The 72089-nt window shown below is 46.8% G+C and overlaps 1 long non-coding RNA gene and 1 other non-coding gene across 8 annotated transcripts; one reads left to right on the plus strand and one right to left on the minus strand.

The window, feature by feature from the left end:
* Window positions 1-12499: 12499 nt before the first annotated feature.
* LOC118352672 (uncharacterized) lies at window positions 12500-41439 on the plus strand. Of its 7 annotated transcripts, XR_007406802.1 has the most exons (8): window positions 12500-12858; window positions 17677-17870; window positions 18610-18718; window positions 21277-21320; window positions 29801-29930; window positions 30589-30768; window positions 32528-40070; window positions 40949-41439. It is a non-coding gene; the product is annotated as an uncharacterized LOC118352672 (long non-coding RNA). The 7 variants fall into 7 exon arrangements; XR_007406799.1 differs by lacking the exon at window positions 18610-18718; XR_007406803.1 differs by lacking the exons at window positions 29801-29930; window positions 30589-30768.
* Window positions 34387-34491, minus strand: LOC112672666 (U6 spliceosomal RNA). Its single transcript, XR_003144406.1, has one exon. It is a non-coding gene; the product is annotated as a U6 spliceosomal RNA (small nuclear RNA).
* Window positions 41440-72089: the final 30650 nt, after the last annotated feature.

The raw sequence follows: 72089 nt of genomic DNA on the forward strand, positions 1-72089 counted from the left end.
GCTATGAAGGGAACATTCTGAAGGGAAATAAATAAAAGAAAGAGAGAAGGTCGGGGAAAAAGTCATAGAGATGACCACATTTTGCTACTTAGAGGTTGCCCTGATTTTGCAAAACTCCGTATTTCCCATTTAGTTAGCTGTTTCTACGCTGGAACAAACAGCTCTTTCTAAAAAATAAAAGCTGAGTAAGAAGCTGGCTGAATTCTTAGGCCCAAGTTTTCCATGGGTTAGGTTAGCTATAAATTAACCAGTCTGCAAAATATATAAATAAATGAATTGCTTTGTTCCGAGCTATCTCCAGTAGGGCTCTGGCTGCTTGCTATGAAGCCTGGTGGACGTTCCACTGCCCAGTGCTTTTATAAATACTAATGAGTGACATATTGAGAAAAATTGTACCTACAAAAGCAAAGACTTCTTCCATGCAAATCAGGCCCCAATTCCCCACAGATAAGGATCTTTTTGATGGAACACATGCAAAATCTCCAGCTCTTAATTCTTTCATTAGTATTCCAGGCAGATGGCTGCCAAATAACAGAGAAAACTGTCTGAATTGCTGTGTCTGAAACCTAATATTGATTTGTTTAATAGTGTCAGGAAGTCAAAATTCACAAATCTCCTGTCGATTGTTTATGAGGCAGTTAGCAGAGAATTGGTTGCCCCTGCTTAATTAATAACTCATTACTGAAATTTGATTATATGCTTGAATGCTTTAAATGGGTTCTAACACGGCGTCTGCAAAGTGGTGTAGTGACAAGGTAAGGCGGCTCAGCAAGCTTCCCTTTTGAGGCTTCTGCCCTTCAAATTTCCCAACAGTCATACGACACAGGCCTCTTTTGACTTTCCTTCCCTGGGCCATCCTCCCTAGGGTTAATATGTCAGTTTAGAAGGCGATCTGGGGCCCTATGAACTGAAGAGAGGCTGGGTTTGAAATGTGAAGTGGAGACATTTCTAGAAAAAACACCGGACGTGAGCCTAATATAGTGGTCACTCAATCAGAAGGGGCATTTATGAGATATTGTCTGTGAAGCGTACAAAATCTACAGGAAGGAGCTGTGGAAGGGCACTATTAACCTGTGGGAAGATCGAAGATGCTCTGTTAAGTGTTGCTGTGGCCCAGAAGAGAAATTCAGGATGGCTAGTTGCCCCATGCAGATAGCAGGGCAGGAGGGCAGGGCCAGGGCCCAGGAGGTCCCGCATCCTCCGGCCTCGTGCTCTGCGGCTGGGAGCGTGCAGGGAGGCTCTGTTGGCCGTGGCCCCATGGCAGGGACACATCGGGGAAGATCAAGAGCCAGTTGAGGTAACGTCAGAGCCTATGGGGGTCTCTGCTCTATCTCTCGATTAAGATAAGGAGGTGACACGGGAGATGACACGCCTGAAGGCTGGGTTTGGGCAACCACAGAAGGCATGTCCCAGCCGTCCGACTACTGGCTCGGCCAGGGGCAGGCTCTGGCTGACGACAGTTCTCTGAGCTCTCTCTGCTTTTGTTTCAGGTGCAACCAGGCTGGCCAGATCTGGGGGTGCCAGCGGCAGCAGGGGATTCCGGGCCTTGCCCGGGTGTAGCAGCCTGCCAGCTGCTGTGGCAGGGCACGAGTAGGGGGACGTGCGGGGAGGGGCGTGTGCTGCTCACCGAGGCATTTCCCTTTAGTGGGTAATGGGGGTCAAGTTCCGAGGCTAGCCCATGAAAGTTATTTAGCTCACAGTGGATTAGCACTGTTAACTGGCGTCTGTCTGTTGAAAGCACAGCCGTTCGGTTCTAGACAAAATAGGACTCTGCGGGCTAGCCTGGGGCCTGGCCCCTCCAGAACGGGATCGCCTCATTTAAGAACATTGTTATTCTGGAAAAAAACGAAAGGGCACATTCTGAATTCCAAACAACTGATTCACAAGTAAACTTAGGGAAGCCAACCCTTTGTCATCAAGGGCTGCCTGTTTGCGAGGCCACACGGGGCTAGAAAGGACCATCTGCAGGCATCAGGACAGGCTCACAGACACCCCGTTGGGCTGGGAGGCTCCCCAGGGAGGGGACAGTCTGGTTGCTCGTAGGAAGGTAAAGAGCCGCTGAGGGCAGATATCTGTGAAACGCTGAGTGAAGGGACACACAGGGTGGCTGCGAGGTTCTGGGGTGGTGGTTGGAGAGAGAGGTCACGGCCAGCTGGTAGGGCCAGAGAAGGCTTCTGGGAGGAGGTGGGCACGGAATAGGGCCTTGAAGGGTGGTCAGATTTCATGGTGGAATGCTCCACCGGGCAGGCACAGGAGTAGGCTGGTCAAAGGTAGGTCTTGGGGACGGCAACTGGCCAGACCAGCTGGAAAGGAGGGTAATATGACCGGCCTGTCTCCTGCCTGTGATCTTAATTGAACCAGTCAAGCTTTCAAAATGAACAGTTGATCATTTGATTAAGAAGGGCCTTTGACTCTTTCAAGACCCACGGAGACTGATTTTTATCAAAGTGGATCAGAATGGTTTGCATGGAGGAATGCTGACCAGATTCAGGAGGGGGTTCCGTGCCGCTCCCAGGGGAGCCTGGGACTGAACTGCTCCTGCTCACAGAGTGGCCCTCGGTCTGGTGGGTGTTGGGGAGAGGCCGGAAATTGCCATCCCACTCGGGGTGACTGAGTCCCTGAGCACCCGCTCCTCCTGCCAGCCACAGCAGCTTTATCAAGCCCTGCTTCAAAGGTAAGACCTGGGTTTCTCCCAACAGCCTCCAATCAGGAATTCTCCAGACGGCCTGGGCTCGGCTTAACCAGCTCCAGGGTGAGGCAGGTTCGCTGGTGTCTGCCACAAAGCTGATTTGTCAAAGTGCTACTAAGGATTTTTTCGGTTATCCAAAAAAAAAAAAAAAATGGAGTCAACTTTTTTAAAGTTCTAATTTATTATGCTTGATTACGCAGCTGGAATGGGAAGGTAGCTGCTGTTTGTAGTTAAATAACTCCTCACAATTTCTTAAAGAAATGATCTTCAAAGCTTTAACGGGTCAGTGGCTCAAGTACAAAGGAAAGATTGATTTTCATCCTCCCACCCTTTGTTCCCAGAGTTTAAAACAGACACGTTTGGGTAAATTAGTTTGTCTATGTTATTAATGGAAGAAGTTATTAAACTCCCATAAATATACGGTGGTATCTCGCTGAAGACGCCAAATTTGCTTTAAGGAAAAAAAAAAAAAAAGAAACCCTCAAAAAGAAAATGTGGAAAAGCCCAGAAGGGCCTATTAGTTATTTTAAAATTTCATTTCTAGATATGAATTTGGATCAGGAAGCTGGAGAAGAAGTCTGGCTCCAGACATTTCCCCGAGTAGTGGGATAAATGCCCAAGGAAGGAGACCCCACACTTTTTTTTTTTTTTTGAGGAATCACTGAATTTAATGGAAAACATTCAGAGGCTGGATTGCAATAGGAGTAGGGGTGCATGTGGGTGGGAGGGCGCCGGAAAGGTTTTCTTTCCACCAGGAAGGGGATGATAAAGGACTAGCCAGCTCAAAAACTGGAGGGGCCGGAGGACATTTGATGGCTACACAGGGGGACCTATGTTTTTGCTGCTCAAGGGACCTTTTGGGAGGGGTTCAGAGAGAACTCACTTGAGTGAGGGAGGTAGCCCCCAACCCAGATTCTGGGCCAGAGTGTAAGGGAGAACACGGTCAGAGGGCTCGCTCTTGGGGGACCCTGCTCAAAGAACTGGAGGTTCAGGGCTCCAGTCAGCTTATACAGGTAACCCTGCCCGCCTCGGGTACAGCTCTTCACAGTTTAGAAACTCCTGTGTTCAGTGTCTCCTTTAAACCTCACAGCGCCCCTGGGAGGGATATTGAACAAACCTTGTGATTCTGATTTTGCAGGTGATGAAAGTCAAATGTAAAACATTCCCACACCCCTGAGTAGAAAAGTAAAATAAAGAAAATCATTTGAAAAGTAAAGCATAAAGAAGAAAAACAAAATCACCATCAGATGATATTTACCATTTTAGATTTTTTCCTTTTGGATTCTTCTCCATTGCCACACACACTCACATGCAGGTACATGCATGCACAGTTGTACACACTCACATGCAGGCACACACATACACATGCATGCATACGCACATGCAGGTACACACACATACATGCTCACGCAGATATACACATACACATGCATGCACACTCACATGCAGGTTCACACACACTTGCATGCAGGTATTCACACATACATGCTCACATGCAGATACACACATCCACATACGTGCACACTCACATGCAGGTACACACACACATGAATGCTTGGTGTGCCAGGCACTATTATAAGGGCTGGTTACATGTTAATTTATTTATTCCTCAGAACAACCATATCAGGTAGGTACTACTATTACCTTCATTTGCAGATAAGAAAACAGAGGCTTGCCCTGAGGCCTCTCAGTGGCAGGTGAGAGGTAAGGTTTGAGCCGGGACAGACCCTACCACCTGCCCCGTGTTCTTAACCACTCCGTCCTTGGCATTCTTCTACATCCGTGATACAGGTGAAGCATGCCACAGCTAAGGTTTTGCCTCCTGTCTTTTTCCCCTTCAGTATTGCCCTGTGAGTGTTTCTGATGCCTTCACAATGGACTACGTGATTTTCAGGGCCGCACCACCAGATGGAGTAGTTTTGGCTAGCTAGAGCCAGCTATCTAGTGTGGGGGGTCCCACAAACCAGGACTGGAACTGGGGTTTGCGGGCTCACAGTTCAGCACTCTTCCCATTGTGCACAGTGTGGACATAATCACAAAATGAAACAGAATCGGAAAGCAGTCAGGGTGCATTATAAGATTCAGAAGTGACTCTGCAGGGGCTACTGAGGCAAGATGGACAGCCCTGCGGTAGGACTATTTTTCCTGTCACCTAGGGTCCCTGTGTGAAAAACTGAGTTTTTAATTCAAGACTAGGAAGAGCTCTGTATTCCCCCAAGAAGCTAAAACACTTCTTTGCTTTCCTCCTTCATTCCCTTTTCCCTTTTGCCACCAGGAGGCTCAGTGTTCACTCTGAAGCCAAATTAGGGCAACTATGTGATCCCATATGACCTGCATACGCCTCTTTTGCTATCCCTAGTCTTGATGGTCTACTCTTATTTATATTTTCTCTGCTTCTGTTTACATGTCGCCATGACAAATGTTACACAGTTTCCTCCAAAAGCAACCTCCCTTGTGCAACCTTCATCTGCTCAGGACTGGCATCTCCACCCTATGGGGGGAGCTGAGAATAATAATCTCGGACATTCTAAGTGAAATAAGTCAGAGGAAGACAAATACCACATGATTTCACTCATATGTGGAATTTAAGAAACAAAACAAACTAGCAACGGGGGAAAAAGAGAGAGAGCGCGACAAACCAAGAAACAGACTCCTAACTCTAGAGAACGAACTGATGTTACTGAAGGGGTTGGGTGAGGGGATGGGGGAAATAGGAATGGGGATTAATGAATACACCTATGATGAAGAAATAAAATAAAATGATAAATAAATCTCAAACATTCAATTTTCTGCTGTGTCATTCTTTATAAAGCTCACAAACAGACACAATCCCAATTAATCAACCTCCCAAGCATCCTGAGGGGGAAAGAATGATCATGTTTAGCCTCCTTTTAGAGCTGAAGATATTGAGGCTTGCAATAGAAGTGGCCAAGCCAAAGCCACATCCCACCCCTCCCTCCACTCCCTGGGACTTCTCCGAAAGACACCATGGAGCCTCAGCACAGAAATGAGAATTTCTTGCCCTTCCTCTCTCCCAGCTCACACTTCCCTGGGTGTGGGCTTTCCTCATATACACCATGTGTCGTGCTGCTGGCGTGTGAGTTGACTGGAGGTATCACACTGAGGAACATTTTTCTATTTTGAAGGTTGGATATTTGCTTTAATGAGTTCTGGTGAGTGAAACTGGCTTTCCATTTCCAATACTAATGTGAAGTGTTCTTTTACGACAAACGTATTAAAGTGATTAAGAAAAAAGCAAATCAATGTAAAGTACAAGTTTGAGTAAATAATAAAGGTCAGCCACATGGAAATGGCCAAACCGGTGGCATGGCCTTATTCTCAGCTCGCTGCCAACGTCTGGCCACATTTGTAGTTAGGGTCCGAGTCTCACAGATAAGACTCTAGAAGGCCAAATTGATCTCCAGATCCATTGGAATGAAGCCCCAATATGAGAATTTCAGGCCAGCAGCAAGTGGGGTCCCTTAGGTCAAAGGCAATCTATGCTTCAGATCAAATATCCAAGGACCAGGTAGTGTCAGGAAGTACAAGCTAGATGCCTCTTAGCCACCGAGGCAAGCCAGTTGATCTCACCGTACCTCCATTTGTTCATCTGAAAAATGGGTGATCTCTGCCTGGTGAGGTCAGAGTTGAGGCTACTTCCCCGCAGATGGCTCACACTTGCTTCCCCAAAAGTTGCAATATTTCTCCCCTTCTTCCCTCTCAGCAGTCCCAGTAGTTGCAAAGGGCCAAGAAGAATGAGCTGTGTGAGGCACTGTGAGCTGTGTACGCACCCTGCATGCCTGGGGGAGCTGTCGTCTGAGCCTCAGTTTACTCATGTCTATAGTGAAGGGGGAGAGACTAGGTCAGGTCTGGCAAATAAGTAGGAGCAGCGTGGAGCATTGTGCGCAGAATTTCGAGGCCACACCAGGGCTCTGGAAGCAAGGACCAGTGAGTGACCTGTAGCCTACAGATGACGGCGTGATTGTTGACATGGAAACAGCCCCCACAGGCAGGATCCTCGGGGCCACTCAGGTCTTGGGACCTATGACCGTGGTCTCTAATTCCAGTTGTTTCTAGTTGTTCTAAAGGCAGTTTCTGGAGAAAGCCTGCCCACCTGTCTTCCCTCCTTCCTTCCTTCCTACTCCCTTTTCCTAGTCCCGTCTCCATGGTGATAACGTGATCTCCATCTCTTAGGAAGGCTGCTGGGCTCATAGGAGCCATTTGTCGGGAGCATGCAATCTAGAGTACACTCCGAGACACCGGGGAGATCGGAAGGCCACTCTCCATAATTCCCCTGGGCCCACGGTTGTAAGCTGGGGCTCTCCTGCAGAACGGGCATTACTTAAGATGGGAGTTCTCGAACTTTACCAGGCAAAGGATTGTTGGAGGAGATGGATGGGCCCCACTTTCAGAGATTCCAATTCAGGAGGGTTAGGGCCGGAGAATTTGCATTCTAACTGGTTCGCTGGTGATGTAGATGCCGCAGGTCCGCGGACCACACGTTGTCCATATTTTTGAGAAGCCTGACTTGGAGCATAGGTGCTTGACAGTTCACACGGCTGATTGACAACATATTGGTCCAACATTCTAATGGAGCCTTACGAAAAGCCCAAGAGGCCTGGAAAGTTGTTATCCACGCTAAGCTGAGGAACTGACACTCAGAGAAGTTAAGTGATTAGCCCAAGCCACCCAGCTGCGGGGGAGAAGCCCTTTGCCAGCTCCCAGGCTCTGCTTGGCTCACCAGACGCGGAGCCTCTCAGCTCAGGAGCATGTTCAGAGCTGAGCTGGTCTCTCTGGCTCTGCAGCAAAGCTTCCTTCTCAACAAATGCTTCTTGCCCAGATTAAAACTCATTCTTTTTGCTTTAAAACACACTTCAGGGCAGCCAAGAGGTCAAGGATTTGGTGTAAGGAATTATTCTAGCAATTCTTTTGTCTAAATTTTAATTAATATTTTAAGGTTTTAATTATTTTGATGTATTAATCATTTTTGATGTTTGAATAATCAGATGTGCATTAGAAGCTAGATATTTTCTCTGTTCTACACCCTTGAGATGGATATCTATTTTTAACACATCAGTCTATCACTCAGTACCTTCCATGCACTGAATTTACATGGATGTTGTCAGGAACGTGGTAGGGACTGCTTTGTATAATTTAACCTCCCTAAGCCTCAGTTTTCCCATCTATAAAATGGGACACAGTAATAGTGCTCTCATAGTAGGATATTTGTGAGTGTTAAGTGAATTAATGCATGTTAGACTAATTGGAAGAGTGCTTGGCAAGTCCTGAGTGTCTGTAAATAGCAGCTCTTCATTTTTTTATTCTCTGGGGGACATTCTGCTTTTTGACATCATTTTTCTTTTTTATACCTACCCGCCAGGGTGCTCTTTTTAAGTATAGGCCTCTTTCTTTCCCAGCTTTATCCCTCCCAGTCTTGCTTGCACACAGCAGGACAAAAACCTACATATTGAATGAATGTGGAGTATAAAGTGTATAGGGATCTCTGGAACTCACCTCCACAGAGCAAACCCATAAAACCCAAAGTACTGAGCACTGAAGCTCTGTGGAGTTTGCTGGAACAGCCCAGCTTGGCCATGACCCAGCTTCCAGAATCTCACTTCCAGCTGCATGGAATGTATTATGGGCTCTGCAGCACTGCTCCAGACCCCAGGCCCTACAGGGTTTCCAATGAGAGTTCCACTCTGGGTTTGGGAAGGCCTGGAATCCATGGATCCAATAGGAAAATGGAAGATAAGTTGGGTGAAGACTCACCCAGCCCTGCTGGCTGCTGATGGGTCTGGGAGGGACTGGCATGTGCTTCTAGATTTCTGGCTATGAAAGGAAAGAAAATAAAGGCAAGCATCTTGGTGGATGTGGGAGGTTTTGTGGTTTGGTCCGAAATGAGAACCAAAAGTGGGAATGAATCTCAAGTCCAATAGCCACTGATTTTTAAATAAAATTTCTCATTTGTCAGCTGCTCAGCAAGCAGATATTTCATGATACTCAGGGAGGGGTGATAGGAAGAGCACAAGAGCACAGTTGACACTTGCCAGGTTGATGGGTTTTGGGGTCTCTAGCAGAAGTTCTTACATAGCCCTAAGAGATAACCAGTCAACCAAAGCAGTGAAGATTACAATATGAGTAGTTCTTAGGCCGTAAGAAAAACCATCCAGCTTAGAGGGTGTGTTATAATTAGCACCTGCTGTGAAACAAGCCATTCCCAAATATAGTGACCTAACCACCACTTATTTATGATTTTATGGATCAACGGATTCAGTTGGGCTCAGCTGGGCTGTTCTTCTTTCCTGAATATGCATGCTCATGTATCTGTGGTGAGCTGCAGGTCACTGAGGTGGCTTTGCTTCTGGATGTTGGCTGGCTATTAGCTGTGCATTGGGGACAATTGGGCCATTTATTTCTCATTATCTAACAGGATAGCCAAAGCTCATTTAGGCGGTAGTGTCAGGATTCGAAAGGATGCGATGTCTCAAGACATACTCTCAGAAGTGGTAGGTTGATGGTTGCCTCTGCCACATTTTACTGGCTAAAGCCAAGTCACAAGACCAGCTTAGATTTAGAAATACACTTTGCAAAATACATCCTAGCTCTTGAGGAAAGGAGCTGCAAAGTCCCATTGCAAAGGAGGAATGGATATGGCGAAAGGTGGAAAATTGGGCCCAGTTTAGGAAGCGCTATAGGGGGTAAGGGCTGGTCAATCCATAGCTATCAGGGGAGTGAAGCAGATAAGGAATCCCATACTGACAATGAGACCTGCTGAGCATTTGGAAAAACCAGGCACTCCACTGAGCTTCCTGGATGACTATGGGGAGCAGAGACATCTCATACAAGGCTAATAAACAGGCCTGTGTGGGATGGTGAAGGGGGTGAGGTTTGGATCCTGATCCACTGCTCATGAGCCATGAGGCTTTGGTGGAGTCAGTGATGCATCTTTGCCTTAATCTTCCCATCTTACAGATGGGATCACAGTTTTCGCCTCATAGCATTGTTGTGAGGATTCAAGATGTAAGTGGCCTGGCCTGTGGTAGCTCTCGAAGAACAGCCGTAATCGGGAGTAGCATAAAATATCAGTCAAGCAGCCAATAACAGCTTCTATGTTGAAATATAATGAATAATTAGAATTTCTTCCTAGCTAATGAGACTGGAATCTCTTACCCTAGAAGGCAGAGTGGCATCCCAGGTTTATACAGGCAAAGGCTGGCATCTCCACGATGCAAATATTAATTTGGCTAGCAGAACTAGCCACTAGCCACGTCGAGGCCTCCATGGCCTCAGGCCTATTCCAGGGCTCTGTGGGGCCTGGAGCCTCTGTTCCTCACAGCTGGTACCCACTGAGCTCTGAGTGACCCACTCAGCCCGAGGCCTGACCTTGACCCTGCACAAAAGGCCAGGTATAGTGAGGAGAGGTCTTCCTGACGAGGCGAGGCAGCCTCTTGATGGGGTCAGGGAAACCTCTCTGATTTTGTGCTTAGGTGCTGCTAAATGCCACTGTCTCTGGGCGGGAAAATATCAGGACCGAAACAGCAAATTACGTAGAGTTCTAGACCAACAGTCTTGAACATATTCTGTATCCGCACTATCCAAATGGTAGCCACTGGCCACATTTTGAACACTTGAAATGTGGCTTGTGCAACAAGAAACCTAATCTTTCATGTTAATTATTTATATGGCCATTTGTGGCTGGTGGTTACCGTATGGGACAGGGCAGTCTAGATGGGTGAGCCTCTGAGTGGGTTGGGGGCATGGTCTGGGTCTGTGTTGGGAGCTCCAGGCAAGGGTCCGGGTGAGCAGAGGTCCTGGTGGAGCCTCCAGGCATGTTGCCTACGTTCCGCCTCCTTATTCCTGAGTAGGGCTGAGAAAAGAGCGAAGCTCATGACTGCAGAAATTCAGAATCCAGTCCAGGCTTAGCCTCTTGATCCCCCTGGCTCTGTTCTGAGTGGCCCATCGGAGCTCCCAGAAAGGCCACGGTTCTGTGTATTGCCTTCACCCTTTCTTGCGCCAAGGAAAACCAGACCTCAGCTGTCCAGTTGAGGAGAGAGGAGGGGACCTCCCAAGGAGGAGAGAAGGGGCCTTCCCATATGGGGGTTGCTTTCGAACAATAGGGCCTGCATGGTCCAAAGTGGTTTTTGAAGGTATACGTTAGTTCTTGCATGCAGACACACAGACACACAAATATATGTGTATACACACACACACACACACACACACACACACAGAATTTGACTTTTGAAGAGTTGGGACTGGAAGCCCCGGTGTGCAAAAACTGGAGGTTTTGCTTCCGCTTTAATTGGGTTCAAAAAGATGACAACCTAAGTCTGCCTCCGGGTTTGCTCTTGAAACTCACACTGGAATTTATTTCAGGACCTTCCCCCAAGTCACAGCAGAAGCACTGCTTGCACAACCAACGGATTTTGCCTAGACTTTTTTTTTTTTTTTTCTAATTGCCTTTCAACTCCTGCAGGAATAAATGGCCCAAACCAATCACGGTCTTTGTACAAAACTGGGATGCAAAGGCTGCTCTCTGCCCACCTCACCAGTCTCTCAATCCCCTGATATTTCTTTAAGTTGGGACTGTATCGCAGGCAGGCGTTGGAGTGTCCTTTAAAGCGTCGAGTCTTTCCGGATCCTTCGATTAATTGACTGTGGTGGATACCAGCGGCTCCCGCATGGGCTGTTTGCAGTGGCGTGGGCAAGATTCGTTTTCTGCTATCACCATGATTTACAAGGCTCACATAACCATGTAACGACTTGGTGATTACATGGAAAAGATCGTATAAATACATAGTAATTACAAGTTCATGCAGATTACTTGCTATATACATTTGAAGTTGCCGAGGAGTTCAAAGATTAATTAGCCTGTAACTGGCAGTATTTAAATCATTTTTTCTCATAAACGAATACATTGAGGCGGACTTCAAGGCTGGCGAGGATGGGGATGTGATGAGTATGATCTGAAAAGAAAAAATGAAATTTGACAGGCATGGATTATTTAAAGCATGCATATGTGAGCTGAGCAGCCACTGCACTTTGATGCAAATCGTAGGGGAAAGAGCAGGGGGATGGTGTGTAGAGTAAGGTGCTGAACAAAGTAAGGATTTCCTGCTGGCGACTTGAAATTTAAACAAATAATCATTTAAATGGCGGCCCGGCATTACGTTCCGAGTTGTGTGCATTAATGTCAACATCTGGTACCAACATTTTGACAATTCTATTAAAATGCCCCAGCATTCCCTATCTAACACCTGTTAGCTCTAATTTTCTTTCCTGAGAAGCACACCAGTAGACAGGGTAGATTCCAAATCATTTATCACTTTTAAAGTGCTTCCATATGCGTGTTGGACCCAGCCTGGCCCTAGGCAAACGTTTTCTGAATGCATTAAAATTCAGGACGATTTTTTTTTTTTTTAAGTGTAGACACCAATGTTTCATTGAATTCATGTCTGGTAATTATTAGCTTAAATTATGGCTCACACATGACTTGACAAAGTGGACCATGAATTAAAACACACACACACACACATATGCACGCACGCACACACGCACACACCCGAACTCTTCAATAGATGCACCCAACTCCTCCGTTGCTCGTTATTGAGATGTCAGTCAGTAATCATTAGGCAAACACTCTTCATGGAGGGAACTGCTAAGAGGCCCAGGAGTCCCAAGAGACGATCTAAAAATGTCAAAAATGTTACAGTATAAATGAATGACACCAACAAGAGAACATGTGTTAGAGATGCAAGCAATTAGTTAATATATTACAAGTTTCAACCTCTGAGCAAAACAGGCAACAAAAATTTCCGCTTGACAAAAGCCTACAGATAAGATCAGGTTAATTCACAGACAATACAATCTCCCTGAATTGGAACAACCCTCCAGCAGGCTGGGAGGGAGGGATGATCGGGGGATTCAGGGGGTGTGCAGGGTTGGAGCCCCCAGACTAGGTCCTGCTTTGCCTGGAAAAGACTGGCTTGACTACTGAGCTCTCACAGTGGAGAAGTGGGGTCTGACATGAAGGAAGATATCCTGTGCTCCATGGATCCGGCTCCCGAAGCTAGCTGCTGGCTCCTTGCTGGAGCTTCAGAATGAAATTTAGAAGGTCGAAAGACATCATATCGCTGTTTTCAAAGGAAAAGAGGTGCCTGCAAAAGGTGACAGGGGTGGGGGATGTTATATGGGCAAATGCTTTCTCACTGCTTTTCAGAGACGTCAAAAACTAAATATTGTATGTTGCGTAGTTTCCCTCTTTCACTCCCCCTCTCTCTGATTCTCTCTCTCTCTCTCCCCCCATATATATGTATATATGTATATACACTACACATACATACTAATACAAACACACACACACATAGAGAAAAGATGTTTGAAACAAAAAAAAAAAATCCTCCCACATATAGATATAGGCATCCAGAATATACGTTTCAAGCAAAAATACGCACGATGTGCACTTGGACTGAGGATCTTAATAGGTCCCTTAGAAATCCCAAGGAAACATTGAGAACACAAGAAAAGAAGGAATGAAAACCTGAGTTCACCAACTCTATAAATGTAAAAAAATTTGTAGATAGTTAAAAATGTCCGCCCCTGTACACACGCACACCTACACTTTCACACTTCCTCTGTTTACTAAATAACATTTCAGCACAGTTTTCATCTTATAAGGAAAGTGTTTGAAACTTGGAATAAGTGCACTTAATTAAAGGAAGGCTGTGAAAATGTGCACTAATCTGATATGACTAATAGCAAAGTGCATGAAATTGCTAATTAGAATTTCATTAAAGGTGCTGCTTTATCAGACTGTGAATATCACAACCTTTAAAATTCTTTCAGGAGAGCTTAATTCCTTTTCAAACAGAAATATTCTTTAAAGACATTTGATTTGTTCTGAAGGAATTCATGGCTTAGGCTGGAACTTAAAATGTTCCCGATATTCCACGAGGTGATATCAGAATAGGAATATAGATCAGGGACTTTGTTTCATTTGCCTGATGAATCCTTTCCTCCCCCATCTCTATGGATTATTCTTCAAAACCCCAGTCATGAAAATAGAGTTGAGTCCTTGGTTTGATCCACTTGTAATTTGTTTTCTGCTGAAGCCAAACGGTTCTTCTCTCTCTCTCTCTCTCTCACACACACACACAAAAGGAAAAATTACTTACAAATTTTTAAGTCACTAAAAATCAAAGTGAACATTTTAATTTTCACACTCATTAAAAAAATAAAAGGGAACAGACAATAAAATATGTTTTCTTTACAGGAAAAGGCTACTCGTTAAACAAAAAAATCAACTAGCAGCTTTCACTTTAAAAAACAAAAAAAACCTCTTAAAATACCGATAACATTTCAATCACAAAACTGCATTTTTGAAAATTAGGAAAATCCAGTGTTAGCAATAGCAAATGTGTTTTTACTCCTTTTCTGACTGGCTTTTCTAGGTTGTAAGTTTTCTTATTTCACACTTTAATTATTCTCTGCACTAAATCTACATTTCAGCTACTTTTTTTTTTTTTTTTTTAACCACTCAGATTTTAAAAACTCTACCTTTCTGGTCGTTCATCTTTACTAATTTCAACCTTATTTTCCGTCACTTCTCTTTATTTTCATATGCAGAAAGTTGCTCTAATATGTTACTCTCCCTGCGCAGACACAACTCTCCCTGTTACCAATTGTATTTTTCTATTTGCTGTTTTTCCTGCTGGTTCCAGAGTTCTTACAATTAGTAACTGGGTTCCTTTTAATATTCAAGCTTGATTGAACAGTTACATTTTGTTACTGAAAAACTATTACTGCTAATGGAAACTACAGCTCACTCAAAGCAGCAGTTTACTTTTACAGAAGTTGTTAAAACCCAGCCTGGCTTCAAATTTGCTGAACACACAGGTTCGCAGTGATGTAATTTTGCAGAATTGAATATTTTAAGTACACTTGAAAAACGTTGGCTTAAAAGCTAATCACTCGTGTTTACCTGATGACCGTAATCTGAAAGGGGAGAAATGAGAACAGAAGTAACTTTATTGGAGAAGCAGTGTGATTTCTTTGGACATTTAAACAAATCTCAAGTGAGTTAATTACAGTTTGCTCTCCTTTTAGCTCCAGCAGGAGGAATTTTCGTGGCGTTTAGATAATTTATCAACTGGGCTCCCTAACAGATAAAAGGTTGCGTTTTCCTTTCCAACATTTGGGAGGTACATTTATGCAATAAATGCGACGATTTTAAAAGATCGGTCTAGACTCAAATGGATGAAAATTATGCTCGTTAACTGTAACGTCTGGAGTCCGAGGTGGGGTGTCAGCCGTGCCCATCCGAGGGCCACCGCAGTCAAACAGAGCTGCTAATTCGAATGTTTTAAGTTTCGAATTGAGAAATATTGTTCTAATATGGCAACAATGGGGCTGTTGTCCTTCCAAGCACTCTGCGACGCCCGGCTCCTCACAGCTCGTTTTATGCAAAACGAATGGCAGGTAATTGTGATTTAATTCTTTTCAAGTAAATTACAGTGAGTGCGTGACACAAAGCCGCGGCGGACCCTCCTTTCTCTGTCAATAGTTGAATTAATGATGGCAGGAGTAAAAACAGCAATTGTGCACAACAGCCCTCCCCGGCGTCCCCACCCCTGCCAAGGGGGGACCTGCCAATCAGGCCGCGCCACCGCCAGGCCCGCCGACCTGCGGGTGCAGAGGCTCGGGATGGGATGGGACGTCCCGAGTCGCGGCGGCGCCCGGGTCACGGAGCTCCGGGGGGGCCCCCTGGGCTCGGAGGGCCCCCCCCGCACCCCGCCCGGGGCCGGCCTAGGGGCAGAAAGGGCCTCCCGGGGGAGGCGCCCCAGGGGCTCCCGGAGGAGGCGGCGCGGCCGAGCGAGGGGCGCGGGGAGGCCGATCTGCAAGCGGGGTCTGGGCCCCGCGCGTCCGGGGCGCCTGCGCTGCGAGGGCCCGGGAGCAGGGCCACTCCTCGCCCCCAGCCCCCCGGGTGGAAAGGGGGTCCCCGGGGCGCCCCGCCGGGGGTGGGCGCGCTGGCCTGGGGTCCCGACCCCCGACCCCCGCGAGCTCAGCGCAGGCAGCTGGAGCGCACGTGGGGGCTTGGGGCTGGGCTGGGCTGGGCTCCCCAAGGGCCATGGAACCGACGTCTAACACACTCTGGGAACCCGTCACTTCCCCGGGTCCGGGACCCAAAGCGGAGGAGCTCCTCTCTGAGGCTCACAGGGGCTGCATCCTCCAGCCCTGGCCTGGGATCTGCGCCAGGGACCTCGGGATTTGGGATTTGGCAGAGGGGTGCAGGGGTGCGGGCTGCAATCCTGCCGGGCCTGCCCTGGGGGCGGGGGGCGGGGGTAACTCCCGGCAGGCTCCTTAACCTCTCTGGCCTACATTGGAGTCGATAGTGGAGCCCTACTTTCAGGGGTCCTCACGGGCACTTAACCAACTGCCAGTCAAGTGCTAGAAGGGTGCCAGGCACAAAGTAGAGGGCCTGCAAGCGTCAGCAGGTCTCGGGCGCCTCAGAGCCACACGGTTTCCTTTCCTTGGACCTCCCTACCACAGTCCCTGCCTGCCTCAGGGCCTTTTGTGCTTGCAGGCAGAGCTCTTCCCTTGTCCCCATCCTGGCTTCTTTTTAGGCTTCAGCTCAGCTGTCACCTCTGAAAGATCTTCATGACCACCACCTGGCTCTCCCATCCCACTCATCACTCTAACAGAGCTCTTTATTTCTTCCTCATATTTATCCGATCCAAATATTCACCTCTCTTTGTTTTGTGTTTATTGTCTATCTCCTCCCCCAAATCTGTTTTGTGAGATGGGGACTTGCTTCCTCTTGTTCTCTGCAGGTCCCAGTGCTTTGATCATTGTCCACTAGGTAGTAAGTGCTCAGTAAAAACTGTAGGTGGATGAATGGAGTCTCATCTTCTGACCTATATGTCAAAGTGGTGGAACCATATCGCATCTAAGTGATGTGAAACCATCAGCATGGAATTTATATATATATTATATATATATTCATATATTTTTTTTAAGTAAGTAGACAATTTCCTGAAAGAGAGGAGGTTTTCAAGAAAAGTGTCATTTAGAGACTTTTCTCGGTGTCTTGGTACACTGACTCGTTTTGACCATGAGGTTGGAACCAGTCTTTTCTGAGCCCTCCCATGATCCTGGGAAGTGATGGGGGGCCTTCCGGATTTTCTTCCCAGTCTTGATTTCTCCCCTAATTGCCCAGGGGCTCTGTAGACCTTCACCCCGCAGAGTAGCAATGCTACCTGCTTTCCAGTGTCACCTTCATCCCCCCCCCCTTATAGTGATGACATCACTGGGCGCCCACCTTTTGTCCTCAACCTCCCCAGCCAAGACTTTCTGCTCCTTTGATTCCCCTCCTTGGCACTCATCACAGATCACACCTGCTTTTCCCCCTCCCCAGAGCCAGCTGCTTCTATTAGACTGGCTCCTGCTGGGCTTGCCAGGCCATGTGAAGGAGCCAGTGAGGGCTGAGAGAGGCTGGGTGGGGCTGCCTCAGCAGTTCAGCTCATGTTGGGGTGATGAGTCAACTGGCTAGGGTCACTGTGTCTTTGTGCCCAAGCTGGAGCCAGGGACAGAGTATTTCTGGAAGGCCTGGCCTGGCTCCCCATCTCACACTATTTATTTACTCAGTGAGGCCATTATAAACAATGAGTATCTCAGACACGGTCACCATCCTGGGTGGCCAACTCCCATCCCGGGGTCGTATCTCTGGGAAAGAATTTGAAGACCTCTAGCTATCCAGAGAACAAGAAGCATAAATATTCAACTCATTCATACTTCCAAAACCAGTTGCTTAGCGCCTTTGGACCGAGCCCAGTGGTGGGTGCCGGGGACATAGATACAATAATAGCTAATACTTGTTTAGTGCTTCCCTTGTGCCAGGGACTGTTCTAGATACTTCATGTGTGTGACATCACTTAATGGGTTATAGCTCTCTGAAACAGATTCTATTATTATCTCCTTTTCTGCAGAAGGAAATAAGCTCAAAGCACACATAGAGTTCACCAGGGTTACACAGCCAGGGAGTGATGAGGTCTGAACTTGGAACCAGAGCCCGCACCCCAGACCCCCACGCCGCCCTGACCCTCTATCTCCGTCTCCAGGATGGAGAAGACACAGCATCGGCCATCCAGGGGGTACGGAGCATCAGAAGCAAACAGAGAAGGTAGGTGGGCGGGTGTGGTTCCCCACACAGGGTACCAGTAGTGATGCCTACTGGCTCTTTCTGTAGACACGGGGCCCTGTTTTAATTGCTTTACACGCATCACAGAATCTGAGGCGAAGGAAGTGACATTAGCTCCATTTTAGGGATGAGACAGAGAGGTCCAGCAGCTTGGGGACAAGTAAGGTCTCTGGGACAGTAAATGGCAGAGCTGGGACTGGAACCCACAGTCTCACTCCAGGGCCCATGCTCTTATCCTGGCGCCCGCCTGCCAGGCCTCAGGCAGCCAAGAGGGTGCTGAACCCCATTGGGGTCACCAAAAACACCCTGTGTTTGGATCCAGAGGACCTGGCTCGGAGCCCCTGCGCTGCTACTTTTGCTAAATGAAACCCTTGGGGCGTCTCCATTTCCTTGCCTGTAGAATGAGGGTCATGAGGTCGGCTCCACCTGCCTCCCAGGGCCATGGAGAGGATTAATGAAGATAACGTCCGGGGACGTGCGCTCTCAAGTGAGAACTGCTGACTTCAGAAACATTCAGTTCTATGGGCACTGGTCCGTGCTGGGCCTGGGAGAGCAGGGGACAAGCCACTGGGCCCCTCCTTGATCCTGCACATGGCCCAAGAAAAATGAAGAGGTGTTTATTTTAATTGCAAAACAAATGACTATAATGAGGTGTCTTGTTTGGCGATACAGGTGATTAGACGACTAAGTCTGTTACTTTTTGTTTGTTTGTTTCTGAGAGGCCTGTATTCAAAGGCCCCTGGGCCAACACTTGGATTCGGCTTCCCTCCAGACCTTGGGCAGGGTGCTCCACATGCTCAACGCCCCAGGCCTTCCCATAGCCCTGTGAGGTGAGCCGGACATTACACCCATTTCATAGGCCGAGAAACTGAGAGGTGAAACAATGGGGCTAATGAATGGAGGAGCTGGTCCCGAGGGAAGTCTGGCTGACTCGGGTCCTGGCGTCTTTGCCACAGCTCCACAGGTCCTGGTGCAGAGCTGGCATGTGGGGGCTGCCCTCTTCCTTCCTCCCAAAGCTCTACCTTTGTCTGAGTGTCCCCCTCCCTCGACCTCGGTGCTTTTACATCCCCCACCCACCCCTCTGACTTAGGGATCCACCTGCACACAGTACTTCTGTTGGACTGAGGGCTGATTCTGTGTCCCTTCCACATGCCCACCCATCAGTCTGCTGCTTCTGTATATGAGCTTGAGGTCAACATCTTGGCTTTGTTCAAGGCGCAAAGTGAGGACACATTCTCCATCCCCGGACCTCACCCTAGGTGAAACCATCCCTCCGAGGGCCGGGGTGGGTTGAGGGAGATGTTGTTGCCTTGATTCCCCTCCATGTTTACCCCAGACTTGCTTCTGGCTCTTCACTGAATTTATTTTGGCTTAAATGATGCAGTGGTTGGAGATAGTAAAAAGAAAAACTACCTTCATAAAACCAGCAGGCAGATTGAGTGAGGTTGTAAAGGGGACAGCAGTCACCCTGCATGGGCTGATGGGCTCTGTCATGGTGCTCCCAGACAACAGGTGGCTGGTGACTCTACTGGTGTGTTGACACGTTCTTGAGAGGACTCCCACTGTCAGGCTATGACCCCTGAGGCAGAGGGGCAGGACTGGGCTGCATGGTGGGGGCTCGAGGATGAAGGATATGTGTTTTCTATTTGCCTTGATCTCATGGGGTGACCTAGAGCAACTGCATGAGTGCATGCATAGGTTGGTGGGTGCACTGCATACCTATGGAACTGAGGTAGCCACCAGGGGTAGAGTCCCTGTTCCCCTACTTACTAGCTGTGGGGCCTTGGGACAATTGCCTAACTTCTCTGTGCCTCCATTTTCTCATCCATAAAGCTGAGGTAACAGCTAGATGAATCTTATAAGGTCAGTGGGAGGAGTTAATTATGCAATACATGGAAAAGCATTTTAAGCGGTGTCTGGCACAGAATAAACAGTCCACAAATGGTAGCTGACCCTAAAATACAAGCTCAAAACTATCTTCTCCATTTATGTTTGCTTTCCCCCTCAAAATATGTAATACCCAAAAGTCATAAAATGGAGAACCTTTCAAACTATATGTTGACAAGAGTGAGGTGTATTCTGGGTTCTACCATTCACTACCGTGTGATCCTTGGCAAGTGACTTAGTCTTCTGAGCTTCAGTTTTCTTATCTATAAAATGGACATAAAGCTAAAAAACCTACTACTAGTAGTGAGGATTAAATGAATAATGTACATAAAGCAAATAGTATTTATTAGTCTTCTTTATACTCTGCTTTTCTTCCCCTGTACAAGTCCTTTTTGGTTTTTTGGTGGTTTTTTGTTTTGTTTTGTTTTGTTTTACAAGTCCTTTTTGAAGGGCTGTGAGATATCTTCTCCAAACCAGTTTTCCTTTCCTCCTGGGTACATAGGAAGACTACATTTCCCAACATCCTTTGCAGTCCAGGGCCCCATGTGACCAAGTTCTGGCCAGTGGAATGTGAGCATATCTGTGGAAACAAATGCTGTTTCCAGGCCTGACCCCTAAAGTTTCTTGTAAGATCTTTTATGCTCATTTCCTCCTCCATCTGCTAGCTGAATGTCAGGGTTCATGGTGACTTTGGAAGCCACATTTTGGAAGTGGAGGAGGCCCTGCCAGCAGAGCCCTGCTCTTCACCCCTACTCCTTATCAGCCTGCTTGGACTGTGACATGTTGCATTAAGCCATTGAGATTGAGGGGTTGTCACTGCAGGGAGCAGTTAGTCTATCCTGACATACACAGAATCTTCTAGAACCTCTATGTAGTGTAACTCCCTGCACACATTCATGTAAGATCTTGCACATATTTGAGAGACTTCCTGGGGCCCCTGACCCCTTAAGCTCATCCACATGGCCCAACGTCAGGACCTCGACTGCCTTAAAAAATAAGATCCAGCACAATGTGGGGCGAGACAGTCCTGGGAACGCCATCCTGGCTTCAGGACCTCCCTGCAGCAGGCCACACCTTACTTAAGGGATTTGAGTGACCGCCGAGACTCTGAGGGAGAAGGTCTCCTAAGAAGGCATCTCATCCAACAGATCTGATGGATCAGGTCACAGGCTCGGGCAGTAGTAGCCTCTCCCAGCTGAGTTCCTGGGACTTTGCTCAGGGCTCCCCATGCATGCGGTCCTGCCCTCCTCCTGCCCTGGGGGAGATCAGCGCTTTCCATCCTGCCTCCCCTGTTAATTTGAGTGCCCCCTGGAGGCGGGGGGCTGTGTGGCCTTTTCACAGTCTGCTGCAGGGTTTGTTTTGCACAAAGCTGTTGATTCCAGGGGTCAAGGACCGTCTTCATGGTGTTCTAGAAAAGTAAATATTCTTAGCTTAGGTGGAGGTTATATTAATTAAAAATAACATACTATTATTCATATACTGATTGTCTGTTCTGTTCCAGGCCCATCTGTTATTTCATTAAGTCCTTCCCCGTAATCCTATCAGGTGAGTTTTAAATAGCCCATGTTCCAGGTGAGGAACTGGAGGTGTGGAGATGCTGGGCCCAGGGTTCAGAGCTGCAGGAGGTGGTTTAGAGACTCCACTGGGGTCAATCCAATGGGAATGACAGCAAACTTTTCCTAAGCCCCTAATGTGTGCTAGGGGCCATGTGCTTTTGAAGCGTTATTGCACTTAGTTTTGATAATTTCCTTATGGAGTGGGGACTACTGTTATTTCCATTTACAGGTGAGAACCCCTAGCTCAGTGAGGCTAAGGTTGCATGGTTGAAAGAGGGGGTGCTTGGAAATTCAAATTCAAGTCACCCTTTAGAGCTTGTGCTGTCACTCACTTAGCACCTAGCAGTGCCTCCTTCTACTCCTTTGAAGTACAAGAGGGACCAGGTAGTCTTCCGGGACCTGTGACTTTGGGGTGGGGAGCCACCCTGTGGTCAGGCTGATGGCCTGCTTGAGTCAACACCTACTGTGTGCAAATCCTGAGCCCTGCAGTGATACAAGGGAGGCCCTGACTGTCCCAAGACATTGATATCCTGGTACAGAAGAGAGCCATGTACCTACACTTGCTGCCTGAATAAGTCAGTACAGTGGAAAAGTGGACACTGCAAACCTCAGAGGAGAAAGGCCACCCAGATAAAGGCAGGAATGGCTTTACCAAGGAAGTGAGATTGAGATGAGCTTTGTTTACCTGCATTTAAATCCCAGGTAGCCAAGTGATTTTCGGGAAGTAAGTTAGCCAACTGGCCTGAACCTCAGTTTTGCCATTTATAAAATGCAAATAATAAAGATACCTATCTTACAGGATTATGAATATTAAATAATCATATTTATAGTTCTTAGAATATAGGAACCTCTATACTATGTACTTATTTACTCTTCATTATCAAGGACTAGTAGAGTTTCAGTAGATGAAGAAGGGAGATGTAATGCAGCAAGTGAATGGCATGAGCAAAGCTTGAGAGTTAAGAAAGCAAAAGTGTTTTTAAAGAATAGCAAGTAGCTCCATCTGATTGGTTGATATGGGGGCAATAGGAGATGAGGCGGGGGATCCCTGGGTGGCTCAGCAGTTTGGCACCTGCCTTCAGCCCAGGGCATGATCTTGGAGTCCCGGGATCAAGTTCGGAATCGAGTCCCACATCAGGCTCCTTGGATGGAGCCTGCTTCGCACTCTGCCTGTGTCTCTGCCTCTCTCTCACTCTCTCTCTCATGAATAATGAATAAAATCTTAAAAAAAAAAAAAAGGAGATGAGGCTAGAAAAAGGATTGGGGCTCAGGTTGATGAGTACATACTTAATAGGCAATGGGGAGCCACTGAATGTTTCTGAACAGGGGAGTTTCATAGCCAGAACTAGGTTTGGCTGCAGAATGTATGGTGGATTGGAATGGGGGTGATGGGAGAAGACCAGTGCTATTGTCTTGGCCAAGGAAGAGGGTGGTGACAGCTGGCAGGCCAAAGAAAGCATGAATTGGCACATGTGGTCGAGGGAGGTGTGTTAGACACACCCTTGGCCAAGGGCAGGTGTGGCAGTGGTGCCCATCCAGGTCCAATTGAGTGGCTGGGAACCCACAGCAGGGCTCTCCCTTTGCAGGCCTGGGCTTGGGATGCAGTCCCTCTGGGCATCGCATCATCAGTGCCATCTTTGTGCCAAGAAAGACATAAACGAAAAGTAGATAAATGGGGCACCAGCCTCCTTTAGTCCTGAGAAGCCAGGGCACCTGGTATCCCCAGGGTGCACAAGCTCTTTGATGGCCCCAAAAACAGGTTCCAGAAGACTCATTTGGAAGGGAAAAGGGAGGCAGGCTCCTTTTGGGTTTTCATCTAGATTTTTGAAGAGCAAAGCAGACTGGTGAGAGCTGCCTGTCTGAGGCGTGTTTTATCTTAACCTTTCCATGTAATCCTGAAAGCCCACCTAATCAATTGAAGATCATAAAATATTAGACTTAATGCTGCAAAGTGCTGCTTTTTAATTCACATAACAAGCTCCTAAATAATTCAAATAGCAAACAGACCCTGCAAGTCAATGGTGGGAGGCTGCTTGGATCAGCGGGAGAGTGTCAACACATGCCACATTTCCCGGATCGACTCCATTTCAAGAACCCTATTAAGTTAATTGCCGGTTTCTGACAGCAGAGAGCATGCTGGGAGCACAGCAAGCTTTATTAGCCTCCGTGGCATCTGGAGACATCAGCCATTTTGCCCCTACTTGCAGGCACTGGGAGCAGCATGGAAAAAAAGTAAATCGAATTATGAGACAATAAATGCTTTTTGGCAGCACATGGGCATCAGATCCATTGGTGGATCCCAAAGAGCTCGAGTGTCAGTTGTTGGCCTGTTAAATTCTTTACAGCAACACCGTCCCTATATTGCAGAAGTCTCAGGATGGAGCGGTGACCTCCTTTGGCACCGCGTGGTTGACACGGGTAAATGACAATGCCAGCGAGGGTTCCCCACCTCCTAAAGACACGGCCGGGGAAGCAGAGTCTCTAGAATGGGAGAGTTGGGTGAACGTTTGGAGCACCCCCCACCCCCAGGCATCCCAAATATTCAATGTTACATGTTGGCAAGCAGATCTGCCTGGGTTTGGAGCCTCAGGAGGCACCCATGGGGCTCCGGAGTTGGTCAGGGGAGACCTGTGAAGTCGGGGGGCCCGGTCATCTGCCCATCTGGAGGTTCCCAAGAGGGCCCTGTTCCACGGCTGTGTGTCTCCCCTTGGCAGCCCAGGTATCTACTGACCGCGGAGTGGGGCGGTGCATCCCCCCGGCAGCTGGGAGATCTACCGGCAGGTTCCATTCTGCAGAGTGGGGCTCTGATCTCTCCAGGGCCTACCTTTGACGCGTGAGCACACACCGGCAAGGAGAGATTCTGGGACTGCCCCAAGGTCACACACACAGCCAGCCGCTGCCAGCAGATTCTAGGGTGACATTTTGTTCTTTTCCCTGGCATGATGCTGCTTCTCTTTCAGGTGTGATGGTATGAGGGTGACAGCCTAGGTAAGATCAAGATTAGTATCCTGGTTCAACCATTGCCCGTCAGTATGACCTCAATTTGAGCAAAATGTGTAACTTTACTGTCCGCCGACCATACTGGCAAAATGAGGACAGGAGTGCTTGCCTGATGGGATTCTTCTGGAAAGGACGGAATTAGTGATGGATGTTAACCATGTGGTTAAGGCCTCAAGCTTGGTAGCTAACACTCGGCCTGATTTCCTTCTCATCATCTCCGCATAACTCATATGAACAAGACTCAGATGAGCAAGGTTATTTGCATTTCTAGATGATTCTTTTACAGAGAATCTTCCAGTTTATTGGGTTCACATATCTGAATTTTTTTCATCAAGGTTGCATAAAGGGATGCAAACTACTCTCTCAAATCTCTTCTTACCCCGTCCTCAGATCTAGCCTTGGGGGCTGCAGAAATGATGCTTCTTCCTGCATCTGGTCTCCAAAATGGTACAATTGGAAAGAAATTCCAAGAATAGCTGGCAGGGGTGAGGATGCTGGAGGAAAACCAGCAACGGGTACAAATAGTGCAGGTGACTGGCTGTTTCGATCCTGGTTCTCTAGTCTTTCTATGTCATCAAATTGCTGCACTCTGATGCTAGAAGAGGTCTCAGACATGGAAGCTGGCATCCTCATTTCATGGGTGGGGAAACTGAGGCTCAGAAGGAGGCAGCAACTCACCTGAAGTCATCCAGCTAGTTAGCGGTGAAGCCAGTGACAAGAGCTGGGTCTCCTCCTTCCTGGTTCTGTCTTCTTTCTAGTTTTCGAATAGCTGGGAGTGACTTTTGTGGCATTAGAGCAGATTTCACTCCACCTGGGAAGCATGGACCACTGCCATTGGGCCAGAGTCTTGCTCCCTCCTGCACTTCCAGAAAGAAATGTACAAAAAAAAAAAAAAAAGAAAAAAAGAAAAGAAAAGAAAGAAAGAGGATGTGCCTTTGCCCCAAAACCTCTTTCTGAAAATGTCAGTTCATAACTCATCTATAGTAATAACGGCTACGGCTATCATTTCTTTTCTAAAAAATATTTTATTCATTTATTCATGAGAGACACACAGAGAGAGGTAGAGACACAGGCAGAGGGAGAAGCAGGCTCCCTGCGGGAAGCCCGATGTGGGACTTGATCCCAGGACCCCGGGATCATGACCTGAGCTGAAGGTAGACACTCAACCAAGCCTCCCAGGTGCCCCAACAGCTATCACTTCTGAAGGCTGATTTCCAGGCACTTTGTTGACCTTTTCTACACAATGCTTTGGGGTTAGGTGTTACTGTGACTCTCATTTTTCTGAGGAGGAAACTGAGGCCCAGAGGTGAAGTAGCTTCACCAAAGTTACACAGCTGGTAGGTCAAAGGTAGGGCTTGAACCAGAGTTCATTCCGACTTAGGCTCTTTTCCTGTGGCAGCCCGCCCCCCGTAAGACTCTGGCTTAAGCTAGGGGGCTCCGGAAAGTGACACAGGGAGAGATGGAACCTGGGGTCCAGCACTAGCCAAATTTGGTAGACACTAGACAGGAGGTGCTGTTGGACCCTCATCCTGCACCATGATGTTCCGTCCCCTTCCTCCCCACCTTGCACCTATGTCTCCTGCCAAGGACAGATTGGTAGCCAGGAACCCAGGGCTCCTCTTTCACACACCCACAAGCCTCTAGTAACTAAGTATACTTATTAGGATTAGGGTCAGCTGTACCTAACATAAAACTCATAGAACAATGGCTTAAATGCATAAAGGTTCTCCCACCCCCCACCCCCCCCCGCCGCCGATGTACAAGAAGTCTGAGTAGGCTGGTGTGGTAGCTTCATGATCATCTGGGGCCTAGGCTCTGACTCTTCCCGTGCTTTGCCATTCCCCACATTTGGCTTCTGTCCTCAGTGTTTCAAAATGCCTGCTGCAGCTCCAGCCATCATGTCCACAATCCACAATTTTCAGAATTCCTTTTATGAGTTTCTCTTGCCTCAGTGGCCAGAACTTAGTCACGTGGCCACATCAGGCTGTAAGAGAGGCTGGGAATCAGATTCTGTAACCAGGCCCATCACTACCTCAAGACTATAGTGCTTGCGAGTGTGGGAGAATGGGTACCTGGGGAAGCAGCAGGCCGACTGTGCCCCAGCACGATTCTGTGCCACCTCCCCTGCCTGCCAAAGTGCTGATGAGGGAGGAAGGTGGCATTTTGAATTAGACGAAACACGAGTTATCTTTGGTGAGAATTTTACAACACTCTGAGATAATTGGAAATGCCCTGGGATGCCACAGGCCTAGGGTTGGACCCACTGTGCTTTCTGGGGCTGTTTGTTCTGGGGATGGCAACAATGATGAAATCAACAGTAATTCACGCTGTCAGCCGCTTTCATCCCACATTGTCCCTTTTTCAAAGTATGGATCGGTTTTATTTCTCTGGATTTCTTCTCCTCGTGACACATTGATGATCCTGTGGGTCCTCTGAGGTTGCTTGGGGGATGTGTTTCTTGCCCTGGAAGATTCTGATGACCACTGGGCCATAGAAATAAACACAGATGCCACGGAGCCAGCTCTGCAGGTGGCAGGTCACACCAACCTCAGACCTACAGCCAGGAGGATTATGACCCCATTTTACAGATGCAAAGTGAAGACTCAGAGAGGTCCAACAACTCGCCCAAGATCACACAGTGGTGCTACGGGCCGAGTGTCTCTGTCTCCCTTCCCCTGCCCAGATTTCTATGTTGCAGCCCTAATCCCCAACGTGGTGGTGTTTGGAGGTGGGCATTTCAGGGGTAATTAGGCCATGAGGGTGCAGCTCCCATGATGGGATTGGTGCTGTCATAAGTGGGTAAGGGGCGCAGAGCTCTCACTCTGCCCGATGAGGACAGGGTGAGAAGGCAGCCAGCCACAATCCAGGGGAGAACCTTCAGCGGAAACCTTCGCCGGTCACACTGGCGCCTTGACCTCGGACTTCGGCCTCTAGAGCTGAAAGAAATAGATTGTCTGCTGCTCCAGCGTCCAGGCTGTGGCATCTCTGTGATGGGGCCGAACTAGGACAGCTGGTAAGTGCGAGAGGCCGAGGTGGTGCTTTCCACCGCCCTGGGGGCCCTGATGCTGGGGACATTCCCCACCTTCACCCTCAGTCCCCGGGCAGGCAATGGCTCCTGTGACCAGGGGGATGGGCCTCCCTGAGACCTGTCATCCTTGAGTTCCTTCTTGTCCTCGCCTCCCCCTCCTTCCCCCTCCTTCCTCCTCCTTCTTCCTCTTCCTTCATCCTCCTCCTTCCTCCTCCATCCTCCTCCTTCCTCCTTCTTCCTCCTCCATCCTCCTCCATCCTCCTCCCCTCAAGGTGCTCCTGTAGTCTTGGGAAGACCCCTGGCGAAGTCTAGCCCCGTCCCCCAGCCCCCTTGGGGACTGGGGGTGGGGGCAGTGACCCCTCCTTTCTGGGCCCCATGTGGCTCACTCCCTGGGGCCAGCCCCCTTCCCCCTGGAAACCATGGTACTCACCATGTCAGGCCCCACAGCAACCGCTGGCTAGGACCAAGGTGCAGAAATGGGAACAAAACAGAGGCTGTCCTGGTCCCCTGTCAGTGAGTGAAGCCACCAAATCAAGGACCACACCAGAAGCCCTCTTCTCCAGCCCCAAGGGGCAGGGGGAGCCGTGCGTGCAGCTGCGGCCCTGCGGCCTCCTGGGCTTCCATATACATAATCTAAATATATGCTTTGCAAATTGAAAAGCGTTCACATATAGAATGTGGCTGTGGGGAGGGAATGCTCTCTTTGAACGTGTCTCTTTAAAGACAGAATTTGCCAAGTGTTTTCCTGCCCTTAAGGAGACACTTGAACGTGGCAGCAGATGTAAAATGGAAATTGAAGTGTCTCTCCCAGGCCGCCATACGTGGATAAAACAGGACCGTCTATTCTAAGCGCTCATTAATAGCAGCTCTCCCAGGGCCCCGGCAGCAGCCAGAGGATTGTACTCATTAAAAAGGTGACGAGGTAGCGTTTTGTGCCTTCTCCGCTTGTCACGGTGTGATCCTGGCGCTCAGATGTCGCCAGCCCACCCCGGATGAGTGCCCCCGGCCTGGTGGCACCGGGGACTGTCTTCTGCAGGGTTCGGCAGCGCCTCCCACTCGTGGAGGGGGCGGGAAGCCCCTGCTGCTTATCGGGTGGGTCCGTGTCTGTTCCGAGGCAGGCCCAGGACCACAGTATCTGGAGACAGGAGCCACAGGAGAAGCTTTAGCTCATCAGCTGATCAAAAATCACTGGCGATGCCCAGCACGGCCCTTTAGATGCTGCGAAGGACCCAGGGGCTCCGGCGTGGTCTGGGGCAGGGGGGCTGGGGAGGGGCTGGGGTCTTCAGAGAGGTCTGGAAGGGACCAGACCCTTGTGATCGAAGGCCCTGGCTGACAGCCACCCCTGGGTGTCGCACAGCCCAGCAGCGGCCACTTGCACAAGGGCCACTGGTTTGTTTTAGAAGAAGGGGGTTCTTGGCTCATTTTTTACCCCTACTTCTTATTTGCTCTTTGTTTCGGGATCCCACAGTCAGGACCACTGTCTGGTCCTCTTCTCCCTCTTGTGAGAGAGGAGTGACATTGGGTTGTGCCCGCAGGTACATGGGCGGGGACTCTGAACAGTCCTGGAAACTGCCTTTCCACCCTAAAACCTCAGGTGGAGGCAGGCATCCTCATGGGCCTTTACACTCCTGCGTCTTCCAGGTCTGCATTCTTACCTGTTGTGTTGTTTCTTTGCTTTATGCTTCCCCTGCCCTTTCTGTGGCCAGCTCAGACATCACCTCCTCTCAAAGGCCTTTCTTAATATGACCATCTCCTCCTCCCCCTCTGTTCATCGTTAGTTAGCAGTTTGGAATGACCTTGTTCACTTAGTAACTCCCTTGCTTACCTGTGCTGTCAGGGTAGGTCAGGGGCGGGGGTGGAGGCAGGAGCCTTCTTTGTCTTGTCCACTGCTACCCCTTACTCAGCACAGTGCCTGACCTGACAGGTACTTGATTAGCTGAATGGGCCAACAAACAAAGGATGCATGAGGGGTTGTCCAATCCCAAAGCCCTGCTCTTGGTCACTCCATTAAGAGCAACCCTTTGTGGATTTTTTCACTGTGACACTTAGTAGCTTCTGGGCCGTGGCCCCAGTTCTCGGGGGATTCCTTACTGAAGTGCTACAGGGCTGCCCCGTGTCACACAATAAGTCAGGGTCACCACGAGGGCGCAGATCCGAGGAGGTTGAGGTAAGATCATGCCCTCCAGTTCCTACATGGAGTGTTTTTTCTTGTTTGTTTTTACCGCGAGGTATCAATACCGTGTTGAGAAATACATTTATTTTTACTCCTCATTAGCAGGTAGAAAATGATTGTATTACTTATGAAATGCTAACCATAATTTGGGTTTAAATTAAACTACCCTTCAAAATAATGAAGCTCCATATTCATAAAGTGGGTTCGGAGTTGGAGGGGGTGGGGAGATAGGGAGAACATTCTGCAATTTTTTTTTTTTCTTATGCAGAAGTAAGACACTGGGCTCACCTCTGAGGGGACTTGAGTTGCCCTACAGATGTGCGTCTATTACAGCTTCAAGAGCAGATGAGAAATCCCAGGGAAAGGGAAATTCGGCAGCAAAATCCATTCGACTGAAGGTGAACGACACAGCACATCCCTGGTAGGGCCTGGACACCTTGGACTATGCATTTGGCTCTGGGTTTCTGAGAAGCCAAGGCAACGAGAGAAGTAAAAGCAGTGATGGGATTTGCAGGAAGTCCAAGGCCTCTGGCTTTGGAGGGAAGAAACCAAAAGGAAATAATGGGGTTAACCTTGATTCTTTTTTGGGGAAAAGAATTTCCAATAGCTCCTTAAAAGATCAAAAACTTGTCACTCATGGTTTCCAGGTACCCATCCTGCTGCTGAAATATCCCTCCCCAAATACCTGGACTGCCTAGGGGTGTGTCATGGTGTTCTGATGGCCCAGGGGTACCACTGCTCAAAATCGCCCCCAGCATCTGCCCCAGCATGTGCCCACAATTAGGGCACCCCTTCCTGGGAAAAGCGTATGATTATGCCACTGGGTGATGGAGGGCACAAGAGCAGGCTGTGATTGGGGTGAGGAAGGGCCTCGGGCTGGGGTGGGGTTGGAGGGTGAGGGTTTGGGTTTGGGGGGATGCTGAAGACAGGTGCACACTGATTTCCCAAGCATGCCCCAGTGGGGCTGGCCAGTGTGGCTGGTTGGTGGGATCATGGCCCAATCATGGCACAACTGAGCCATACTCAGACGTGACCTTGGTCTCTCCTACGCATCAGGTACCCAGAAATGTGACCGGGCCACAGAGTCCTTGGAATCTCTAGATCGCCCTGGCAATAAGATCAAAGTCTTCTCCTTCCTTGGTAGCACTTGGTGGACATGTTTTGTGTTAATCTGCACCTGATAATGACGCTCATCGCAAGTCCCTCCAGTGAGGGAATGAATTGATGATTGAATAAGTGAGTGCCACGACTACCATGGTCCACATCGGGGCCTGCCTTCAGCTGCTGTTCAGGGTCACTTCCACCAGGAAGCCCTCCCTGAGTTCTCATTCCTTCCCTTCCTTATCAAGACCCTCATAGTGCTAGATGTGTGACCAATGTGTAAATGCTTCCCTGGCTGCTAAGAATTGGAAGGTGTTTCTTGTGTTTTCTGGTGGTTCCTCATTCTAGCTGGACAATAAGCACATTTCTTCAACACGCACTCATTCACCTCTTACCACTTTCCCCACGGTGTGCTAGACCCAAGGAATTCAAGAGTAAACTGGACAAACAAGGAGCTTATAGTCTCGTGTTGGGGTTGGCAAACTGCTGCCCATGGACTGGACCCAAGTGCCACCTGTTCTTGTAAATAAAGTTTTATTGGTGCCCAGCCATATCCTTTTGTTCATATGTGGTCTGTGGCTGCTTTTGAGCTACAGTGACAGAATGGAGTTGCTGTAACAGAGACCATATGGCCTGCAGAGCCTAAGATACTTGCTCTCTGGACCTTTCCAGAAAGGGTTGCTGACCCCAGTCTGGTGAGAAAGACCCCTAGAAAAAGATCATTCTGGCATGATGTGTGAGAGACAAGAAAGAACAGGGTAATATGATTGAGCCTGGCAGGCCTGGGGATGCATGAGTTACTGTATAAATAGGGTGGCTAGGAAAGCTGGAGATGTTATGTGAGCTGAGAGATGAAGGGTGAGAAGGCCACTATGTGAGTTACTAGGGAAGAGAGTTCCCGGGCGAGGGAACAGCATGTGCAAAGGCCTTTGATGTGTGGGGGGAATGGACAAGAGCTTGTGTGGCTGGAAATGAAGTGAGCAAGGAGAGAGTAGGACAAGGCCAATGTTGGAGAGGTAGGCAGGGGCCAGATCAGTGATTCCCAAGGGGACGATATTGCCCTTGAGTTGGTTTGGGATATTTGTAGGGGGCGTGCCATAAATTCAGGCACCAAGGATGCAAGACATCAAGCAGTGCATGGAACAATTTGACACAGTAGTGGGCTGTCCTGGGTCCTGCGTGACTTTGGGGTGCCCTCATGGATATTCGTGGAGGTGGAAAGCCGATTTCTAATGTCCTTGCCCTGGACTTAACTCTCCTATTTATATAAACTGAAGATCACTTTAGCACAGAATCAGTTATACATTGAATTGTCTAAGAATGGATCTACCATATAAATTAAGGGAAGATCACACTGTGGTTTTTTGGGAACATTACCAAGTGGTGTCCTCCATGTAAGGAAAATCATGTCACCCACGACAACATCACTTTTGGCGTTCAAGTCTCCCGAACAACACCCCTGCTGTCATGTGTGTTTGTAGCCGTGGCATTTACTGTGACTTTACACACAAAGGCATGTCCTTATGTTGATTAGTGACGTCATGCCAGGGAATCTACCTATTGAAATGCACATTGTTTTATTACAAATTACTTCCTCCTTTCCCACCTTTATATTACAGTTAAGGCATTATGTTAAGACATCAATCAATGTTTTAATGTACAGAAAAACCATACCACCTCTGAATTTTGTCTCAGGCTAGCGGAGAAGCATTACAAAATATTGCCTGATGGAAGCCTCAAGGCTGGATCCCAAAGTTTTGTGTGGATCCTGAATGTGAGTTTGGATTTTGTGGTAAGAAAAATGAGGAGCCATGGCAGGATTGTAGGAAGAGCGATGGGTTCTTTGAGGCAAGGGTGCCGATTGCACGTCCTCTTTTTCTCTTTGATCCTGCAGGCTCTCCCTCCAGCACGTGGCACACCAAGGGTGCCCAGAAGACAATCTGTAAATTAAAGTGCTACCAGCCAAAACAACCTCAGCCTGGTTGCTTAGCAGGCCTCACTCCTCCTTACAAGTGAGAATGCTCTGGCCAAGCGGGGTTAAGTGGCTTGCCTGGCCTATGGAATATCTGGTAAGCGGTATCTGGTAAATACGGTGTATATATGTGTTTGGGTTGTGGTGCCTGTCTCCTCTTCCTGCCCCTGGTGGCCCTCCTGGTCTTTTCTGGCTTGTCTGTTTGCTGATCCACCCACTCACCTTGGCCACCTGCCCAGGCCCAGTCCGGCTCCCAGGCCTTCCCCCTCCTGTTACTCTGATGCCACAGGCATCACTGGGTCCCAAGAGCCAGCTTCCCAACCTTTAGACCCCAGGCCAGGATCTAAGAATATCTCCAAGAGTATTCCCCAACACCTGCAACAGATGTGCCCACAAATTACCTGGTCCCAGTGGTGGGGAGCAGGAGAGGAAAGGGCATCGATTTTCTAAAAGCATTACACACTTAATTTGCAAAGTTACATCACACGTGCATGTACAGGTCAGCTCTCTGGGAGCTTCTTTCAAGACCAGAGGCAGGTCAGTGTTTCTGAGCTCATTCTTCCCAGAGAAGACAGCATGAGGGAGGATGTGGAGGATTGTGAGGGTCAGATGCTTTCGAATATACAAGGTCAGATGGGGAGAGATGGATATTTGCAGGGCCCCCTCGCTCCAGAGATGTCATCCCACACCTTTCAAAGACCAAGTGTGCGTTTGCAGCACCCCCATCTCACAGGTGCGGAAACGACATTATGCGTCCTTTTCCGCCTTTACAAGCCATGCACGGGCCAAACGTGAGCTTGAACTCAGGTCTCTAGACTCTCACCGTGTCTTGAGACATGTGAATATGAGGTATAGAGCACATCATATGTGTATAGCATGTAGATGCACATATGCATCGAGGTATACTTTTTTTCAAGATTACTTATTTATTTATTCATGAGAGACACACGGTGAGAGGTAGAGACACAGGCAGAGGGAGAAGCAGGCTCCCTGTGGGGAGCCCCATGTGGGACTCGATCCCAGGACCCCGGAATCACAACCTGAGCCAAAGGCAGATGCTCAACCACTGAGCCACCCAGGTATCCCAAGGAATACATTTTTTTTTTAATTATTGGATAGATCTGGGTTCCTTATTTGATAAGAGTCACAAAAAGCTATGGAACCCATGTGGGATCACAGCCAGGAATGAATAGAGAGCTGTCCACAGAGCAAGTTTAACAGGAAGTGGTGAAAAAGAATAAAGGTTGAGTTCACTCTTCCATCCATAAAGTCCAGCTCAGTCAACTGGCAAAATAATTGTCTTGGATTTTTGTTGTTAATGGAAGGCTTTTTTGAATATTAATGTAAGGGTAGTTTCAATTGCAGAAGAGACCATCCAGAAGTATTTCGTTTCTAAAATTAGTGTTAGATACATTACAGTTCTTCCTTATGCTTTCAAATTCTACTTATCAATTATATTACCCTATTTATTCTCCTAGTAATGTTTTTCATTGTGGCATAAATATATGGTTATATATGGATATATTAGGATATATATATATATATCTCCCCAGAGAATGGGGATGATCAGAACGCAGGATAACACATTAGCGATAGATAATAGAGTCTAAATAAACATAATCAGCTTTCCTCTCTGTCTTCAGATCAAAGCTTAATATATATATAATAAAATTTACTGTTTTACTCATTTTTTGAAGTTTAACTTGATCATTTATTTGTGCAAGAAAGCTAGTTTTGATGAAGGAAAATTCAATCCTTTCCTTGTAACCATGAAGAAGCTCAAAAATCTGGAAGGCTTCATGAATTCGCACGTCATCCTTACGCAGGGACCATGCCCATCATCTCTATCATTCCAGTTTTAGTGTACGTGCTGCCAAAGCGAGCACTTTTTTAAACATTTTTCACTGTACAGTCCAATGACATTAAGTACGTTCACACTGTTGGGCCTATCTACTTTTTAAAAAACAGCACAAGAAATCTTTTCTAAAAATTCTAGCGAAGGACAAGTGGATCAAAGCCTCCCTGGAGAAAAAGCAGCCCCACGCGCCACCATGTCCACTTGGAAGCGTGTGTGCTTATCTGATAAGATGAGTATGTGGGCCAGGTGTTAGGGGCGCTGAGACTTCACCGCTTGCTACCGCAGAGATATCTCCAATCCAGGCTGCCTGCTCCTCCCTCTGTTTTTCCAAGCAATGTTTCCCCAACCAGATTTACATTTTCAAAAACCCTTCAGATAATCACAGGCCCAAGAAACTTCCACTCCTCTGAGGTTTAATTAGGAGAAACTGTCTTTCCAGTACTTCCATGAGCCCTGCTCTAAATTTCTCAGCGGAAAGAGAAGGTTCGCAGCGGATGAGTGGGCGCCAGCAGGACCTGTGAACAGCCGCCCCCTCTGTCCCCCACTCTCCCTTGCAGTGGAGATAAAGCCATGTTGCAGGTCCCTGAAATCACATCGTGAGTGTGCCCTGTATCATTAGGACCCAGAGAATGGGGATGATCGGAACGCAGGATAACACATTAGCGATAGATAATAGAGTCTAAATAAACATAATCAGCTTTCCTCTATGTCTTCAGACCAAAGCTTATCTATAAATACCCTAATGACGCCCAACCAGCCAATTACTCGTTTCTTGGAAGAGCCCCTTATTAATGGCGTTGCAGTGAGGGAAAAACATTAATTATTGGACACAGTGGGATCTTTTACGTTTCTGTCTGGTCCGGACAGCACCAATTAATGCAACAATTATTATCAACGACCGTGGCAGCATACTGAGTGCAGCCACCCCGGGCTGGCTCGATGGGGTGGGAAGAGCGCGCACACTGGGGGAACATCACCCACGCTCTTTTCATGGGGCCTGCTTCTTCGTCCCGGTGGAAGCTGCTGGAACAAAGCAGAGGGTGGCTGGAGTGTGTTGGTTTTTCTTTTTAAGCCGCGAGATAGTGTTCCTGGAGTGCCAAGTGGGGGAGAGTGGGAGGAGGAGTCAGGCGCCGGTCTGTTGTGTCAGGTTGCTAAGTGAAACCAGGCCGAAGATTGGAACGGAGAAGCCACCTTCAGAGCGTGGAGCCCCTGGCTTGGCTCCTGCCCACTCCTCCAGGCTCTTCTCTCTCACTGGTTATAATGCAGCCCCACTGCTTCTCCTTCAGATCCCCCAAGTCAGCTGTGCTCCCTCCTCCTGCCCCAGGACATTTGCACAAGCTATTCCTCATACTGGAAAGATCTTCCCCTGCCCTTTGCAAAGCTGGCTCCTTTCTGGATGCAATACAAAGGTTCCCTTTGCGGAAAGGGCTTTCTTGAGCCTGAATCCAAAATATACCCTGTCCTTAATATTAATCACTTCTTGTTTCTATTTCTTTTTTTTTTTTTTTTGCATGGCGTCCATCACAAATCATGAGATATTTAACAGATATACCTTCTTATTTTATTTGTGCCTGTCTCCCTTACAATATCGCAAGCTCCATGAGGGCAGGGACTTTGTCTTTTTTTCTCCAGCATCTCTATCCAAGAGTTTTGCATTTAGGAGGTATTCAATAGATATTTGGTGAGTGGATAAATAAAACCATGCACTGTGTGGAAAGTGATCATCTCTGAGAGGATCTGTGGCAGGTGCCACACACACTAAACCAGCTATTATCTTGCAAAAATTCCCTTGGAAAACAAAACCCCAAACTGTGCTGTTCAGAGCAGTAACATCTCCTGCAGACTCTATGTCAGCTCTGCTTCTGCACTTTAAGGTGTTGGACATGCTTAAAGGGCCTTTGATGGGCTGTGCTGTAAAATATTGGGTTCTATGCTTACTCACATCATGGCCCTTTATTTGAGCTGGCTAAAGATGATCCCGCTCTGCCCACGGTACAAAACTGTTGCAGGAATGCTTTTATTTTTCTCTCCTCGGTGACAAGGAGAGGATCTCTTCTGGGAGGCATTAATTAGAGAGCACTTTGGAAAATTGGTCCAGTGAAGGACGGAAGAGCTCCCCAGAGCCTTGGTCAGAGCTCTGAGAAGTGGGCATGCCCTTGTGGCCCTTCTGGAAAAAGATCTCCAGGCTATTTGCACTAGAAGTTTCCCTTTGGAGTGTTAAAGCAGTTCGTATGTGTTATTCAAAATCAGAGCCACATTCAAGAAGCTTAGCCGACTTTCCTGAACCTCAGCAATCCGCAGCCACTAACCACATCCAGCCCTGTGCACCCCTTACCGAGATGACCTTCTTCCGAGGTGTCCTAAACCAAAGTGGAACCATGGACGCTCAGAGGCAGTCCTGGGGTGTCCTCAGCCTAGGACTGCTGTACAGATGTGGCCACGGCAAGCATTACCATCTCATTTCTTCCAAATAACCATCTCCAGGGAAATACTTAGAAATGACAGGGACACTCGAGGCATCTGTCAGGGCTGGTTTTGCTTTCATCTCCCTGAGAATGGCAATGACCTCAACTCACAATGATCTCACACGCTCTGCACGCCTCTAACACATTTGGTCTCGACCCTGCCATTGGGCTCAAGTGCGGACTGCCCAGCTCCTAGTCTGTTTGGGGACAGACAGGTTGGGAGCTGCTGGAGGGCAGCGTGTGCGACATCTCCACACCCTGCTCAGCTCCGAGCTTGCGGGTGTCCCCTTGGCCGTGTTCCATAGCTTATTTCAATGCTACGTTCTATGGACATTCTCATCTCTTCATCTGCCCCCAGAGGCCAGCCTGGGACCCCTGGAGAGCGGGAACCAGAAACTATGCATCTTTCTCTCTCTGGTACCTGGTGCAGGGCTCTAGCCCCAAAATGACTTTCAGACTTCAGAATGAGCGAATGTGTGGGCGCTCAAATGAAGCTGCCTCTATGAGGGCATTTCAAAGGCCCTTCCTTCCCCTTCCCTCCTGCCCTCCCCTGCCCAGAAGGAGCATTTGGGGTTTCTGTGTGCTTCTGGATGCCCAGCATGAAAATAAAAATGAAACATCATAGTGAGGCATTTCCAAACAACGCGTCTGGCAGATCTGAGTTCAAATTCTAGTCCTGCCACCAACCAGCAGGGGGTACTAGACATGTTCTGGAATCTTCTGGTACCTTAGTTTCCTTGTAGTAGGATACAAATTATGGTCATAGTCTCATCATGCCAGTAGGGTTTTTGACATCTGACTGACGTTTCAGTAGAGTGTTTAGCGTGGTGTTTGGGACAAAATAAGCCTCCAATAAATATTAGCTGCTGTGGATTACTACTGCAATCAGTGAAGAGCTTTAGAACACAGGAGTGAGGTCTCCAAGGATGGTCAATTGACAGCTTTATACTGAGTGCCCACTGGGAGCTAAGCATTGTCCTGGGCCCCAAGGATGCAACGGTGACAAAGGCTGGTTCCGTCCCAGAGAATCCAGCGCACATTAACCAGATACACTTTCCTGCTGGCTGGAATCTCACTTCTTCTGGAGACCCCGACCCATGTCCTGCAAGGGGACACCTAATGCGGACATGAGGTGTTTGATTACCAAAGAAATGACAATGACCATGGAGTATGGGCGGCTTCTGACGGGGCCATCGTTGGTGTTTGGGGGTGTATTTCACCACTGACTGTAGTCCCTGGATTATGCTGGACAATCATTAACCATCTTTAAATCAACCAGTGCCTGCAGCCATGTAGAAATGCCCATGGCAGGAGGCTCTAGGTCATAAATCATGGGCTTTAATGCTGATGGCCTACTGTTAGGACACTAAATCGGGATTCATATTTGGAACTACTGTTTGTTTTCTCGGTTTGTGGTATCTCATTATGTTTGGCATTTCTTTACCGAGAGATCATGACAAGGTCCTCTGATTACTACCCACTGCTCAGGAGGATGACTGTCTATTTCTCTGGGATCCCCCTGTAACCCCCCTGAGTGAAATTGTATGTACCACACATCATTGCTATCTTAACCGATCACCCCAAATACACTTTCTATATTTGGAGGAAATCAATGCAGGCATTTCATGCGATGTGGAAACAAACAGGCACAAAGGGATCTTATTTACGTAGGTCTGACGTGTAGAGCCTCTGGATGGTGCCACTTGATGTCCTTGCACTCTCAATCATCCCCCCTTCCTTCCTCCTTTCCCCATTTCCACACCCCACTCTCCCTCAAAGACATAGGGATCCTTGATTTCCTGGAAAGTCAAAGGACACAGTAGTCATTTAAGAAGCATCAAATCCTTTGCCCAAAAGCACCGTGTCTCTTCCAGTGGTTTCCATTATTGTCCAAGGCAAATGACATTTCTCTTGAATTGAGAGTCCAGGTCATTTCCCATACAACAGCATAATTTCCACACCAGTGCTCAACTGTTGAAGGTGCAGTTGGTGCTTCCAGGCCATCATGGAAAGACAGATGGAAGGCAATGTTCTTCCAGTTTTCTGGGGGCTTTTCCTGACACATAATGGTTCAGGAGTAAAACTCCTCATAGTTTGCTTAATGTGCTTTCCTTTCCCATCGCATCACCCTGCCTTCCTGCTTGCATCTCATGACATTTTGTGCAAGTTCAGTGTCGTCCTCGGCACAGTACCTATCCATGAACCTCGCATAATTGGGGTCCCTCACATAATTTGTGTACCTTATATAATTGCTCTAACCACCTGCCTTATTTAATTGGAAACCAGGAACCTTTGAGCTATCTAATGACATCATATGACTTTTATTAATTTCTGCCTATTTGCTTAGTTGCCAATTTCTAAACTTGTCCTAAATCCTGACGAGGGAGGGAGATGCTGAGTAGGCAGCTACCAACAGAGTTTGTTCAAGCAATAAATGAAATATTAAACGAAAAGAAATGAAATCAGTAATAAAAGAAACCCACGAAAATATTAGGCCACGGTACCGAAGACCTTCTCTACTGAGTCCCAACCACACTTTCCTCTACTGTGAAGATGAGAAAGTCTCCTGGGCTCCATTCGGAGCTGTGGGTAGCGTGTTGGTGGAACCAGCAGGCAGCAGGTAGGGGGACACCCTGGTGTAGCCAGTGGCTAAGAAAACAGGCCCTGAGACCGACTGCTGGCTAGCCACACGATCTGGGGTGAGTCATCTAGGTTTGCGGGGCGTCTGTTTATTCATCTATATAAAAGGAGCCAAAATTAGCCCCCGTATCATAGGGTGGTGCTGGGTTTAAATGAGATAATTCGTGTGACGCACTTAGCACAGTGCCCGGCTCATCGAGAATGCTCTATAACGGAAGGATGAGTTCTTTCTTTCTTTCTTTCTTTCTTTCTTTCTTTCTTTCTTTCTTTCTTTCTTTCTTCTTTCTTCTTTTTTTTTTAAATAATTGGAGCAACTTAAAGATGGCCTGGGCTTCCTTGGGAATGGCAGAGTGAGTCTCCTGCCACTAGAAATCTTGTAAAGAAGGCAGCTGGCCTCTCAGTTTCTGGTGTAATAATCACCTGGGGACAGTGTTAAAGTTCGATCCCGATTTGAATTCTTCGTGAGAGAAGCCTGAGATTCTTCATTTCTAAGGAGTTTCAGGTAATGGTGATGTTGCTAATGACCACACTTGGGTAGTGGGGAGCTAGCTGGTTCCTTGGAGAGCTGCTGCAGAAGGCACACGATAATCCAGGGGGAGCGAGGAGCTAGACCCCTGCTGTCCTAGGGGGGTCTCCACTGGCCACGTGCATCGAGCATTTGAAATGTGGCTTAGTCCAAATTCAGGTGCACTATGGGTATAAAATACACAAAAACTCAGTATACAAGAAAAGAATGTAAAATATCTCAATATTTCTTATATTGATTACATGCTGAGGTGATAATATTTTGGATATATTAGGTATATATATATCTAATAATTAATCTCACCTGTTTCCTTTTACTTCTTGTTCTAGATGGATATTAGACTACTTAAGGATTTTATGTATTTATTTGAGAGAGGGAAAGTGTGAGAAAGAGACGCGAGTTGGGGGGAGGGAGAGGGAGAAGCGGACTCCCCGCTGAGCAGGGAGCCCGATGCGGGGCTCAATTGCAGGACCCCAGGATCATAACCTGAGCTGAAGTCAGATGCTTAACTGACTGAGCCACCCTGGATATTAGACGATTTCAAATGATGTATGTGGCTGCCCTCATATTCCTATTGGGTAGCGCAGAGCTACTTCATCGCTCAGGTCCCTTTGGAACGAGAGCACCCAGGAGACTGGTTTCTCACTAGGACTCTAAGCTGATGTGCACCCGTGTCCTTGTGTGTGTGTGTTGTGTGCATCGCCTGGGAAACACGTGTGGCCTGTTTCCTCCCGGTGCCGGAGGCCGTGAGCTGGGAGTCCCAGAGCTCCAGGGGTCTCCAGCCTCCTGTCTGCCTGGGTTGGGGCAGAAGATGAGGAAGGAGCTTATGTGTTCTTTCCCTCTCATTCTCTCAGAACTAGCAGGACACAGAAAGCTGGGCCACTACAGGGATAAACAGTCTCTACCCTGAAAATATGATTTCTTGGAACTGCCGCTCTGGAGGGAAGCAAGCTTCTACTTCAGCCCAGAACTCCTCGCTGGATTGACACATCACCACCCAAAGTAAAAGTGGCTGCGGGGGGCTGGGAGGAGGGTTGGGAGAGATGTTTCCTTTGGGAGCTGGGTGTTTAGGGACCCAGGTGGCAGAGGCCCTGGCAAAGCCCTTGAGGCAGCACCGTCTCCTGGAAGGTAGGTCATCTAGTGGATCTGGCTCAAATTCACATGAGGGTCTAGGGAACTGAGCCCTGTCTCTCTGCAAATGACAGGGCCACCAGAGCCGGGGGTTGACTCGTCACAGGCAGCGGCTAATTCAGATCCTGTGATTGAAGACTTCGAACCTCATCTCCGATCTCGCCTACCCATGCCCAGCCTCCTCTCTTAAAAAATAAATATATATTTTTTGTCATGCATGGTTTTCGCACATTTCAAAGTGAAACCGGAATCTGAGAACAGCTTGCTAATGTCATCGCCAGCTTTTCCACCTTTCCATGTTTGTCCATAATGACAGCTGGATACGAGGTTCTGACTTAGGCGTAAAACCTCGTGTGGCTTGGAAAAGCGGTTTCATTGCATAAGACCCAGCAGAGCAAAGTCAGCATCTTGAATCCAGTCCCTACCCCTTTCCAGCTGGAGACCTCCCACAAGGGATGCAAGGGATGCCTTGGGGTCCTGATCCGGAAGATAGATAGTGATGATGACAACACCTGCCTCCCACTCCAGCCAAGCTGCTGGGGGGATTACGGACTTCATATGGTGAAAAGCCGAGAGTGGTACCTAGTGGTTGGTAAGACTGAACACGTGTGACTGTTATTCTGAGCTAATGAGGGCTCCCTGCATGGCAGCCTCTTTTTTCAGCTGGCAGATTACTTAGAAAAACCCCCAAATTGCACACCTGGTTGAGTAAGAGTCAAGTCCTGGGTGGCGATGATGTAACATACCTATTTTCGGCAGATGTGGTCATTCAGGGAGTGACCCATCTTCCTGTACTCCATTGGAGTCGTTGCAATGGGTTTCATCAACCAGCAGGCTTGGGAATGAGCCACGGGGTTAGAAAGAGCCTTTTCTGCCACTCCGGGCTGCTTTCACCCCCGTGGAGCTCAAGTCAGGGCTGAGAGGGCACGAAGGGATGCTTCCATGGTGACCTCCACCCTTGTTCATAATGATGGCAGCAGAGACGGGCAGAGGAGCAGAGCACACATGCCTCCTCGATTCTCCAGGGGATGTTTGCTGCATCACCAGAGGAGGTGGGAGGATCTTTGCTTTTTTGCTTGGTGTTTGGCCTGATAAAAGGAGGGTTGATCCGTATCCGTAGGACCTTTGGAACACTGAATGACAGCATCCAAGGGGAATACCCGACAGAGGCTGAGAAGGTTCCTTGTCTGTGAGAGGTTCTCTAACAGTCCGAACACAAACCCTGAGAAGACATTCTCATGGCATTTCTGTACCACCAATCCGGTTGGAGCAGGAGACTCCATTTGAAGGGGAGTCTAGAGAGCCCAGCGAGTACAGAGAATGTAGGGGTTCAAGCCCTCTCTGGAATGAGGCTGAGGATGACTCAGAATGGATAGACAACTAACTAGTTAACTAACTGACCCAGTGTCAGTTGAGTTGCCAGTGGTAGTAGCTGATATTTCAGTGAGTCAAATCAAATGAAATCAATGCTAAGAGCAGAGATTTGGGCCAGATGTTCTTTTTTTAAAAAAATATTTTATTTATTTATTCATGAGAGACACACAGAGAGAGAGAGAGGTAGAGACACAGGCAGAGGGAGAAGCAGGCTCCATGCAGGGAGCCTGATGTGAGACTTGATCCCGGGTCACACCCAGGGCTGAAGGCGGCGCTAAACCACTGAGCCACCCAGGCTGCCCCATGGGCCAGATGTTCTTGGATTAGAATCTTGCACCACTGCTATTGGCTGTGTGGTGTAGATCAACTCACTTCACCTCTCTGAGCCCCAGTGTTCACGCCTGTGAGATGCAAGAAGCTGCTGACCTGGTGGGGTTGTCAGAGCAATCAGACAAGAGGTGGCCCAAGACCTGCTGAACTGCCTGGTGCAGGTCCGGGCTCTGCTGGTTCTACCTGGAGCTTGACTCCCCAGCTGCCTCTCATCTTCTAGGTTCAGCTCAACTGTCACCTCTCAGAGAAGCCTCACCTGATCCCCAGCAGAAAGCCCCATGCCCTTTCCTCCTAATTCCAATGACCCTCCATCAGTGCTCCTGGTGTGTTTCCTCCTCAGCTTGTGACAGTCTGTGATTTTCTTGTTTGTTTGTTGTTCTTTTTTGTCTCTTTTGTGTGTTGACTGCTGCCTGTCTCTGGGCACTAGACCGAGGCCACCAAAGGCCGTGGAGTGATCTCTATTGTTTTGGGACGTGGAGTACCTTGATCAGTGCCTGGCTTACAGTGAGTGAGTGGCTGGAGGATTTAACAGAAGAACCCTGTCACCAGGGCAAACTTTGGAGCCCTGTGAGTCCTTGGCTCTTCTGTATTTTGATACCAGTAGCCATTTGAAAGGGTTGTGGTGGAGTGAAGATAAACAGAGACCCAGGGTGGGTTTCACTGAGTACGGGAAGTGACACAGAGCAGGGATCAATAGTGGTAGTGAAGCTCGTGAGATGGCACATGGAATGCTCAGTGTCCCCAGATTACAAACATTTTTATTCTTTTCCCCTCTGCTCTTCTTTCAAAAAGTTCATACTACTTGTTTGCCGATACAAGCCACACAGAATGCAAAGTTTGGAGAAAAAGATGTAACCCTGAAGAATGAGAAAAGGAAAAATAAGAATTTTTAGTATCTCAACTTACAAAATCAATGATTTCATGTATAATGTCCATGGAAGTGGCCAGTGGGTGAATTCACACGTTAACCCATTAACTGACCAAAGAAGTCAGTCTAGACGGGAAAGTTAGCATCTTAGGACTTATTGGTTTATTCTATCCAAAAAAGAGCACCACTCTTTTCCTCTATAAGTTTAAGTAAGAACATTTCTTCATGAAATTGTCTTCTGTAAAAAGGATTGATGTTTCCTCATCCATAAGAACTATGGAACACTGGGTTTCTCTTTTCACCCAGGGTGGTAGGAAGTTCAAAATTAATTTCAACTTTCAATAATAATATTCACTCTCAGGTTGTTACTCCTACTTATTTCTGGTTTTGAAAAGAAGCAGGCCTTAAGTAAATAAATGTATTTTGGCAACATGATTTGCTCCCTAAAAGCCTGAGACTGAGTTTTCTTGGCTGGACAAGCTACTCCGACACTAAATTTTGCTATAGCATTCGCTGAGACATCTCTGGGACCTTGGGTTTGTCCCTCTCCCTTGCTCTGGCCTGCAATTTCCTCAGCTATTAAAAGAGGAGGTTAGGCCAAAGAGGGTCATTCTGGGCATTTGCAGATTGAAAGAAAATGCTTTCATTGTTTTTATTTTCTTTAAAGCTTTTATTTATTTGACACAAAGAGAGAGCACAAGCAGCGGGAGCAGGAGAGGGAGCCCTACACGGGGCTGGATCCCAGGACCCTGGGATCATGACTTGAGCCAAAGGCAGACACTTAACCGACTGAGCTACCCAGGCTTCCCTGCTTCTGTTCTTTCAGTGTTCTGATGAGCAGAGAAGCTCCTGTTCCTTTTCTGCTGTGTTTCAGTGCAGTAAAGCAGGGATTCTTTTCAAACTTTTTTTTTAAGTCACATTGGCTTTCATTCAAAATAACATTGATGGGGAACAAATACACAAAACAGATCCTAGCAGAGCTACAGTGGTTGAAGTGAGGGGTGGGTTGTATACAAAGAATCCTCACCTTGGGCTCTGCCCCCTTCCATAGCCCCCCTGGCCCCTAAGGCTTCCCTAGAGTCCCCGGGAACCCCGTCTCAAGCCACAGTAGTACAGCATCGCTCAACATAAGCAGAATAAAATTCACTACCTAAATTGACCTGCCCTAAACCAAACTTGTGTAAGGCCCGCAAGGGCCAGCAGAACATGGTGCCTATGGAAAACACAGTGTCTGTCAGAGGAGTGAGAGTGAAGCCGTCTGTTTCCATGTCAGAGGCCTGGCTTGGCTTCTCACATCCCAGAAGACCCCTCCCTACAATGCTTTGTCATCTCTTAAGGCAACGGAGTCTGTGAAGTCTCCGGCCCTACAGAGCTTGCCTTTTGGTTATCTTTGCATCAGAGTGATTTGTGGCATCGTAGGTGGAACTGCTGGTGATGTAAACGTTTCAAAACTTTGCAACTGCAAGCTTAATTTCTATTAAACATTGGGGGGGCGGGTTTTCAACAGTAGCTTGAGTATTAAATTTGCACTTTATGAGAGTTGAGGAGAGGGACGAGGAGGGAGGTGGGAAGGATTTCCCAAAACCATAGGAAAAGATGCAAAGGATGGAAAACACTGTTGAGTGTTTTTTTCTGGGAAAACTGGTTTCTTTCCCCCTTCAGTTGAAATATTGCTTTAAAGCATTGGCAGGCTTACAGAAGTGAAATGAAAAACAAATCCCACAAAAATCCTGGAGTACCATAAAAATAATGAATAAAGTAGTGCAAAATGCTTTGATTTCAGTAATATTTTTCAATAAAGCTGGTACATTCCAAACAGATTGTATTTATCTTGAAGGAGGCCCCGTGCACCGTGGCTTTAGAGTTTATAACAACTTTTTGGTGGTCTTGGTTGTGATATGATAATAGGAAAGTATTCATGTAGTGAAAACAGCATGGACTTTGAAAGTGGGTCAACCAGGGTTCAAATCCCCCCTTCCCCTTTATATGTCCCTGGCCTTTTTGAGTAAGTGACTATCGTGTTGGGGCTGAGTTTGCTCACCTACAAAATTCTGAAAAGGAATGTCTACCTCCCTGGGCTGTGAAGTTTGAGAGGATGTGCATGAAATCTGCAGGGAGGGTGTGTAGGCATTGGACTGCGTTTGAGTACCGATGGTGATTATGTATTTGTGTCCAGAGCTCTGCAAGGTGTCTACCATCCTACACAAAGGCCAGTCCTCCAACTGCACAGGGTGCTTCTGCTCTTCCTCTGTTTTCCCCTCAGTTGCAAGGTTTTTTTTTTTTCAGATTATAAAATGAATACATATTTACTGGAGGAAACCTGAAAACTAAAGATGGATGTTAAAAAGGAAAGAAGTTGCCCGCAATCCTGATAAAATTCTGATGTGTTTCTCTCTCTCTGTGTGTATATATAATATATAATTAAATATAATTAAATATAAATATATTTTTCTTTAGTCAATAGTCAATTTCTATTTCTTATTGGCAGAATAGTTTTTTATTCATTGACATTTTCAAATGTATTAGAATAGGCTGTGCCTACCATTTTATTTTATAATTTCTTAAAATACACTTTCTGGAATGCCTGGGTAGCTCAGTGGTTGAGTGTCTGCCTTTGGCTCAGGTTGTGATCCTGGGTTCCTGGGATGGAGTCCCGCGTGGAGCTCCCCGCAGGAAGCCTGCTTCTCCCTCTGCCTATGTCTCTGCCTCTCTCTGTGTGTCTCTCATGAATGAATAAATAAATAAAATCTTTTAAAAAATACCATTTTTTATTAGTACAAGAGTGATACATGTACATTGTTAAACAGAAAAAGTGAAGACATAAGAAGAAATGAAAATATCACCCATGATCTCAATACATAGAAAGTCACTGCTGACATTTAGTTGTATATCCTTCTAGTCTCTTTATATATATATATATATATATATATATATATATATATATATGTATATGTATATACATACATATATAAAAACATATTTTTCTATAAATATATAAAACATATATATTTTCTTCCAGTTTTGTTTAGATATAGTTGATTTATAAAATAGTGTAAGTTTAAGGTATATAGTATGATGCAACATAGTTATATATTGTGAAATAATCACCACAATAAATTATCATCAGCTCACACAATTTTTTTCTTGTGATTTTATATATATATTTAAATTTAAAGACTCAAACTTGGAACTTCTCAAATGATCTATTGTGGATTACTTTCTTTTACCAAATACTGTATTAAGAACACTTTCCTATATCACTAATTTTTCTTTCTTCTATGTCATCAATTTTAGTGATTGATATTATTTCATTGTTGTATATCATAGTTTATTTTATTAATTACCTATTATTAGATAGATTTGGATATTTTGTTATCACAGATAGTTTTACAGCAAACATCCTAGTAGCTAAATTTGTGCTATGATATGTTCTTTAAATAAGAATGTGATATATTCTTCAAAATATATAGAAAGTGGAATTTCTAGTGGACTTGCATGGACATTTTTCAATCTTTTGTGAAGTTGCTCTCCAGTAAGTTTATATTAATTTATACTTTTATATATAGTAGTATATAAAAGTATCTGGTAATATCATCAAAAAGAGGAAAACTTTGTGCTGATCTGTCAAAAATCATCATACCTTGTTGCAATTTACATTTTTATTATTAGTAATTTTTTCCAAGTTATCTACTGTATCTTTTGAATATTTTTCTTTTCATACTGGTTTTTTGTGGTAAATCAAACATAGAGAAAATAGATGAAATATATTGAGTATAGTTAGATGTGTACAATTGTACACATGTGTGTAAACACTCAGATTAAGATATAAAACATTTTTAACATTCCAGAATAGAATAGAACCTCCATTGATTTGTCTATCATTCCTTGTGGTAATGCCACATTCAGAAAATATCACATACCTAGAAATGAATCTAACAAAAGGTATGAAGAAATACTACAACACATTATTGAAAAAAATTAAAGAAGACCTAGGAAACGAAGGGTATACTATGTTCATGGATTGGAAAACTCTGTATTATAAAGATGTTGATTCTCCCAAAATTCATCTGGAGATTAAATGTCATCCCAAACAAATCCTAGAAAGCTTTTATTTTTTTGTGGAATCAATAAATTTATTCTAAAATTATATGGAAACTTAAAAGCAAGAAAAGCCAAGGCAATCTTGGAGAAGAAAAATAAAAGTGAAGGGTTACATTACCAAATATCAAGACATTATAAAACAACAGTAATTAAAACAAGGAGTATTATGGGTAAGAAACTTGTACAGACACTTCAAAAAGAGGATATTCAAATGACAATGCACATATAAAAATGTTTTAAACTTCATTAGTCATCAGGGAAATGCAAATTAAAATCACAATGTGATACCACTACAAACTTGCCAGAATGACTAAGTTTAAAGACAGATATACCAAGTGTTGGAAGGATGTGGAGCAACTGGAACCCTCACACTCTGCTGAGAGGAATGTAAATTGCTGTAGTCACTTTAGAAAAAGTGATTTGGCCATATTCATTAAATGTACACCTATCTGTGATGTAGCAATTCCACCTGTAGGTATATACCTACAGAAATGCATATGTATGTTCACCAAAAAACAATTAATATTCATTAATGAAATGTCCACCAGCAGTAGAATGGATAAATTGCAAACTGTTCATGCAATGGAATGTGGTAATGAAGATGAAAAAAAACCCATAATTATATGCAGAAACATAATGTTGAACAAAATAAGCTGTACACGGAAGACTATGCATAGAATGACTCCATCTAAATAAAATTCTAAAATAAGCTAAACTACCCTTTGTTGTTAAAATTTAGGATAGTGGTTACTCTTTAGGGTATGAAGTGATTGTTAGGGCATAACAAGGGTTCCAGGCTGATGATCATGTCCTGGTTCTTAACTAGGTGTTGATTATATGGGTGTTTTCCTTTCAAAAATTCATTGAGCCACATACTCATTATTTGTGAACTTTAATTTTTTTAAAGGTAATACTTATTTGTTAAATATTTTATTTATTTATTCATGGGAGACAGAGAGAGAGAGAGAGAGTGAGAGAGAGGCAGAGACACAAGCAGAGGGAGAGGCAGGCAGAGGGAGAAGCAGGCTTCATGCAGGGAGCCCAACGTGGGACTCGATCCTGGGTCTCCAGGATCACACCCCAGGCTGAAGGTGGTGCTAAACCTCTGAGCCACTGGGGCTGCCCATATTTGTGAACTTTAAATTTTGTACATTATTTCTTACTTTTTTTCCCCAGAAGAAAATAAAAACCTCAGTGGCTAATACAATATGGTCTTTTTGCTTTATATTGCTGAGGATAATTCTGAGGCCAGATAGGTTTTCCTTTCTTGGGTAGGATTATAGAATTTCCCTTACCTAAGACTAAAACATGATTTCTGGAATATTTCTATATAGCCTCTGTTTTAATTAATATTGTCTGACTTTCAGGGAGCACTTTGGATCTAAAGACATTCTTTTTCTTAAGTTTCATAAAATTTTCTTCTATTGTTAGATTATTGTATCTTCCATCTTTTTACTATCTCCATTGACTTTCCTGATAAATGGTAATTGAATCTACTGAATCATTTTTTAAAAAATTCTTTCCTTTTAAAATGCACATCTCTTTATTCTGGGAAAATTTCTTGACCTTATTATGTATTTCATTGACTTAAAAATTTAAAAGTATTCAAGCTGCTATTTGTTGGTTTCAATTCAGCAAATTGTGTGAATTGAATGTGCTTCTCATCATTTTATAGAATTTCCTGATCCCTGATATTCTTTTTAAATTATCAGCTTTTCTTGATATAGTGTTGAAAATACAAAGAGAATGTTCCTGAAATTCTTCTACTTCTTGTGGTACTAGTTTCTTAGGACAGCATTTTCTCCAATTCCTCAGAGTGGCTCTCTTTTTGTACATTGGGATCTTTCCTTTCCCAGCTTCTTTGCTCCATCTGTACATCCTTATAGGGATCCTCAGAAATGAGAGATAAGGTGGGTTTTATTATTAAATATATTTTTACTGAGTACATACACATTGCCAATCATTCCCCTAGATCCTGAAAATAGAACAGTGAACTCTCAGGAAACTATCCCCGTTCCCATGATTTGCTCTTGACAAACCTTACTTAGGAAGCCAGCACACTTGGGACCTGGGCACTTCCCATAAGGAAGAAATGTATTTTCTTCTTATTTTCATGGAGTGCAGGCTTCATATGTGCTCAAGGAGGAGGAGGAGGAAGAGGAGGATACATTCTAGAGTTGACAAAAGAGGGAACATCTGCATTAACTTCTTCTCCATTAATGCAGCCTGTTGAGAGCTGATGGAATTTTAAGAGACTGGCTACATGGGTTTTGATCTTTTCAAATACTGGTCATGAAATATGGTAACTCCAGTCATAAGCAGGAAACCCTCTATCCAACTTCATGAACCTGAACTTCAATAACTAATGGTCTAAGGGCATCCTGGAGAATACTCTATGGCACACAATTCAGTCAGTACTAAGAATAGCCCACCGGTGTTGTTAGGATTAGTGGAAAGAATGACCCCTCCCACGGTCATTCCATAGATAAACATTGGTGAGAAAGTTGGCAACTGAAAATAGGGGAAAAATCACTGTATGTGATGCCTACATCCCAATTCTGCTTATTGGGTTCATTTTGCAACTAGTTTGCCTTGAAGAACTTTTCCAGAAAGTTCTGTTGCCCATTCATAAATGGGAGATGGGGACATTACCAAGATAAAATTAAAACCTAGGTGGGACTTGGTTCCTCCTTGTGCTTTAGGAGACTCAGCCAAAACGACTAGCCATGTCAGACGGTGAGTCAGACGGTGAGTCAGACGGTCAGACGGTTAGTTTGTTAGAACCTCTACTGCCTATTGGTCTGGGTGTCAGCCCGGAACCAAAGTCACTTTCTAAGGAGAATCTGGAGGGAGGGTGGGAGCAAGAGGGATTCTCTTCATTTGCTGAGGGGCAAGTGACATCTTCATAGTCCAGAAGTCAGGACCTGATCCCTACAATCCAGAGTCTCTGGGTCAGATTGTATTGCTTGAATCAGAAGTAAAGAAGTAGTAGAAAATTCTTTGGAATTTTGATTTTGTTTTTGCGTGGCCCTGGGAGGAGGTCTCCCACTGCTTCTCTGCCCCTTCATCCTTCCAACAACCCCCAACTATTATTTCCATCAGAAGCCTGGCATTTAGGAAAGATTCAGTTAGTGCTGGCTCTTACAATGGTTGCTTGTTGCACGTTGTCCATTTCAGTCTGTCCTAGGAAAGGCCATTCCAGGGCTTGCAGACTTCCTCTTCTAAGAGGCCAGGACACTTGTGCCCCTGACGCCATGTGAGACTGAGCTATGAATATCTAGCCTCAAATGAAAAATGCAAGACTTTCCATCTCTTCCCATTTTCTCTACTAGACCCTGCTTCCCAGTCACAGGAGAAACTATTTAGAAAAATCAGGCCACGATTACCCCCAGGAGAAAATATGTTTTGAGTCTAGTGAAGGCCTTTGCTGAGTGACATTAATTATACTCGTTTAGGTTTGACATTATTAATTAACCTTCTCAGCTGTTTATATTGTAGCCTCTTATTAAAACAATATGATTAAAACAAATAATTAAAGACTATTACTACCACTTTAAATGTGTACACCATTTTAAGCTTACAAAAGGCTTCTATCCACAATCTCATTTGATGACACACATTGATTCTACAATGTGAATATAGCATGCTTTTTTTTCCCCCATTTCTTACTGTGACAAAGCATACATAACATAAATTTTACCATTTTTACCATTTTAAGTGTAAAGTTCAGTGGCATTAAGTGTATTTACAACATTGTGCAACCATCACCACTATCCATCTCCAGAACTTTTTCATCATCCCAAACAAAAGCTCTATATCCATTAGACACTAAATACTCATTTTCCCCTTCCCCAGGGCCCTGGTAACCTCTGACCTATATTGTGTCTCTATGAATTTGACTCTCCTAGGGACCTCATGGGAGTAAAATCATACTTTTTCTTTTGTATCTGGCTTCTTTCACTTAGTATGTTGTCTTCAAGTTTTACACCTATGCTGCAGTGTGTATACATTTTCATTCCTTTTTAAGGTTGAATAACATTCTATTGTATGCATACATCACATCTTGTTTATCCATTCACCTGCTGATGGACATCTGCATTGTTTTTCCTTTTTGGCTATTGTGAATAGAGCTGCTGTGAACATTGGGAAGACTTATTCTTATTTGACAAATATGGTTAAGTGATCCACCTCATCTTAGGGAGATAGGGTCTGCTTCCTAACTCTGACTGCATGTTAGAATGACCTGGGGAGTTAAAAAAAAACAAACAAACAAACTCAAGAAGTCACTCTGTATGATTAGAATGATTAGAACGTCCGACTCTGGAGGTGCAGCCCAAAGAACCCTCTAGGTGATTCATCCATCCATCTGGCATTTTGCCCACAGGCATGTTTAATAGTAGGATTCCCAACTTGGGCCACTCAAACTATTCCTAGGCTTCCTCCTTGGGTCTCCAGTTTTGTTATTAGAGTCAGTGGACTGAGGTGGATCTTCTTTATATCATGTTAGCTTATAATTTGGAGCAGGAAAAATATACCAAAGATTTTAAAATTCAAAATTCCAGCTGAGAAAGAAAGCATGTTCTCGATACTGTGAAGCCCAGCGCTGGTTTGTTGGCTAACTATATAGAACTATTTGTTTCTTGAATCTTAATCATCTTGTTTTAATAATACACAATACAAACAATTGTGTGGGTTAATTCAGCTCCATTTAAGAAGTCTTGTTCTGTACGCCAAAGCTTGTTGTTCTGTCAAGCTAAATGCTCAGGCATTAAAATGCTAATAATTAAACTGTTACGATTGACTAATGAACTCTGCCAGGGATAAATGATGGTCTTGTTAGATTCACCGCACAGCAAGCCTCCTTTTGTACTGAGAAAGTTAAAGGTTAAAGCGCTCTTGAAATCAGTGAGTGGATCTAGGAGCAATTACAATTTTGCCTTGAAACTAATAGTTACTACAATAAATGTTTCAATTCCAACCCATTAAAAGTAAAAAGTAAAATAAAGGGAGGGGGGTGGTTAGAGGGAGGATGACTCTGAGCTCCATTCATGAGAAGGATGGGGGGCTTACTGTAGGCCACAGGGCAGATGGTGTGGTTGTTCGGGCTAAAGCCTCCTGAATTACAAGCGTCCTTCTTAGAACCTGTCTTCCAAAAATGCAGACAGAAATGGTGACTTTTCAGGACACAGCAGCAAGTGATCCAACATCATGCTCTTTGGAGCATGCCAGTTAAACAATGCAGATGATTTCTCCCAAATCTCTATGTTTGGGGCAAATTATTTAAACTTTCTGGACCTCAATTGTCTCATTTTTCAGAGCACAAGAATAATAACAGTTCTTTGTGGTGAACATTTGCTTTGTCCTGCTGCGCAGCCAGTTCCCATTCTTGCAGCAACAGCCTCCGACGTTCGGTGCAGAAGCTTGGCTCCTTGGCTCTGAGTTCATATGGTGTGGTAGGAGTTGGTCCCAGCACCCAAGCACCAGGGACCATGTGACCAGAACTGACCAATCAGAGCATCCCATCCTTCTGGCCTCAAGGAGGCCTCTCAGAATGAGTCAGAGCAAAATCCTGGGGCTGTGTCCAGAAGGATCTAGAAAGCTGTGCTCCTCTTGCAGTGGACTCAGACCTCGGAGGCATGGCAGAGGCCACCCAATGCAGAAGGCCTTCCTGTCGCAGACCAAACAGAGAGGAGGAGAGACAGTCTCTGGAGGAACTGTATCCAGCCTTACTCTGGGATTTTTCAGGGATATAAGACAAAATTTCCCTTATATTCCTCCCTCAAGCCAATTTGAGTTGAGTTTCTGTTGTGAGCTAGGAATTTGTTCTCGTGGCTGAGGATGAACTGTAAGGCTCAGACTCAGCTCCATCTCCAGAGTAAGAGGATCATCTCCCTGAGACTCTCTGGATCCCTCAGAGGGTTCTGAGCAGCGTCTGGGGCTGACTTGGCACTTCGTCTACATCAGGTGGGGAATCCCAGGGTTACCAGATGCCCTTCCTCTGTGCTCTTCCTCAAAGAAGATCCTCAAGCCACCGGCAGGGTGAGTTGGCCTTGTCACACTTGGCAAAGACATGAAGCTGACCAAATTCAGCCATGAAGATAAAACCATAAGGCAGGGCTGTGGGGCAAACACTAAAGATTCTGGACCTTTCCTTCCAGAAACCCTGTGTCCTTTCCAGCTCTACACCTTTTCCCAGAAGAAGAAATGGAAGTCTGCTGAAAAAAAAAAAAAAATCAACCTAGATCATGAGCTCCATTCATTTGCAATACTCCTTAGTCATTCTGGTTGATCTTCGGACTCAAACTTAGCAGCGACCACATTTAACCAACCAGCTCAGGTGCCGAACATTTGGTGAGAGTCTATGTTTGGAAAGGTTATAAAGAGGAAAAAGTTTAGGATCTCAAATCGGAATACTCGCCAGGTGACCTAAAGCAGGTCACTGTCCCTCTCTGAGACGCCTCATCTCTAAAATAAGGATAAAAACCCTTGTCGTGGTATCAGGGATGTTGAGGCAGTAACCACAACTACAGGAAAGAGGAGTAAGTAGTGTGGGGGTGAGCTGGGTTCCAGAGAGGTATTTTTTTTAATTTTTTAATTTTTGTATTTATTCATTTGAGAGAAAGAGAATGGGAGGTAGAGGGAGGGAAAATCTGAAGCAGACTCTGCATTGAGCGTAGAGCCTGGGGTAGGGCTCCATCCACAACCATAAGATCATGATCTGATTGAAAATCAAAAGTCAGACACTTAACTGACTGAGCTGCCCAGGCGCCCCTGGGTTCCATAGAGTTTTCACACCTACCTTTGTGCTTGGCAAAAGGCAGTATGAATTTAAAGCAGGATACAAATATAAAGGGATTATTATATTCCCTTAATTTCCATTGGAATGACATGGTCATCCCATGTATTTCTTGCCTTCCTAATATGCTAATTATTTTGATAAAAATGTATTTACTATGTGTGCAGCCCTCTGCTAGGTGCCAAAAATAAGATTATGGAAACATAGATGTGATCTCAGTTTTTATGGCGCTTATAGTCTGGGCGGGCAGTGGTGCTGCCAAAAAAATCCTGCACAAAAATAAATGTATGATGACAAATGTGGTAAGTTCTGTGATGGAAAAGAATAGAGGGCATTGAGAGAATAAAAGCAGGGACCCCTGTGTGGATAGTTGTTGGGGGACAGCTCCAGGAGAGGGTAATGTTGAGAGGGTAATGTTTGGTCTGAGCCCTGCAGAATGAATTAGAGGCAGGGTTTCAGTGGGTGAGAAGAGGGGTCCAGGCAGAAGCAGCAGCAGGCATGAGGGCCAGAAGGCAACAACAAGGGAGCAATTGGGGTGCCTGGGGCACCTAGTTGGTTAAGTGTCTTGGTTTTGGCTCAGGTCATGATCTCAGGGTCCTGGGATCAAGTCCCTCATCCAGCTCTGTGCTCAGCAGGGAGTCTGCTGGAGATTCTCTCTCTCTCCCTCCCCCCATGCTCATGCTCTCTCTCAAATAAATAAATAAATATTTTAAAAAATAAAAAAAGAGAAAGAGGGAGCAGGCTCTGGGAACCCTGAGGCCAGAGCCTGTGTCCTCTCCCTTATGCACTGTCTCTGTTCCACCTCCAGGGCTGCCAGCCCAGCACTGGGCACAGAGTTGGGCTGTTTTGGGGGAGAATAACATGGTAGGCCTTAGGGCTGTCCACCTACAGTCCTGTTTTCCTCCTTCTAATCACAAGTGTGGGTTGTCTTTCCATCCCTGATGAAGTTGGGCAAGAATGAGCAACTTGCTTTGGCCAGTGGGATGTGGACAGAAGGGCTGTGAGTCCCTTCCTGGGAGAGCTTTTAAGATGGAGTGCTTGACTTGCCACTTTTCCTCCTACCTGCTGCAGGCTGGCATGTTCCCCAGAGAAGGGCTCTATTGCTCTGGGTCCCCAAGGGAGGAGAATGCAGAACAGACCGCCTGCTAATCCAGATAGACATGAAATATGATCCAGAAGTAAACGTCTGCTATGCTCAGCCACTGAGATTTTGGTGTGTTTTGGTTACAGCAGCATTGCACAAATTACAATACCCTGACACAAATTCCAATCATCTAATCACGGTGATGACAACAGACAGTTATTGAGTGCTTCCCAAGAAGCACAAGCGAGAGTCTAGGGAAAGTGAAACGGGGGTGAGAAAATCAGCATGAAGGCTGTTATTGAGGTGGCTGCCATAGGGTAATGAGGGCTCAACTTCCTGAGCCCCCTGAACCCTGCCTGCCTCCCAGAACTCGGGGGCCATGGGACGGGACTGTGGAGAACTCATCCACAGGTTCATTCCTTGGTTGCTTAAAGGCTGGCCCAGTGGTGCTTCCTCTCCTCCAGTTCCACACTGTAGCTGCAGGTGGGCTCAATAGGACCCTCTGACTTTGAAGATTCAAAAGCAGAAAAGGTGGAAGCACTAAGAATGCCCTGGAGGTAGGACTTTGCCAGCATGCATAGAACTGCCCACTGCTTTTGGTGAAATCCAAGATGAAATCAGACACAGCCCGAGGGACCATGACACAGGACACCTAAAGCAGCTGCTAACGGCCCTGCCTGCTGCATTACCACCCCTCCTCTCAGCTTGTGTTTTGAGAAGAGCTGAAGGGATGAGGTCACAAATGCAGAGAATGCAGCTCCAAGTGCAGACCATGCAAATCTAGGAAATGTGCTGCCTTGGGGTCTAAGGTTAGCAGGTTCTGATTCACCTCTTCCAAGAAGCCCTCTAGGATTCCCTCTGCTAAAATACTCTTGGCCTCTTATGATCTCCCCTCTGAACACTTTCTGCCCCCAGGTAGACCTATCTAATCTGCGCATGACCGTCCATGAATCTCTCTTACTCTATCTTTGTCTATCTGGAGGCAGAGCTCACACTGGATTCATCTTTGTGGCCTCATTGTGTTCAGCACAGTGATGGAACATAGAGAACAACCAGTAGCTACTTTTTTTGAGTGAATGGACAATTGGCACCAGTGGAACTGTCCATTTTTCTCTTCTCTGAGAATCATTGACCACTAATCATTAAGAAAAAAAAAACAGTAAATATTTATAAAGTTCTTTCCGGTTTCTGTTAGAAAACACTTTTACAGCCATCATTTTAATTCCACTGATGGCAAAATTGGGGCTGAGGGGGTAAAGTATCCTAAGGTCACACAGGTGGAAAGTAGCAAAGCAAAGATCTGAACCAAGGAAGTTGATGCTATTGTGAGTGCTCTTCTCTTTCTCTTAGGCTTCACTGAAAGGGCACCAGGAGAAGATGAGGTACTCAATTGATTTCTAGGTCCTGAAAAGTTCTGTTTAAGTCTCAAGAAAACCCTCTCCCCCGCTGGCACCAGAATTTTGGCTAAAATTCTATTTTCAATCTTGTTTTGCAATCCCACGTATCTTGGCAGTTATTCTTAGAGAGGGGGAAGCACTTCCTCAGAGTGAGGGCCCCATCTACCCAGACCAGGTCAAAGCCCTTTGTTAAATTCTTCACTGAAGCTGGATTATCATTCTTTCTGGCATTTGATGGAATTGCAATTTTATATTGATTTCATTTGTGACTCTTAAATCCATAGTCTTTTTCGTAAAACCCAAAACTCTACAAGGGCAGGATCCATATCTGTTTTCCATCCATCTGTTGATCCATTCATCATCCATACATCCATCCATCCTCTCATCCATCCACCCAAACCAAATATTTTTGAGTTCAAACCACGTGCCAGACATGGATCTGGCCACCAGGGAAACCACAGCGAACAAAACAAAATCTCTACCTGTCTGACACTTACATTTTGGTAGTGGGGAGAGAGATGATAAAAGAGAAGTCAGCTAAATGTAGGGCATGTCAAGGATAGCAACTGCCATGAAGGAAAATAAAGCAACATGGGAAAGTGAGGAGAGAGTGATGGGCGATGGAGGCTTCACTATCAAAACCCCAAAGAAGCCTGCAGACTGGCCTCCCAGAATTTCCTTCCAAAGGACAGGAAGTCCTGGAAGTCACTGGTAACCACTGGCAACCCACTTTCTACTGAGACCTCTGCGCTCCTGCTTCTGTCCTCTTTTTTGAGAAATAATCAAGAGAGAAGAGAGAAGTAGTGAGTGAAATTTCCATTATCCAGCAAAGTACCTGGCATTTACTGGGCATTCAGTGAATACTGGATGAATACATGCATAGATAGAAGATGGGTGGGTGGACAAATGAGAAGGGGTCGACATGGGAATATTGTGAAATAGGCTGGAAGCTGAGGACAGCCCTGTACCCATGTAGGGGAGAGATGGACTTGGGGAGTGTGTGTAGGGGGCTACACTTTGGGGAAGATGAGGCAGGCTTGGGTGGCACTAGAGGACTCCCCGAGTCTTCTACAAAAGCCCCCTCTCCACCCCCACCTCCTCACTGGCATGAGAGGCAACTAAACCTGATTCCAGGGTCAATATCCTGGCCCCAAAGCCTTGAAGCAATGGGTGGGCCTCCAGGATGAGGTTCAAACCCAAGCAACCACGGGAATTCCTCTTTCCTGGATCCACTCAAGTGCAACAAAAGCTCAACTGGAAGCTGAAGTAAAAGTTAATATAAAGCCACACTGTGTAGCTAATGAATTTTTTAAATCAATTATGAAACGGTCTCATTGATCATTTGTTAACATCTTGAAACTTTTACAAATTAATTTTATTTAAAAAAAAAAACCCTCTCACAGTCTGTTAACTCCATCAATGTGTTTTAAATCTGTTTTTGAATGCTGCAATAAGCTGTGTTGTGTGTGTGCGTGTGTGTACATGCGTGCGCGTGTGTGGTTTGGCCGGACCATTCGGAAATCAGCTGCTCTGCATTTGAATGGGGTCCACCTGCCCATTCACAGAAGTGTCCTGTCCCCCCTGTCCGTGGGGGCAGCAGTCCTCCTGTGCAGGTGGTAGGGTGGCTCAGGGCGCCGGATTGTCTCGGGCCGGCAGGCAGGGTGTAGATGCTGCTTAGCACCGCCAACCCGCTTAGTGGCCGCTCTTCTCCTGGGCCGGTTAGCGACTGATGGCGGTGGCAAGTGGCACGAAGAGAAAGGGACGGTGTGAACGCAGCCATCCTGAACCCCAAAAGGTAAGGAGACCCAGGAATCGGAGTCGTGGGGCGTAGCTAACGAGAGACCCCGAGGCTGTCATCGAAATGCCCTGATGACAGGGCTCTGTGTTGCCTTCTAAGTCATTGACAGAGGGACAGATCAGTGGCAGGGGGTGCGCGCCAGGCCCAGGGAGCAAACCGCTCAGCCCTTGTAACCTCGGCCAGTCCCTTCCTGAGTTCTGTCTGGGGCACCTTTTTGAGGGAATGATGCACATTCCCAGCCCGGGGCCAGAGGAGGCAGCGATCATGTGCAAGGGTGAAAAGCCCGCTCATAGCAGCCAGGCGGATTCCGCACCTTGAGCGGGGAAGGGCCGGCAGGGCTGGGCCGAGGGCTGCGCAGCGCTGTCCCGCTGTCCCACCTGCGGACGGTGTCTGCAAGGGCATCGCCGGGCTTCCTATTACCCTGGAGAGTCGCGGCTGCTCCGTTTTGTTTTGCTCTGTCTTTTGAAGCAGGAGGGAATTGAGTTAGATCAGAGGAAGACCGACTTGAAGTCAGCGAGGATCCTCTGGCTGAGGAAGCAGATTCGGTCCCGACCCGAAAACCCTGAAGGGCCCCTCGGACACCGGCTTCTGCACAGCAGGTACAGCCTTCCCGGCAGCCTGGAGACGCTGTCTGAGCTGACAATCAAAAAAATAGATAAATAAATAAACCAAACTTCTCTTGTTTCCCATCTCCTATTTCCACATCATCGTATTTCGCATCGTCAAGTATAGATGGCTGCATTACGTTTTTATCCTTATTTATTCGTTTTTACTTTGTATTTTTAAGTAAAGCTTTTGTTTGCTGACTAGATGCTTATGGCAGGTAATTTCGAAGAACAGAAAAATGTAAAACAGAAAAAGAAAACAAGACAATCATCGTTAAAGTTTCCTCCTTCCTTTTCTGGGCACATAAGCACATAGAATTTTTCTACGTAAAGGTTTGTACATTGATTTTTTTAAAAAAATTGAACACTGCTTCACATTTATTTTTTCATGTATTACAAAAACCTTCAAACCCTTCTCTAGGGCCCCTGGGTGGCTAAGCGGCAAAGCATCTGCCTTTTATTCAGGTCATGATCACGGGGTCCTAGGATTGAGTCCCACATTGGGCTCCCTGCTCCTTGAGAGGGGCCTGCTTCTGTCTGTCTGTCTGTCTGCCTATCTGTCTCTCTGTCTGTCTTTCACTCTCTCTCTGTCTCTTAAGAATAAATAAATAAAAATCCAAACCCTTTTCTATATTACATGGTGTGTTTTTCTTTTCCAGTTAACAAATGAGATACAAAGTAAAACGGTAGTTCACAATGACCTGATAGGAGAAGGTAACGGTACCACACCTCCGCTAAACCCATCCTCAGAGGTCATTTCTATGAATGGTTTGGAGCACAGTCCATGAGCCAAAGCGTTTTTGATGGCTGCATAATATCCCTTCAAATGGATACATCCCACTCTATTTGCTTCCTCGCCTCCATTGTTAAACATTGATATTTTCAATTTTTCACCAAATTTCTGGTCTTCACTTATTCACTGTGTATTTGTTTACACGTTGAGTGACTGTCGGGCAGCTCCATGGGTGTTGTTCTAGGTCACGAGAATATAGCAGTGAACAGAACAGACAAGAAGCCGTGACCACAGAGACCTTCCAATTCAGTAAAGGAAACCTGACCGTAGAATAAGTAAAGCATGCAGCGTGTCGGATGGCCGTGTGTGCCACGGAGGACCCTTGGCAGGCGAGGGGGACGGCTAGGCGACGGGCTCCCTGAGCAGAGCCCCAAGTCCTGACCTTGAGTCTATGACCCTGCCCTATCTCCACAGCAGTCCTGGGAAGGCTTCCCACCGACCCCCTGTGGCAAAGACCATGGGCCTCGATGCCCAACCTCCACCTTCTCCTCTTCCGTCCTCGTTAGGGTCCAGTCTGACAAAACTCTAACTCATGCTTTTTCCTCCATGTGAAGACTTCCCAGGAACTAAAATTCACGTCAGCCCTGTACTTCGCCTGCTTTCTCACCAGCATAGCATCTAACACAATGATGATAAGCCAGGCTGGCTGGTAGAGACCAAAATCTCCACAACGTGAGCCAAGTCACTCCCTCAGGACCCCGAATCTGCCTCCTCTGAAAGTGGTGCTTCCTACTGAGCCTTCCACAGTCTTAAGGTTTGGGTGGGTGATACTTGGGTGGGTGACAGTGTGATCCCAGGTGGCCGGAGGTGGGTCCCATCCACCCAGCCCCGAATCCCCAGACAGTGCCTGTCTGTCCCAAGCCTTCCCCACATGCAAGAACAGCCATCACAGGCTCAGAACACCACTGTGAGGGTTACAGAGTCACTTAATGTGTCAAGGAAGGCCATCAGAGAATAGGCACATGGGAGCATTAAAAACAGTCAATTGGATACTTTTCAGAATACAAAAAAAAAAAAATTTTTTTTTTAAATTTAAACACATTTAAAGTCAGACAAGACAAAGCCGAAAAAAGAAAAGCCATCTCGGCCACCTGTTCCCACACCACCCTCTGCCAGTAGCCAGTGTTCATGGCCATGAGGCCTTCCACACTGTTCTCCTCGCACACCCATCCCCAACACATGTGAACACACCGAGGAGTCATATTTGTTGTTTTCATGGAAATGGACTCCTACCTTACAAGTTTTTCTCAACCTGTCTTGCTTTGAATACTTGATGGCTTTACAAGTCAGCAAATCTGAATGTACCTCAATCTTTTTGTTTTTTTTAAAGTTTATCTGCACCCACACACGTATAGCTCACACATTTAAGATCTTATTTTTTGCAAATATTTTATTTATTTATTCATGAGAGGCACACAGAGAGAGGCAGAGACACAAGCAGAGGGAGAAGCAGGCTGCCTGCGGGGAGCCTGATGTGGGACTCGATCTCAGGACCCCAGAATCACGGCCTGAGCCGAAGGCAGATGCTCAACCGCTGAGCCACCCAGGTGCCCCAACATTTAAGATCTTATTACATATTATGCTTTTCAGTGCAGACTTTCTTTTCTACTTGCTTCTCCTGTCAATCCCTCCACCGCCAACTTGTGCTGGCAGCCTGTTTTGTGTCCCTCTATACTTTCTCAGTGCTCACAGAATCATACAAAGACATGTAAACATAAACACAGGTACGAAGTATGCATATATATGACCCCCTGCCACCTGCTTTTCTCTCTCACCCCTGTCTCATGGAAATCTGCCCTCCCAAATCTGACAACGAAGCTCTTGTTCACCCAGAGTGGGCATGAACCTTTATTTTTTGGCCATTCTTCTATGGATGAGAGTTCATTTGATTTTTAATTTTTATTTTTGGCTGCAAGGAACAATACTGTGCTAAACATCCTTATGCATTCATGTGTAGACACATATCTTTAGGTAGCTGTGCTTTTATTTCCATGGAACAGATTCCCAGGAGGGACAATTCTGAGACTTTAGGATCATTTGAGGCTTAAAAGGGAGAATACAGGAGAAGGGAGACAAGTGATGCCTGTGGTACAAGCCCCGAGCTTGGAGCTTCTGAGGTTCGGACATTTTCAGTGATTTAATTTTTCTGCCCTCATTCCTAAATGGGTCAGAGTGTTCCTTCTGCCTCCTGTAGATAGTCAGAGCAGTGAGTCCCACAACTATTCAAATTCTCCCTGAGGCTAATAGAAGGGGGGAAAAAAATCCTGGAGTAGGGGGTGGAGGCCTTACTAGCCTGTGACCTTGAGAATTCACCCAGCCTCTCTGCACACCTTTTGATCCCCCCCACCACTGCAAAGGAAGCTGAGCAGATCAGGTGCAGAGGGCTGCTGGGGATCCCCACGAGGAGGTGAAGGTGCAAGCACCACGCCCTGGGAGGGCGGATGCTGCTAGCACCAGCTCAAACTTGCTCTCGGAGGTCTTGGCAGAAGCTCAGCTCCAGCCCAGCCATCCTCCCCTTCGCCCACCTGCCGCTGTGGTCACACTGGGATATTCGGCCTCACTTAAAGTTACTGCCTGGAACATCGGTTCTTTCTTCTCCTTGATGAGAAAATTACTGCAATTGAATGGAACAACCACCTTCCATGTTAGCATCAGCAAATGAATGAGTCATGATGGATGAGAAGGAAAACCATAAATGCTGAGGGTGGTTTAGGGAAGAAAAATCTTTGTTTGAAACAAGCTGATACAATCTCCACCCATTCATTTGGCCACGTTGTTCATTAACCATGTAGCTGGACCAGGATGAGCGCAGGGGTGGAGCAGGCTGAGGGCAGGGCAGGGTCCCACATTCGGGAAAACAATGGAAGCTTGGACAAGAATGATGTGTTGAAATCTGGCGTAACGCTTTACCCCAGGTCCTGGCACATACATGGATATGTGCCACTGATTTGTAACCCTGCCACTGGTGCCATTCCCAGGGGGTAAGGGGTGGAGACAGATCCAGCGCGAGGCACGTTTGCTTGTAAGCCAATTGAGGAATGCTTAGTTTCGCTGAGAGGGAAGGTGGTTCTGTGCGGACGGCTTTATGGAAATGGTCCCTCCATATTTATCAAAATCTTGGAGACATCATGGGACTTCTTGGAAGGAATGAGGATGAGTTAGGGGACCTGGTCTCTGGTCATGGCTTTGCCACCAAATAGCTTGAGGACCTTCATGGAAGTAACTCACTTCTCTAGGCCTGGCAACAAAGGCCAATAGACTGGATGAATTCCAAAGCTACTCTCAGGTATGAAACTCTAAGTATTTTTTTTTTAATTAAAAGTAACGTTTTAAAATATATAACAAAAAAAATCAGGTCTTACATGGAGAAATCGGAAAATGCAGATGGACCAACCAAAAGGAAAAGTGAACAAAACGTTAAATCTGAAATCACAGTACTGACAATAAAAATTGAAAAAAAAATTGAAATATATTACTGAGTAGTAAACATGATTAACCAACTTATGTGTATCCTCACAGGCTCTCAGAAAGAGGCATACATATCTTTTAGTACTTACATATAAAAATGTGTACTTCTGGCACACAAGGAATCGTTCTAGACTTACAGCACTACAACAGAGTTTTTTGTAACTTAGCGTGACACGTGAATTTCTTTTTATGTCACTACCAGCCTCATCTAAAATGCCTGCTTAGTTCTTCAGCATATGGCTGCTCCAAGTTTTATTAATGCTGAACACTGGAGATGTTTTGTATTTGCCACTATTAAAAATAATACTACAAAGGACATCCTGGTAATTATTTCTTTACATACGTCTTAAAATCATGTCCTGAACTCGGATGGTGAGACAGGTGTGGATGCATAGTTAATGAGAGTTGTGTGGGGAGAATGAGTAGAGGCCAAGCTGGCTCCAGCAGGCTTTCTGTCGGGAAAGGAGAGAAGAGATGTCTGAGCCAAAACACTGATGGTGATTTTGTCCAAGGGCATCTCTACTGTGTGCTGACTGGCGGGGGGCTGGGGCTGGTCAGTGAGATGCTTATGACAGTGTGCATTTGGGGTACCCATCGTGTGGTGCAGGAGCCATAAGATGTGTCCCAAATTCACATTACCCCGAGCCTACAAAGTCTTCTGGAGATGTGCCCTGAGTACTGGGCATTGTTGAGGGGGAGGTGAGTAATTTTGTAGTGCCAGGAAATCAGGAGAATGTTCTCTGATAACAATCTCTGCTCAGCTATTCCCTGAGGAAAGAACTAAGGAGTTCTCCCTCATTGACTCTTGGAATGCCATTTCATTGCCCTCCTCATTATGAAAGGGGAAGAATAAAAGTTGAGGTCTCATAAACAACTGCTTGCAAGATTATGGAGATATACGTGAAGTGCATTTGAGTTCCTCATAAATAAGAAAACCATAGGATAAGAATGGAGCCAATAGCTCCGATCACTCAGCGGATGTTGGTGGCGCCAGTTCTAGAGTGTGGCATATGTTGGGATTCGGAGGGAGCCTCTCTGTACCCATTTCACAGATTCAGAGGTCCGAGCGGTGATGGGTCCAACTCTATGGAAGGGAGCCAGAGCAGAGCTGGAAATCCATCCTGGGTCCATGGAAGAGCATCCCTGCCTTAACGGCTTTACCGTTGAAAAGTTGGAATGAGGTAACGTCTCAGAACGTCCTTTGTAAACTATAAAATATTACAAGTCTATGTGAGAGATTACTATGACTTATAAAGCTAAGTTACAGCAAATTTTAAATGAAAAGCTCAAATCGCCAAGCTGTAGAACGCTAACTTTTCGTATTCATTTTCCCTAATGGGACAATAAGAATCGCAAACATGTATTGAATTCGGCTATATGATCTAAGCACTTCTATGACGTTAACCCATTTAATCCTCACACAAACCCTGTGAGGTAGGTGCTATGATTGTCCCCATCTTACAGATGAGGAAACTAGGCTACAGAGAGGTGAAATAATTTGCACAGATCCCACCGTCTCTCCGTACTAAGTCCACTGGCTCTCATAGTCTGTGAAGCATTCCTCGACCACATAAAAAAATGTATTCATGCCCAGAAAAAAAGAGGACCTGGGTTTAACCTGAGCACTAATGTGCCTTTGGAAAGTCTAGGCCAATCCAGAGATTTGCCATCCCCCCCCCACCCCCCGCCGTCCTGGTTTGGCTGGCACAACACTGACCACTCCAGCTGGGGATGCAGGTGGGGTCTCTCTTGGAGCAGAAAGGGTTAAGCTGACCCATGACCTGGAGGACCCTGAGATATTTTCCTTCTGTGCCGCATATGTAGATGGGCTCTGAAGACCGAACATCTCTCCTCATTGGGGATCATGAATTTTTATGAAGCCAGTCCAGAATTCCCAGAATTCAGTCGGGTGCACTTTGCAGACCCTAAAATGCTGTCACCATGGAAGGTTTCATTGCTTGCACCTGCTAAAACATTTGAGGCATTTGAGAGGCAGTGAAACACATTTGCTTTTCATTTTATCTGACTTTGGAAACCTTTGAAGTGTTTAATAGTAGAGCCCAGGAAAGATCCCCGCCTCTTAATCATTTACTCGTAAGGCACATTCTCGGCTGGTAGCCTGTCAAGCAGAAACTGACCTGAGCCCAGTTTTATTAAGTGTCACATGGCCAGTCACTGTTCATTAAAGGTGTTTTAAGGTTTGAATTATGTAATTTATGAGAAGAAGAAATAAAAATTCCATTGTTTTATTAATATGCAGCCCAAGATCTCTTGCTCATAACAAACTCGAAGGGAAGGTGGGCGAAAGGATGTGAGGGGGAGAATGGAGGTGGCCTTCGGTCCTCGGCCTTCCCTGGCCCCCTGGCCCTCCTATGTCCCCTCCATCCAAGCCCAGGTGGGAAGTGGGGGAGGGTCAGACAGAGATCTGGGAGGGAGCCATCCCGCCTGTCCTCCTGTCCCCCTGGTCTGAGACCCCATGTGACAAAGCACCTTCTTCTTCTCTTCCCAGGTGCTCAGCCTCTTTTCCAGAAAGGCCTAAAACAAACAAACAGCAGCGGGTGGGGGTGTGGGGAGTGGGAAGCATTCCTAGAGTGACCCCGGGTGACCGTGTGGGTCACAGTCATTGAGAACTGTTGTGCTTGCCTCTCAGGAGAGCTGGGGATGGCCGCGGTGCTGGGCACTTGGCCAGCTGCTGGATGTGAATGATCTTACTGGATCCTCACCTCACCTGAAGGAAAGGGGTGATCAGCCCTATTTTGGAGAAGAAATAGAGGCTCTAAAGTTGGGCCCCAGGGCTACACATGTCCCTCCGCCCTAGGCACCTAAGGCATCCTTAGCCAGGGTCAGCCTTCTCAGAATCACGCTGATGAGCATGCCAGGAGGTGTGGATAGACCAGACCCCCCAGCATTGTGTGCCTTATCTGGACTTGAACTCTGCACAATGGTCAGCAGGCCCCCAACAGGGTGAGGGGCCAGCACAAAGGACTTTTTTCTCTTACAGATTCTCCATGCATTGTCAGAGCATTTACAAGTCCACGTCCACCAGAGGCTTTGCTGAGGGTTGCTCCTGGCTGGGTCTCCCTCATCTGACAGGTGGGACCCCACATCCCCCCATCTCTCCCTCCCAGGATCGCATTCTCCTCCCCAGCTTCTGAACAAAGCCCTGCCTGCCTCCTTGAAATCCTCCTGCGGTTGTTCACGTTCATGTGCTGCCTTCAGATTAGCCCAATACAGCACCAGGAGGGGAAAAGACATTTTCCAAAATGTGGCCGGCCCAGAGTACTTAGATCATGGTTGGGATTTGGGAGCTGTTGCAGCTGAAGGTATTTCTTGCTCTCCACACGCACCCCCCCTACACTTTCCTGTACCCCACACCGAGAATCATGAACTTGTTGCTGAGTATTTTCCTAATCAAGTGACTCATGGATTACAGGTGCAAAGTTGTACCAGGCTTTTTTCCCTTGGCTCAAATTTGTGAGTTTTTATTTCTGAAAGGGGATCTCAGGTGCTAAGCCTTTTCTAAGACACCTCACAGGACTGGTGCAGCGCTTTTTGAGAACAGGGGCCCTTTAAAGCTGGTGGGGGGGTGGTGGTCCGGGGGATGCAGGGCTAGCACTAAATGAACTCCTGTTTGGAAGGCTGGTGCTCCCAGACAACCCAGAATAGGAAAGGCCCTCTGTGCAAGAGGCGAGGTGGTGGGCTGGGTTTTACGAATCTGTGTCAATCATTAACCCACTTAATTTTGAATTACCAATTCAACTGATATTTCGATAGTGCTGGCTTCTGGCAGTCTGGACCGTAGGAGTCATTGCCTTTGATCTGCCAGCCCAATTTCCATTAGCAGTAAAACCACAGACCTCTGCTGGGCCACAGGCCTCGGGGGGAGCTCTGAGCTGCTTGCCCCAGTGCTGAGAGAGCTTCGCGTAGAGCCTCCAGAAGTAGTCATCCCACATCTATGAACTCATTAATTCTGTACAGTTTTCCAGGCACTGGGAAGTGGAGAGGAGGAAGTTAGTTCAGCCTCTCAGAGAGACAGGTGCACAGGCCATTTCAGCACATGAGGTTTGGTACACGCTTGGATAAGGACTAGACGGCAGTGGGACGTGCATCAGGAAAGACTTCCCAGAGGAGGTGACACCTAGACTGAGAACTGAAGCTGGGGTGGGAATTAGCAGGGCGATGGGCAGAAGAGCAGCGGCAAGCTCAGAAGAACCTTCTGAAATGTGGGAAGGAGTTAGGAATTCCACCCGAGGGTCATGGAAGCCATCAGCTGGTTTTAAGAAGGGGTGGGTGATGTGCATAGATTGATATTGTAGAAGGCCAAGTGTAGAAAGAGGAGCAGAGAGGGGGAGGGACAGAGGCAGGGAGACCAGTCTGACATTAGCAGGGGGCGCTGCCGAGGGGGGCACTCGGGGCTCAGTAAAACCTAATCTGGGCAAGTGTGTTGCCAGGGAGAATGGGGGAGATCCTGCCAGGAAGCCTGGCTCTAGGGCATGATGAGCCTTCCCCAAACCACAAAAAGCTGGGCCCTCCTGGCATCTGAGCCTGAACCCACGGGGCTTCTACTCAGAGGTGCAAAGTCAGAAAACTACAGACAGTCACAGGGAAGAGAGGGCTCCTCTCTCAAGCCTAGTGAGTTTTACTTTTTTTTTTTTAAGATTTTTTAATTATTATTTATTTATTCATGACAGACAGAGAGAGAGAGAGAGAGGCAGAGACAGGCAGAGGGAGAAGCAGGCTCCATGCCTGGAGCCCGAAGCAGGACTCGATCCCGGGACTCCAGGATCGCGCCCTGGGCCAAAGGCAGGTGCCAAACCTCTGAGCCACGCAGGGATCCCCAAGATTTACTTTAACTGTGGGAGTTGGATGGCTTTCAGGACCAAAAATTGAGGGAAGAACCTCCCTTGGACTCTAGACACATCTCAGATAAGAGCTGGCCCAGGGCAGTCATGGAGAGTCGTGCAGGCTCCGCACACACCAGGTAGCCACGGCGGGTGGCATGGAACTTCTGGCAGGCATCAAGATGTCTTGGCCTGCGTGAGTGTTAGAGACTATTTCTCCCCCCTCACGGGATATGGGGAGATAGAGGTACTCACTACACCCAGTGAGATGCTAGGCCCTTTCCTTTGACAAAGATGTCAAACGGGGCAGCCTGGGTGGCTCAGCGGTTTAGCGCTGCCTTCAGCCCAGGCCGTGATCCTGGAGACCCAGGATCGAGTCCCACATTGGGCTCCGTGCATGGAGCCTGCTTCTCCCTCTGCCTGTGTCTCTGTCTCTCATAGATAAATAAAATCTTTAAAAAACAGGTGTCAAATGTGAACATTATCTAGCAATCCTGATCTTAAAAAGCTAATCCAACACTTAGCACGCATGGGCTCTGTTGCATGCTTTCACTTGTCAGCTCAGGTAATCCCCCCATCTCTGAGAAGCAGGCATCATCGCGTTCACTTGCACGGATGGGAAAACTGAAGAGGAGAGAGAGTAAATCATCAGTGCAGGTCTCATGGTTGGTTCGTGGAAGAGCAGAGAATTATCAAAGCGTGACAGGTAAATCCAGCAGTGGCTGGGGCGTGGAGGGGGGACTGGAGAGTCCTCTGGCTCTGCGGTGACGTTCAGTGTGACATGAGCAGGCATGGGGGTTCCTGGAGGAGGTGGCTCCTCTGACAAGTTAGGGCCCCTCTGTGCAGTGTCTGTTCCTGATTTCTGGGCGCCTTCCACCACCTGACAGCGCTGCTCATACGGCCGCACCCGTGTACCTACCTTCTCGAAGGCACTGAATGCAGGGCTGCCTGCGCCTAAGCCTGGGAGAGGAGGGGGGAGGTTTACCTAACCCAGCGCACCCCCCTCACCACCTCTCTTGCAGCGTCGGAGGCCAGGTGAACGGAAGGAGCCCATCGAGTCTGGAGATGCGAGGAGTTGACAGCCTAGACGCGGCCCATTGCATCTCTGCCCCTGTGGCTCTGCGGAGGGGGCACGGCAGGCTGCCACGTTGGACGGCTGGTGGTACATGTGACCTGAGACAAGTGCGGAGAGCGTAGCTTCTCACTCAGCTGGCACACATCGGAGCAGTCCGCCACCCTCTCTCAGAAGTTGACATTTAGCATCCTTTTCGGTGCTGCTTTATCCAGACAGGCTGCTTTGCCCTGGGGATAGCCAGAAAGAGAGGGGACTCCCTCCTGATTTCTAGGAGCCATGGGGGAACGCTTAGCCTCCATTCTGCACTGGGTCCTTTGGTAGGTGGTTATTGTGCCAGGGACAAATAACCTGGTTATGTCACTTACCCCTCGCCCTCCGGGTGGCCGATGTGCTCCACGGTTTGCTAAGCTGAGGCTTGCAGATTCTTCTATGTGATGTCCCAAGTCTCAGCAGCAGAGTTGGGTGCTCACTTCCTTCTGGCTCATTCCAAGCCGTGCTTTTCCCACGTGGCTGTGAGGGCCTCACACCAAGGAGACAGCTGGGGCAGATGGGGCCCATTTTAGAAGTTGTATGAAAAAGTATTGTAAGCAAATTGCCATTAATTTTATTTTTTTAAGATTTATTTATTTATTTATTTATTTATGATAGTCACAGAGAGAGAGAGAGAGAGAGAGAGAGAGAGAGAGAGGCAGAGACACCAGCAGAGGGAGAAGCAGGCTCCATGCAGGGAGCCCGACGTGGGATTTGATCTCGGGTCTCCAGGATCGCGCCCCGGGCCAAAGGCAGGCGCCAAACCGCTGCACCACCCAGGGATCCCAAATTGCCATTAATTTTAAATGGACTCTGTAACTTTAATACATAGGATATTTCCAAAGTTCTGGTTTGAAGGTTAACCTGCCACCATGGAGATTTTTATCCAGAGGAAAAAGGAAACAAAGGTGAAAACTCTACCCTGCCCCCAAAGGCAAGAGGACAGGTGCTGGCCTGCCAAGTGAGGGGGCTGGATTTAGCGATGTGGGAATTAGCTTCAAGTTGCCACCCAGAGGCTGGGGGTGGGCACAGGGGCCCAAGCCAGGTGTCCATTCCCTGAGGCTGGGAGGTGACATGATGGATGAGACGGAGTGGCTTGGGCCATTCCTCCAGGCTGCCCTGGCCTTTTCCAGATGACCTCCACACAGCAGTTCTCTCTAACTCAGTGACTTCTGACAACTGCCGTCTAAAGACCTAATCTTGGGAAGCCGTAAGTCCCATACAAACTTTAAAAATCACATTTTATTTCAATAGTATAAAAATAATTCTCAAACCGACATCTAAACACATGTTCTTTGTTGCAATGATAATATGCTTTGCTGTAGAGTAAGCCTTTCAATTTTGTTGTTGTCTCCGATGGGGGCCCGAGCTGAACTCTCTAGAATGTATGAATTATTTTTTCCTTTAAATGGAGTCCGTGCACAGTTGGAGTTGAGAAACCCAGTCCTCACATAAAATTATGCTCCCAAGCCCCAGAGATCAGAAACAGTGAGCAAGTTACACAGAGAGACCCCGGTAGCCTCGCTCCAGGCCTGGAGGCTGTGGGGCTATAGGAAGGGAAGAAAAATCTGTTTGCCCCCTTGGCTCCTCTTCCCAACTCTGAGCAAAGCCTGGCTTCAGAAAAGATGGAACCGGGCTGAGGCGGCGTGGGTGCCAAGCAGGGGGACGCAGCAGGGTCCCTGGGGACCCAGCACCCTCCCCCCGCCCCCATTAAATGGAAATAATTTCCTGACTAGCCCCTGATTCTTTCTGGGGGTGGCTCGTGGAATATTACTGAGTTTCCAGTTTGGCTGCTTCGGTCTGGAACATCAGAATTTCAGTTTCATATGCAGTATTAAATATTTAGGACTTTGGGTCCAGTGCATACATGGATCTTCTGAGCCTCTGTAGGACTAGGCTGGACACAGACTGCTGAGTTCACCCTTCCAGTAACAGAAATATAGTATTAGTGACATCCAGTGTTTACTGAGGTCTCACTGTACACTGTCGTCTCCTCTTATTCTCCCTTAGGAAGATTAGGAGGTGTTAGCATCACTCCCTTTTTCTAGATACCCGAGGCTTGGACAGATCAAGTGACCTGCCCAAGATCCCCCATGCTTGAGCTGTATCTACAACCTCTTCTGACTACAAACTGTCACGGAAGGAGTTTGCTGAACACCCATTGTGCACAGATCCCTTTTTCTGGGTGTAATTGGGGATGGCACGTCCTGCCCTTTAGAATCACGATGTCCAAACAGCAGCCACTGGTCCCATGTGGACACTGAGCACTTGAAATGCGGCTGGTCGTAACTGAGATGTGCTGTG

The sequence above is a fragment of the Canis lupus genome, chromosome 28 (assembly GCF_003254725.2).
Source record: "Canis lupus dingo isolate Sandy chromosome 28, ASM325472v2, whole genome shotgun sequence".
NCBI lineage: Eukaryota > Metazoa > Chordata > Mammalia > Carnivora > Canidae > Canis > Canis lupus.